Consider the following 60,948-nt stretch of genomic DNA (forward strand, 5'->3'; position numbering starts at 1 on the left):
GTGACAGAGCTAAGGGAATTTGGGCAAATTGATGGTGCTTGTATGGTGGATGCTTACATAGTTGGAACAGCCGAAGTGTTTGGTGTTTCAAAACGCACCATATCAAATGCTTATACTGCATGCAGGGAAAGTGGAAAAAACATCATTTGCTAAGTCCTAATGCAGACCAAAGTGTGTGATGAGTGATCCTGACAGAGAATCATTGAAGGAGATTGTGGTGAAAGATATGAGGACAGCAACTGCAAAAGTCATTGCAGAACTGAATGCTGCACTCGCGAACCCTGTCAGCACCAAAACAAGGAACTGCGGGGCTAGATGGAATTCCAAATCCACTCATTAGTGATGCAAATGCCAGTAACAGGAAAACCTGGTGCTGATGCCAAAAATCCTGGACTATGGAGCAATGGAAGAAAGTTATTCAGTTGGATGAGTCTTGTTTCACACTGAAACTTCCTAGCAGATTACAACTGTGTGCCCGACTGAGACTCGAACTTGGGAAGTTTCATATCAGTGCACATTCCGCTGCAGAGTGAAAATCTCATTCTGGAAACATCCCCCAGGCTGTGGCTAAGCCATGTCTCCGCAGTATCCTTTCTTTCAGGAGTGCTAGTTCTACAGGTTTGCAGGAGAGCTTCTGTAAAGTTTGGAAGGTAGGAGACGAGGCACTGGCAGAAGTAAAGCTGTGAGGACCGGGCGTGAGTCGTGCTTTGGTAGCTCAGATGGTAGAGCACTTGCCCGCGAAAGGCAAAGGTCCCGAGTTCGAGTCTCGGTTGGGTACACAGTTTTAATCTGCCAGGAAGTTTCATATCAGCGCACACTCCGCTGCAGAGTGAAAATCTCATTCTGGTTGTTTCACACTGTTTCCAACTTCTGGTCAAGTTTGCAAACCAACAGTGAAACATGGCAGGGGCTCAGCGATGATTTTGGTAGCCATATTGTGGGCCCCATGGTTATTCTGCAAGGTCGCATTACTGCCAAGGATTATGTGACGATTTTGGCTGATCAGGTCCATCCTACAGTACAGTGTTTGTTTCCCAAAGGTGATGCTGTGTTCCAAGAATACAGGACACATTCACACAGCTCACATCATCCACAACTGGTTTTGTGAGCATGAAAATGAATTGCTCCATCTCTCCTGGCTGCCGCGGTCACCAGATCTCGAAATTATTGGGCCTCTGTGGTCTACTTTGGAGAGAAGGGTGCTTGATCACTGTCCACCTCCAGCACTGTCCACCTCCAGCACCATTACTCGAATTTGCCACTATTTTGCAGGAAGAATGGTAAAAAATTAGCTTGAAAACCATACAGGATCTGTATTTATCCAAACTGAGATAACTGGAAGCTGTCTTGATGTCAAAGGGTTTCCTACCACCACATTAGGCATGGTAATGCACTGAGTTTTTGGGGTTACCATATTTTTGTCTATCCCCTGTAATTACTCAGCAGACAGAAAATGATCACCAGTTTGGAGTACATCATTATCAGACACATGAGAACAATAATCCTAAATTCCAGTAAAAAGAAAATAAAGTAATGGCCTTCAAAGTAAAATTTCCAATATCCTCCAAAATAGCACTAGACGAACAATCAATAGAACAGGTGTCAGATTTTCAGTTGTTATGCTGCAATATTAGGTATGAATTTGAAAACCATATCACTAATAAATAAAATAAGTTTCAAATGATATGGGCACAATACACAGAACACTGGGTGACATGACAAGAAAGGTTATAAAGTTACAAAGTATTACCTACCGCTATCCTAGTATATGGCAATGAATTTTGGACATTAACAAAAGAAAGACAAAAGGAGAATACAGTCAGCTGAAATGAAATTTTTAAGGAAAGTTAATGTATATACCCTCAGAGAACAAATACAAAATAATAATATATGAGAACAGGTTAATACATATGGCACATCAAAAAAAGAATACAGCAAGAATGTATAAAATGGAAGCAACATATGAACAGAATGGGGGAAGACAAATCAGTTAAACAAGTAATTATAAACCAGTGGGAAAGAGAGATGTATGATGACTGAGGAACAGATAGCTTCAGTGAAGACAGAACAGGCTGTGAGCCAGGAAATGAAAAAGAAAAAAGACTATCACAATACTGCTTAATACTACTCATATTTATGTCAACCACATCTAATCAAGTAAATTAGAAAGAAAGCTGCTACTTTGGAAAAAGCTGGTGTCTCTTCAATTATCCTAAATGGCTGTTGTGTTTCTTCAGTGTCATCAGCCATATTTGTTGAACGAACAGTCCAAATGTAAACTGCATTTGTGTAGTGTCCAATAGGTACAACAGTCTGGTGATCAGATATGTTGCCATCACCAGGAGCACTAACGAACTGATCTTCTGGGGGCACATGGCTGACTTATATCCATTCCCACCCACAATAAGTGCTGTATGCAGTCCATGCACGAAGGTGCGTGTTGGTGGCTGAGAAGGCAATCGCGTTGCATCTGTGGCCAGTGATGCCTGGCAGGGCACTCCAGTTGCAATTGTTTGGGTGTAGTTACTCTGTACACCCTGGCCACCAGAACAATATGTCTGCTGAGTGTCTTCTTAATTAGACCAAGTGTTGGTTCCCAAGCCTGTGATTACAGCCGCAGTCGCAGTAGATGAGATTGCCCTTGGCACATATTTCGATGGCCTCTCTAATGGCACTGCTCAGTATTTGGAAGTTTGTGCTAAAATCCAGTGATGATCATATTCCATAGTATAAGCCTCAGACAAACAGTGCTCTCTGGCTTCCAGCTTGGTGAAATTCATTAGCCAAGTGTGCTGCTAGTGTTCTTGGCATCAATCTTCAATGGTGCACACTATTTGTCCAATATGTCTTCCCACAGTGGCACAGAAACTGAAGTACTCTGGCCTTCTGTAAACTGAGATCATCTTTGACACCTCCCAATAATGCCCATGTTTTATTGATTGGACAAAGGACAGTGTGTACTTTGCACTTGGTGATTTTTCAGTATGCGCCCAATTTTTCCCAGTAGCACACTGGTGTATGGTAAAAAGGCACTGGCTGCCTCTGTCTCCACAACTTCATCCTTCTCCATGGGATGTATTGTAATGGAGAGGTGTACATCGTACCTAATCTACCATTCTGAGGGACCCCTTTTCTCTCTCTTTCTCTCTCACCCTCTCTCTTCAGAACACAGTTCTGTGGTGTTCCAGTTCCCAGGGAAGACACTCTGCATCTAAAATGGTGCATACCCTTCAGGCAGTCCCACCTGTTTTTAATTCTTCATCAATCATTATTTGTTGATTGTCCTCAGTGTCGCCCTACTGCGTTGCTCCACTGACTGACATTGACTACTGTATATAACGTAGCCTACAGGTGCACAGTAGTGTTTCACCATACTTTAATTTCACTTTGCACAACCCCCCCCCCCCCAATAATACACAGTTATATGGCCACTGCACTATTATTTAACCTTCGAATAAGCCTCATTATTAGTTTGCAGGTGAAACTCCACATACTGCTACAATAGTTTACAGTTGAACATCAGCAGTAAAACCTAATCACAAAGTTGACAGTTCTTGAAGAATAATCAAGTACATATGGATCAAACACTGTCACTGTTTTTACACACAGCCTAATTGTTTAACACTTGTTCCACAGTTAATTTGAAGCATTGTTATTGTTCTAACCAGCACAGGTTACTCGTATGAAACTCAGCCATGGACTGACTGTCTTGTGACCAACATTTGAACCCTTATATATCATCAAATAATATGTCCTGCAACTACACACTGTATAAAATTACATTTACAGAAATTGCAATTAAAACTTAACTCATTAAATTAACTGACTACATCAAAAATTGGTTCTTTTTAGCATTTTCTTCTACTACGAGAGTTAGGCTGAATTATTGGTTTAAATCGTAAAATTAACAAATATAGTTACGTAAACAATATTTTTGACAAAACTTTTAATTACTTTGTAATTAATGAAGGGCTGGTTTTGCTAACATATTTTCAAATGGATCCAAATACATACTTTAAGAATACTATTAGTTTGTCTTCCAAATGTTTACAATTAGTACAGAATTTACATTTGTTTATATGTCAACAATAGAATTTAAGTTCCGAAACAATTTATTAATTTCACCCAATAACAAAGATACTAACTAGGAATAAAGTAAACTAAACTCCTCCCGAACAGACCGTGAAGGCCCAACGGCACCGACTGGCCGCCATGTCATCCTCAGCCCATAGATGTCACTAGGTGTGGATATAGAGGGGCATGTGGTCAGCACACCACGCTCCCAGCCGTATGTCAGTTTCCAAGACCGAAACTAACTAGGAATAGGTGAAATAAATTACAAAATCAATTACATACATAAATCTAAGAAAAAAACAGATCTGGCATTATTTACTTTAAAACTGAGGGCCAATCTTTCTCTTTTATGAAAATACAGATTATACTCACGTATGTTAATGTTAATTAAGTCAAAATGAAAAAATGAATTTTAAGGAGGCAGATACTAAAAGGTATCAGATAGATTATATAATGGTAAGACAGAGATTTAGGAACCAGGTTTTAAATTGTAAGACATTTCCAGGGGCAGATGTGGACTCTGACCACAATCTATTGGTTATGACCTGTAGATTAAAACTGAAGAAACTGCAAAAAGGTGGGAATTTAAGGAGATGGGACCTGGATAAACTAAAAGAACCAGAGGTTGTACAGAGATTCAGGGAGAGCATAAGGGAGCAATTGACAGGAATGGGGGAAATAAATACAGTAGAAGAAGAATGGGTAGCTTTGAGGGATGAAGTAGTGAAGGCAGCAGAGGATCAAGTAGGTAAAAAGACGAGGGCTAGTAGAAATCCTTGGGTAACAGAAGAAATATTGAATTTAATTGATGAAAGGAGAAAATATAAAAATGCAGTAAGTGAAACAGGCAAAAAGGAATACAAACGTCTCAAAAATGAGATCGACAGGAAGTGCAAAATGGCTAAGCAGGGATGGCTAGAGGACAAATGTAAGGATGTAGAGGCCTATCTCACTAGGGGTAAGATAGATACCGCCTACAGGAAAATTAAAGAGACCTTTGGAGATAAGAGAACGACTTGTATGAATATCAAGAGCTCAGATGGAAACCCAGTTCTAAGCAAAGAAGGGAAAGCAGAAAGGTGGAAGGAGTATATAGATGGTCTATACAAGGGCGATGTACTTGAGGACAATGTTATGGAAATGGAAGAGGATGTAGATGAAGATGAAATGGGAAATATGATACTGCGTGAAGAATTTGACAGAGCACTGAAAGACCTGAGTCGAAACAAGGCCCCCGGAGTAGACAATATTCCATTGGAACTACTGACGGCCGTGGGAGAGCCAGTCCTGACAAAACTCTACCATCTGGTGAGCAAGATGTATGAAACAGGCGAAATACCCTCAGACTTCAAGAAGAATATAATAATTCCAATCCCAAAGAAAGCAGGTGTTGACAGATGTGAAAATTACCGAACTATCAGCTTAATAAGTCACAGCTGCAAAATACTAACACGAATTCTTTACAGACGAATGGAAAAACTAGTAGAAGCCAACCTCGGGGAAGATCAGTTTGGATTCCGTAGAAACACTGGAACACGTGAGGCAATACTGACCTTACAACTTGTCTTAGAAGAAAGATTAAGGAAAGGCAAACCTACATTTCTAGCATTTGTAGACTTAGAGAAAGCTTTTGACAATGTTGACTGGAATACTCTCTTTCAAATTCTAAAGGTGGCTGGGGTAAAATACAGGGAGCGAAAGGCTATTTAGAATTTGTACAGAAACCAGATGGCAGTTATAAGAGTCGAGGGACATGAAAGTGAAGCAGTGGTTGGGAAGGGAGTAAGACAGGGTTGTAGCCTCTCCCCGATGTTGTTCAATCTGTATATTGAGCAAGCAGTAAAAGAAACAAAAGAAAAATTCGGAGTAGGTATTAAAATTCATGGAGAAGAAATAAAAACTTTGAGGTTCGCCGATGACATTGTAATTCTGTCAGAGACAGCAAAGGACTTGGAAGAGCAGTTGAATGGAATGGACAGTGTCCTGAAAGGAGGATATAAGATGAACATCAACAAAAGCAAAACAAGGATAATGGAATGTAGTCTAATTAAGTCGGGTGATGCTGAGGGAATTAGATTAGGAAATGAGGCACTTAAAGTAGTAAAGGAGTTTTGCTATTTGGGGAGCAAAATAACTGATGATGGTCGAAGTAGAGAGGATATAAAATGTAGGCTGGCAATGGCAAGGAAAGCGTTTCTGAAGAAGAGAAATTTGTTAACATCCAGTATTGATTTAAGTGTCAGGAAGTCATTTCTGAAAGTATTCGTATGGAGTGTAGCCATGTATGGAAGTGAAACATGGACGATAAATAGTTTGGACAAGAAGAGAATAGAAGCTTTCGAAATGTGGTGCTACAGAAGAATGCTGAAGATTAGATGGGTAGATCACATAACTAATGAGGAAGTATTGAATAGGATTGGGGAGAAGAGAAGTTTGTGGCACAACTTGACCAGAAGAAGGGATCGGTTGGTAGGACATGTTCTGAGGCATCAAGGGATCACCAATTTAGTATTGGAGGGCAGCGTGGAGGGTAAAAATCGTAGAGGGAGACCAAGATATGAATACACTAAACAGATTCAGAAGGATGTAGGTTGCAGTAGGTACTGGGAGATGAAAAAGCTTGCACAGGGTAGAGTAGCTTGGAGAGCTGCATCAAACCAGTCTCAGGACTGAAGACCACAACAACAACAGATAACAACACAAGAGCGGAATTAAAATTATTCCAACTTGCTTCATCACACCCTGTTTACTAGAGCTTTTAGCATCCCATTCCTCTAGCACAAAGGGTGCACACCATCTCAGATGCGGAGCATCTTCCCTGGGAACTGGAACACCGCAGGAATATGTTCTGAAAAAAAGCAGCCATTGCCTTTTTTCCATACACCAGTGTGCTATCAGGAAACATCAACTGTCTTTTGCTCACATTCAACAAAACAGAAGCATTACTGGGGAATGCCAGAGATGATCTCAATTTACAGAAGGCCCAGGGATATCAAATTCTGTGACAGTGTAACATAACATAATTTGGACAAACAGGGCACACCATCAAAGATTGATGCCGAGAACACCAACAGTATAGCCAACTAATATATCCCAACAAGCAGTTGGTCGCACAGCATTGTTTGTCTGAAACTCATGTGATGGAATACAAATGTAGCAGGATTTTAGCACAAACCTCCAAATACTGGGACAACATCATCAGAAAGACCATTGAAATATGAACCAGGGACAATCTTGTCAACCAGGACTGCACCTATAATCTCAGCAAGGCTTGAAACTCAGCACTGGATCTAATTAAGAAAACAATAATGTTCTGGTGGCCAGGCTGGACGGAGTAATTACACTGATGCTAATACAGCCAGAGTGCCCTCCCAGGTGTTGCTGGCCACAGATGTCAATAAGATTTCATCCTTGGCCATTGACTTGTCCCCAGGTGCAAATGCATACAGAACAGCTCACACGAGGGAGGTTGATGTAAGTCAGCCCTGCACCTCCAGTATGTCAATTCATCAGCACACCTGACGATGGCTGCATGTTTGATTACCAAAAGATTGTGCCTGTTGACCACTATGAACTGACAGTGCACCCGTAGACTGTTCCATAAATGGCTTAAAATTCACTTGATTATGTTTAAATTTTTCAAAGAAAATTGTTCAATACACCATAAAAGACTTACTTCTGTTTCGAGTATGTAACTAATTGTCATGCAGCTTTACAATAAACATTTACTTTATATAAAGCTAACAGAACTGACTGATCCTTGAGTATATGTATTCAAATAGTTTGTAGAAAGAAGAGCTAGTGAGCTTGGGGGTTTATTTTGGGTTTACTTCATCTAGTTGCACAATGTTTTCTCTGTGGCTGCCTATTTCATAAAATTAATGACTATTCCAACCAGGTAGTAAGATCAATAACCGAGCTTCTTTTCTTGCTAGTGGATACTACTCCTCTGCAAGGTATTCAGTGCTCAAGGCAGGAAGCTGGAATACTTCTCAATTTTTGCATATTGACCAACAATATTTCTTCTTTCCACAAGTCTATTTAAGCTGCTTTATATATTCAGTTAACTGTTCTCAGATACATTACAGTTGTATCATCACTACTTAGCAAAGTCTATAAGAAAATTATTCTGTGTCTCATATAGTAAATGCAGCTGAAACTGATTTTTATTATCAGCAACAAAAATCATTAAGAAATAAATCTACTGGGTAGTGGGTGCAAGAATTCTGAGATCATTAAAAAGTTTTCTGTTTATTGTAATGTTATCTACTTTACACAATATTCTTAGTGTTCACTACCTTCAAATAAATACTTTATTTACTTAAAGTGCACAGCACCAGAAGATAATTCCGCATGATGACAGGAGTGAATATAAGCAAAAGAAGACAACACTCTTGTCCTTCAGTCAATTTCATGAGAGATGCTGCTAAGGGCATAACATACTGAACTGGACATCTTGATTAGTTTATCTACATGTCGATTCTGTCTTGTTATCGAACTGCACCCTGACAATTCATCTGAAAGCTAATAAGTTTTCATTCTCTTTTGCGTGCCTGTTGACAACTCAACACTTCTACTATTCAGCAAGTGGTCTCCTTTACTCCAAATGTATGTACACCATAAGATTTTAATATTCATCTAGAAATAACACCACAGCCAGCAGAATTACTACTTTTTAGTACGCTAATGAATTTTACGATCTTCTTAGCTATTTCATATTTTAAACTATGTCTGTTGGTTATGCATGAAGTGTTTGCACAAGTAAATCTAATGCATCTGTATTTGGTTGGTCATTAGTAGGTGCACTGTTTGCTACCCCTGTGTGAAAACAAACATTGAATATATTGTTTGGTTATTTCCAAGTGTTACCATTTCTGCCAGAGCTATTTTCTGGGGGCTGTCTCATTTCCATCACATTTTATGTTTGTTTCTTGTTTAACAATGTTCCAAATGTGTTTACCTCATTCTTGCAGTGCTTTATTTTGTGACAATTTTTGATAACAAACAGGATTTTGCGATACTGGTGCAAATGGAATTTCAACATTCTGACTCTGGCTTGTTCTCTCAATTATGTATACCTGTTTTTCTAGCAGAGGATACTTTTAATCTCAGGAGTTATTTGTTCCTTATCATTGGTTATGTACATTTTTACTCTTGACTGTGTTAGTTGAATACAAACACAAATTGCTGTAGGAACACATTTAAAACAAAGAGTTTAATTTTTTATCTGTGCTGTGTGCTTTATAAATTTACCTGTAAACACCAAGATCAAACCATTGTTTATGATGCTGTCATACAGTACTTTTCTTCTGTGATCTGTACCTAAGATTCCAGTACATTTTACTGTAACTTCCTCCTCTACTGTGTTCCAGTACAACATTTTTCAGATTTTTTCTGCATTTCACAAATCACTCCACTCATGACTTACACTGAAGCACCAAAGAAACTGGTATAAGCATGCATATTCAAAGACAGAGAGATGTAAACAGGCAGAATATGGCACTGCAGTTGGCAACACCTATGTAAGACAGAAAGTGACTGACACAGTTGTTAGATTGGTTACTGCTGCTACAATGGCAGGTTATCAAGATTTAAGTGAGACTGAACATGGTGTTATAGTCGGCACGAGCGATGGCACACAGCATCTCCAAAGTAGTGATAAAGTGGAAATTTTCCCATACGATCATTTCACAAGTGTATCGTGAATATGAGGAATAACATCAAATCTCCGAATCACAGCAGACGGAAAAAGATCCTGCAAGAACAGGACCAATGATGACTGAAGAGAATCGTTCAATGTGACAGATGTGGAATCCTTCCACAAATTGCTGTTCATTTCAATGCTGGACCATCAACAAATGTCAGCTTGCAAATCATTCAACAAAACAATTGATATGGGTTTTTGGAGCCAAAGGCCCACCCATGAACTTTGACAACTGCACGACACAAAGCTTTACGCCTTTCCTGTGCACATCAACACTGACATTGGACTGTTGATGACAGGTAACATGTGGCCTTGTCAGACAAGTCTCATTTCAAATTGTATTGAGTGGATGGATGTGTACGGGTATGGAGATAACTTTATGAATCCATGGAGCCTGCATATCAGCAGGAAACAGTTTGAGATGGTGGAGGCTCTGTAATGGTGTGGGGCACGTGCAGTTGGAGTGATATGGGACCCCCGATACATCTAGATACTATTCCGACAGGTGACATGTACGTAAGCATCCTGTCTGATCACCTGCATCCATTCATGTTCATTGTGCTTTCCAATGGACTTGGACAATTCCAGCAGGACAATGAGACACCCCACACGTCCAGAATTGCTACAGGGTGGCAGCAGGAACATTATTCTGAGTTTAAACACTTCAACTGGCCACCAAACTCCCCAAACTCGAACATTGTTAAGCATATATGGGATGCCTTGCAACATGCTGTTCAGAAGAGATCTCCATCCCCTCATACTCTTACGGATTTACGGACAGCCCTGCAGGATTCATGGTGTCAATTCCTTCCAGCAGTAATTGAGACATTAGTTGAGTCCACGCCACATTGTGTTACAGCACTTCTGCATACTTTCTGGGACCCTAGGTGATTTCTTTGGCTCTTCAGTGTAGATTAGTTTAGACGAAGTACTTAATCTCTTATTGGCTTTTTCCTGGCAACAGTTTTTCATTTCAGCAATTCATCTAGTCTGGCTTCTTCATTTTTCTATTATTTATGTTATTTGGCTTTGTCAAGGATCAAACGCAAAGGTAATAGGTTGTCAAAAACAACATAGAGAGAACTGAGTTCACCATGTGTTTATTGCACAGTCAATGGAGCTCAACTTTAAATGGACAGTGGGTCAGAAATTTCAACCGAATGAAAATTTTGGCAAAGACTAATAAAGGCGAAGCTGGCTCAGACCAGAATAAAAAAAAATTTGTAGCCTATGCTTGTTGGGAAGGCATAGATGAGACATGAGCAAATAAGCACCTTGATGTCCAGTCAATAAGAAAGACAGTAAATGAAGTTCTTCATCTGGCTGACACCCCAATGACTGGCATGAACCAGGCTGTGGACACAAATGCAGAGGCGGTGTGGATCACCACCTGGAGGGACTCATTCTTCGTCGTGTGTAGTAAGTCCCCGTCCTCAATGTTTCAAACCAAAATAGCATTTTTATATTGGCTACAACATCGTAGGAAGCTGATTTAGCCACCCCAACTTTACCCATTTGGGTTCTTCCACAATGGTGGATACCACGAGTGGAATATTATTTAAGGTGAAGAGAGTCTCAGAGGCAATGTGGAAGAGCACAACTTCCTGTTGGCCAGGGCCGGCCGTGAAGGAGCATCTGAAACTGGATGTCAGCATATTGGTTTGTATAAGATGTGTTACTGATTCAGGGATAAAAAGAGGCCCTTGCATGGCCCATGGAGTCATGAGGTTGTCTCCATATTCGTACATGTCCATCTGCTCAATACAATTTGAAACGAGATTCACCCAACCAGACAACATGTTTCCAGTCATCAACAGTCCAATGTCAGTGTTGACGGGCCTCGCTGAGGCATAAAGCTTTGGGGAGCGTGCAGTCATCAAGGGTACACGAGTGGGCATTTGGCTCCAAAAGCCCATATCAATAATGTTTCGTTGAATGGCTTGCACACTGACACTTGTTGATGGCCCAGCATTGAAAACTACAGCAATTTGTGGAAGCGTTGCACTTCTGTCACCTTGAATGATTCTCTTCAGTCGTTGTCGGTCCATTCTTGCAGGATCTTTTTCCAGCGGCAGTGATGTCAGAGATTTGATGTTTTACCAGATTCCTGATATTCGTGGTATACTCATGAAATGATCGTATGGGAAAATCCTCACTTCATTGCTACCTCAGAGATGGTATGTTCCATATCTTGTGCACTGACTATAACACTACGTTCAAACTCACTTAAATCTTGATAACCTCCCATTGTAGCAGCAGTAACCAATGCAACAAGTGCACCCAACACTTACTGTCTTATATAGGCGTTGCAGACCACAGCGCCGTATTCTGCCTGTTTACATATCTCTGTAATTTAATACACATGCCTATATGTTTCTTTGGCACTTCAGTGTATTTTGCCTCACTTGACTTGGCATTTCCATCAGTACCATACAGCAATTAAGGTTTCTTTGTTGAAAAGGTCTTTCTGATATAGTTTCTCATATTTGGCGAAGAGTTCATTTGATCTATGTGAGAAATGTGGTATAAATTACTGTCTGCATACTTATGGTCTCGAGATTCTTTGTAATAGTTGGGGAATGATGCAAATAGCTACAATGTAATATTTTTACAAATGCCTCGTAATTTTCAGTTGTAGGGGTAAAGTTCTCAATGGCTTTGTCAAGTTCTTCCTGAGAAGATGTCCATTTAGCTATCTTGAAGTTAAATCTTCCACGGAACAGCACCATAGTTGTCTTAATGTATCGCACACTGGTGTCTCAATTGGTCTATGCTCAGTTTGAGTAATGGGCTCTCCCCATTATTCACTGATGATGCTCACACCTTCCTTGCACCCCGAACATAATTATTAAAATTGTTAGTTTTTGTCAATACTTCGTATACACTCCTGACTGTGGCACACCCCATTTAATGTTGCCTCTCCACCATGCAATATACCTCTTTCTTCTGTTTATCTGTGTCCACCCCCACCTTCCGAATACTCTGCTGGCATCTCTTTAGCACTGTGTCTCCACCTGCATGTCACATTCTTATCACGTGAACACCACACAAGCAGCTAAACATGCCTTTCTCACATAACAGTCTGTCCAACACATTACTTTTATAAATGTTTTCTGTTGTCCTAGTATTTTTGTAAACAAAGAATTAAAAAGGGGCACTGAATCCAAAGGCAATTCAGACATTCATGTATATATTAAAAATTAATCACATCCAAAGGCAATTCAGACATTCATGTATATATTAAAAATTAATCACATGTGTGTTAATGAAATTATGAGGCTACACCTGAGGTGTTTGAAGACATAGTTACTGCACTTACTCTTCTGGCAGTAGAAGTGTGTTTTCTCTTAACAATGAAAGGGTGCAGTACTAGATGATTATAATTAAGGTGTAGCTACTCAAAGAGGTCCAGTGTGGGCTGTAATTATTGTATGGCAGCGAAAATTGGTAGATATGCTAAAAAGTTAATGTAGAACCTATTTATGCTATACAAAATTAGATACAGTTTTGGCCACCAGATGTAAACCTGGCGTTGTGAATGAATGAAAGACGTACAGAAATGTTTCCATATGTTATGGATTAGGAATAGGCAGAAAAGGTCAAACAAGTGAGAAAACACTATATTGATTTTATTGTTAACCACCACTTACACAGTTTGTTCAGTATGAGCACTGGAAACAATGACTAGATAATGCTTCCATAGAACGACATGATCAAGTTACTCGCAGCAGTTCCAGAGGAATCTGAGCAACGTGTTCCTGTATACTGGCAGTTAAGATCAGGTAGAGACCGAATGTGTCCCCAGTAAACATGTTTTTTTTTTTTTTTTTTTTGTTGTTTTTAGAAATCCCCAAAGCCACAAGTCAGATGGATTCAGATCAGGTGATCTTACAGGCCATGCATCTGGAAAACCTCTGGAGATAAAACGATCGCGGATGATTGCATTAAGAAGATCTTTCACTGGGCAAGCGACATGAGCTGTAGCCCCATCTTGCACAAAAACAGTGGTTTCCACATAGTTGTGCTCTTCCAAAGCAGAAATTACATACTGTACAAGGAGGTACCAATAACATGCAGATGTCATGGTATACCTGACACACCCCCTGGGTGTATTCTCTTCAAAGAGGAAAGGGCCAAGAATAGTTGTGTTTGTGAATCTACATCACAGTCACGTACGATGAGTGCAATGGCTCTTTGTGGACAATATGTGGTTTTACAGTACCCTAAAGTCAGCAGTTCTGTCTATTCACTGCATCCTGTCGTGTAAAATGTGCCTCATCGCTCCACAGAATATTGCCCAGTCACATTTCATTAACTTCTATCCATTCCAGAAACCGAAGAGCAAATACTTGCTGTGGATCATGAGGTTTCAGTTGCTACCCCACCTGGATCCTGTATGGGTACCAGAGTAAATTAGACCATAAAACTTTCCAAACCACTGACCATGGGATGGAAAATTCTTGTGGCACTGCACGAGTACTGAACAACCCTCAGCACGTGCTGCACAATTGTTTACAACAGCAACCTCATTAATAACTTCCACTGGGATAGGACACCTTCCTCTTGCAGGTGCCGTCCCAAGCTCACCAGCATTTTCGAATTTCATTACCATCTTTTTTAAACCATTTAATTACATTGGGCCTCTCCTCAGACCTTTCAGTCAGTGATACTCTCTCCTCGCAGTACAGTAACTGTTGCCGTTCACATAATACATTTTCACTAACGGCGCACGGTCTCTCTTCTTGGCAGCTGTACTGTTTACTCACATTATGGCTCATCAAATGACAACATGGATGTCACACGATCATCCAGTATACGGCACCAGATTTTTACCTGGTGGCCAAAACTGGAACTAATTTGTTTTCCAGTGTAAATATGTTGAACACTTTGTCGTTTCTAGCCCCCCCCCCCCCTTTTACACTCACTCACTCTCTCTCTCTCTCTCTCTCTCTCTCTCTCTCTCTCTCTCTCGCTCTGTGTGTGTGTGTGTGTGTGTGTGTGTGTGTGTGTGTGTGTGAGAGAGAGAGAGAGAGAGAGAGAGAGAGAGAGAGAGAGAGTGGGGGGGGGGGGGGGGGGGAATGATGATGGTGATGATGGAAAGTGGAGGAGAGGGGGTAAAGAAAAACAGGAAGCTGGAGTGTAGCTGGGAAGAGCAAAGACAACTATGTACAAAAGCTAAGAGTGATAAGACAAAAAAGCAATGTTATAGTCATAAAATATGATTTTTATTATCAGTAAGAATACTGAAAGAATGACTACAAAGATTCATTCCAATGCTGGAACAGCATGCAGTGTACATGATGTATTTTAAAATTAAATCAAAAGTTGCCATTATTTCTTTACAGTAAGGTGCTACACAGTTTCTTATTCAAAACTTTCCGATAAAAATAATACATAATTGGCAAGGAACATTCCACTTCACCCCTTCAATTGTAATGCACTTCCAGCATCTCAGTAAGAATATCACAGCTTAGTTTCACATTTACAGAGTACTTCAGAATTCATTTCGCTTGGAAGATGGACAAAAGCATGCACGTTTTTGGCTGTCCAGAAAGGATTTGCATCCAAGTGTAAGCGTGCCTGTGAATAACATCTTTGCAGCTGTCTTACAAGCTGAAAGAAACAGAAATATGGATCATTACACAGTTTTTTTCTTTGTTGTCTAAGTTATTTCTTTTCTATATAAATATGATGGTTTCCATAAACAAAGGAAAAATACAAAGTCAGTAACAAATCATGAAAACTAACATTAATTTACACAAAAGTTGAGTGTGTTGTTATTCGATTAGTGTAGAACATGAGACTGCCACAGCAAAACAAAACAACAACACCAGGCAACTAACTTGATCCAGTGGCATCCCAGGCATTATTTATTGAACAAACCATGATGGAGTGTAATTAGTCCACACAATTCAACTTAAGACACACTCGGTTGTGTGATTAAATGTCCATTGTACTGTTGTTAATAATCTGAGCAACCATTTCTAAGCAACCAACAATATTTGTGGGCTACTCTGCACAACCATTACTACTCAAAAAGAATCACAACCTGATTACAAGTATACAGTGACCTGTGTTTTTATGTCTTATTTGTGCAAAGTTTTATCACACTTCATATCCAATTTTTTATCATCAAATTTTTAAAATTTTACTTTATTTACATAAACCAATGCAACAAAAAGAAATATATACCACAAATTTAATTCCAGAATTAATACAAAATATAGTACGGTTACAAAAGATTAAAGAAAGGACAAGTATAATTTTCAACGTAATTTTTTTAACTAACTGCTGGTCACCAGAAACATAAAAGAAGAAATACAATGAAATCACAATTAAAGTAAAGGTTAAGAAAGGAAAGCCATTATTGACAAATAAATACTGTCAATTAGTTAGTTACGTGTTCCACAGCTCATGCGAACCATTCTTTTATCAAAATGCTGCAGAACGAGTCAGTTTACAGGAATGTGTACATGATTAATGTTAACATAAGTAAAAATTCATAAATGGAATAGTATGAATTGTGCAGGAGAAATGATTTTAAATCAGATTTAAAACTTGTTTCGCTACATCAGATATTTTCTATTATGGAGAAAATGATCAAAAAAAAAAAAAAAAAAAAATACTGCTGCATATTGAAGTCCTCTCTGAGGCACTAACAGCTTTAAAGATGGGTAATAAAGGTCATCATTCCCTCTACCGTTGTATATATGTGCATCATTGTTCTCAAAATTGTGATGGATTATTTATGATAAATGTCATTAGAGAACATACATATTGTGGCGACAAACTTAAAATGCCTATCTCCTTGAGCAGGTACCTACATGATGTCTGTGGGTGAATGCCACATATTATTCTTACTCTCACTTTTGTGCAATCAATACTTTCTTTCTAAGTGAAGGGTTACCCCAGAAAATTATTCCGTATAGTGTTACTGATTGAAAATACGCAAAATATGTCAGGAGGTTGATACATTTGTCTCCAAGATCAGCAATTATACGAAGAGCAAAGGTGGCTAGACTTTGATTAAGAAGCTCAGTAACATCCTTCTTCCAGTTCAAGTTTTCATCAGTACGTACACTCAAAAATTTGGAGCATTCTACTCTATTCACTGACTCCTGCTCATGCATTACATCAATTGTTGGTATGACTATATTTGTTGTATAAAATTGAATATAGTGTGGTTTTTTTTCAAAATTTAGCAAGAGTCCAGTTTCAGAGAACCACTTAATAATCCTTTGGAAAATATCATTTACTAACTCTTCTGCTGTTTTCTCCCTAAAGGGAATTATTATAACAATGGTCTCATCTGTAAAAGTAGCAATCATGCACATTGAACGTTAAGAGGAAGATCATTTAAACATATAAGGAATAGAAGTGGACCCAAAATTGAACCTCGTGGGACTCCCCCCCCCCCCCCCCCAAATCACTATAATTTCCAACCTTTTCGACACTGTCTGAATTATTCATCATGACATTTCACATTCTGATTGTCAAGTACAACTCAAACCAGCTACATGTAAAGCCATCAATTCCATTAAATTTGAGCTTTTTGAAGAGAGTACCGAGATCTATACAATCGAAGGTCTTGGAGAGATCACTAAAAATACTGACAATATATTATAATTTAAGTCTTGAACTATTTGATGAGTAATTATAAATAGCATTCTCAGTTGAGTAGCATTTCTGGAATCCAAACTGTGGTATGTTAATTAAATTGTTTCCATTTAAGTGTGTGACTACTTTTTCAAATATTTTGGAAAAAGAAGTCAGCAAGGAAACTGGATGACATTTTTTTAAGTCTGTCTTGCCACCTTTCTTATGAAGTGGTTTAATAATTGCATATTTTAACCTGCCTCGCAAAATTCCCTGTGCCAGTGGTGCATTGCATATACCACTAAAGACAGTACTTATTAAGTGGGGATAAGTTTTCAGAATACTGTTTGAAATTCCATCAATCCTACAAGACCTATTGTTTTTCAGAATTTTTATAACCGCATTAATTTCAGTGGAGGATGTTGGTGCTACTTCCAGTTGCTTAACTTTTTGTCGAATGACATTTTTAATATATTCTCTTCATTCTTCAACTGAAGCACTTACTCTTACATTTGCTGCTATGTTTGAAAAGTGATTGTTAAAAGTACTTGCAACTTGTGAATCACGATTCACAACGTTGTCATTTAGTTTAATTGTCATGGAATCCTGTCGACTAACTGGCTGTCCTGTCTCCCTTTTGACATTGTCCCATACAATTTTAATCTTACTGTCTGCATTATTTATTCCTGTCAAGGCATGCATACTTCTGGACATTTTAACGACTTTCCTTAAAATATTACAGTATTTTGTGTAATATGCAAGTAATATGTGATCTTGACTTACTCTGGCCTTTACATAAATTTCCCTCTTCTCTTACACGACATTTTAATTCCCTTCTTTAATCACAGCTTACTTTTTTTAACAGATCTTTTGGACAATTTTTTAGGAAAGCAACTATCAAATACTGATACAAATTTACTATGGAATAAATTTAATTCGACATTAACATCTCTTTCAGCATGTACCTCAACCAATAACACCCCTTTTCGCTTACTCTTAAAACGCTGTATCCCCTTCTCATTAATACGCCTCACTGCTTTGTATGAACCTCCTCTTGGACATGAGGTGCCATACTGTTTGTTTCCTTTGAATGATGACAGAAATAATTTATGAAATGAAAAACTGAAACAAGAAGTTCTATGAACAAAAAATACTTGAGAGGATCAAGGTGAGAACAAGTAATCTATATGCAGAAATCTCATACAACACGATTACACACCTTCATCCACCACACGCCACTACACATGGTGGACTTCTTCCCCTAGGAGTATCTGATAAATGAAATTCATGAAGCCTGAGTGGAGTCTGAATGTGACTTAACTGACAAGGTAGTGAGCTTGTAAAATGATGGTGCACAGGTATGAGATATGTTAAAAGGAGCCACTTTTAACAATACCGTAACTTCATTTGTTAACTTTCACAAAGAGTTTATGTAAATTGACCCTCCTCTCCAAACTTTTGTGTGTGTCATAAACTCCAGCAGGTACTCTCATTCCTTTTATCTACCGTGTTTACTTGCCTTTAAAGCTAATGCTGTCCTCCATCTGTAAGTTGGGGTGAACAACAAAGTGTGTTACCAGGTAGAGGCCTATCGAACCCGGCCTTTAAAATAACTCACCCAGCCACTTATAGGATTTTTACAGTTTAAGGTGGACTCTGAAACATGGTGCACCTAGGCAGTTTTCACATCTAAAAATCACTGTCAAATGTGAAAGGAGCAATAAAGACAGACTGGGGAGTTTATCCCTAACCTTCTTGTTTTTAGTATCTCGCCCACTTAGTTTTATCATCCGTGAGCCATTTTTATGAATGACTGTAATGGTATGGAACAAATTATTTTACAGTTGTATTATACATTCACATGTAAATATGACAACATTCTCACCATTTTAAAAGGTTTTTTTTTTTTTAACATGTGAGTTAACAATTCCTACCTATCACTATTTAGATAATACACACACAATCTTTTCGAGGAAAAAAAGATGTATTGTCAAATGGAAGTATGTGCCCCTACAAATGTTTATATAATAATTCATTATGTCAAGATTGCCTAATAACTACAATATTCATAGTACTGGGTTTGGCAATTTATTGTTCTCTTCAAATGTGATTAATTCACTAACAGCAGTATTACACTTCAAGGTGTTCAGGCTGCATAACTTGAATTTTTATAGGTCATAATGAAGCTGTTGGTGGATTAATCTGAAGATGACCATAAATTGTCAAAACCAGTCATGTGAATATTGTAGTTATTAGGTGATTTAAACACAATAAATTATTATATGAACATAAACAGAAATTCCTCTACAGGATAGGAGTTGTCACAGAGAAACTTTTTTAATTTGTTTTCAAATTTAACTCTATTTGTCACACATTTTATATCAACTCAATTTTGGTGGCAGTACTGTGCACCCTATCTTAGGTTAAAGACAACGTTGAAGTGGAATAATGAACATAATTTTTTCTTTTGGTATTGAACTATGTTCATCACTGTTCCTTTTGAACTGCAGTGGGTTATTGCAACAAACTTCATGAGGGAATAAGTGTAGCGTGAAGCAGTAGTCAAAATGCTTAACTCACCAAACAGAGATCTCAATGATGATTGTGAATGACTACCACATATTAGACCTACAACATAATTTTGGGCAATGAAAACTTTCTTTCTTAAAGATGAGTTACCCCAGGGCATTATTCCATACAACATTATTGAATTAAAGTTGTTTTGGAGTTTCGCAATGTATTTTTTCCAGATCAAATTCTTATCAATATGGACACTTAATTCACCATATTTATTATTTAATCACTGTGTGTGTCATATTTCTCACTGGTGAAGTACCTTTAAATGTGGAGAAATGAACATGTACGTTTCTGAAACTGTGAATAAGACCACTTGCAGAAAAATCACGCAATAACACTTTTAAGAACATAATTCACCAATTCTTTTGTGGTATATTTATGTTTAGATTGACTGCAATATTTATGCCATCAATAAAAATCTAATTCTGCTTAATGTAAATTAGACAGAAGGGCTTTTACATACATGAGAAATAGTAGTGGATCTAAGATTGATTCTGGTACAACCCCTGCTCTTGATCCATTGGTTGGCTATACCATCAATTCCATAAAACCTTAGTTTATCAGGGGGAGGGGGGGGGGTATTGTGATTCACACACTCAAATGCCTTAGATATGTCACAGAAAATACCAACTGGCGTATTTTTTTAGTTACCACATGTAAAATTTGGTTAGTGAATTTATAAATGGCATTCTCAGTTGAGCAACTTCTGAGATCAGAACTATGATTCACTAAGATGATATGGTTGCTCAGGCAGGATATTATTCTAGAATATATTGCTTTCTCAAAAATTTTAGAAACTGATGTCAGTAGTGAAACAGGTTGGTAACCATTGACATCTTTATCACTTTTCTTACAGAGAGGCCTAATAATGGCATACTTTAATTTCTCTCGAAAAATGCTGTAAGTTAGTGATGCATTACATAATTCAGAAAAGACAGTACTTATCAGCACCAAGCTACACTCCATCCTTTTATATTAAAGAATATTACTAAATTATTTACACCTACCTTATTAGATAATAGTCTTGTATACTGGTGTCATTTTTTAAGTATTGAGCATTATTCCCCATATTTTATACTCTATACAACATTGCTAAGTGAGGTTTCCAAACATGAATATTTAGCCCCAATTTGACAGGTACCCTCTACAGTTCTAAGATGTTTATTGGTAGTATGTTGATTCTCTTTGTATTCCATCTAAATGACAACTACTTACCTTTAACACCTTTATCTGTTATCAGTTTCTGATGTTTTTCACAAATCTTATACAAGCATCTCTTGAATTCCAAGTCACACTTCTCTTTATCTGAGCCACATGTATCATAACAGATATCATGGTCATTGCAACAATTTGTCATATCTCCCACAGGCAGATATTCATTGTCAATCTGGAAAATGTATCAATTTTTTAAAAAGAATACATCAGTAAGGCGATCTTAACTAAGGAGCAGTTAGAACACGCAAGTATATAACACTGCATTTCATGTGATGTAACTGGAAGAATAGAACTCTAACAACACTATTCACAGTCAATAAATTATGTACTGCAACACAATGTGTGCACAGAGTTTACCAATGGTGGCTAAATGGGCAAAAATTTCATACTTAAATGACTGATCTCCTACAAGGGGTGCTACTACTGTTGATAGAAACAGTAACAACAGAATACAGCATCCCTAGTATTAAGTTTTTTCTACTGGGAGGAAAATATAATTGGTTGAAGGAAATTATACTACATTACACCCAGTTTTCGTTTCATCGACCCAAAAACGAGATGAGTCTTTTGGGTGTGGAACGTGCCATACAGTATGTCATAGAAAACAAAACACTGCAAAATGAGGGATGAAGGGGGGGATGGTTATGGGGGGGGGGGGCAGGTCTCTTCGACTTTAGGCCAATAAGGAGCCCCTCTGAAGATGAAACTACTTATTAACTTGTTGTTTCAAAAACAGAATTAATTTGCTATGTTTCAAGTATTAGGTTGGCACATAAGTCCACAGCATTCTGCTTTTGCATGTTGGTATTCTGTTTGCCATGGGCTTATTTATCGATTTTCATTTTTTATTTGTAGTTCACTGCAGCTATCTGAGTTTAAATACTGTCATTTTGTCATTTGTAAATAGTGACTGGAGCTGCTCACTCTAGAAAATGGAGTGTCTAGTGGAGAAATCAGAACATTTCGAACATGTTCTGTTTGAGTTCAATAGAGGGTGACAGCAGTGGAAGCAGCCCGAAACATTTGTACCCAGTATGGGGGTCAAAGCCATTAGACAGAGCACAGCAAGGAAATGGTTTTCTCGTCTTAAAAATCATCATTTTTATATTAGTGACTCTCCACATTCAGGAAAACTTTTGGGAATTGATGAAGATTATTTAAATGCATTAATAAAAAATGATCTACATCATTGCACTCAGGAACTGGCAAATGTGATGAACTGTAATCACTCCACCATTGTGCAACATCTGCATACAATGGAGAAGGTTCGGAAACTGGGTGTATGGGTACCGCATGTGCTAAGCACAAAAATCTGTGGTTGCCCATATGTGATCCTCTGCTTGCCAATTATTCCTCAAGAAGAACGCTGACCATTCCTGTCCTGTATCATTACTGGCGATGAGAAATGGTGTCTTTATGGTACTATAAAGAAAAGAGAGGAATAGCTAAGCACAAACAAAGCAGCAACTCTCTGTACAAAGACCTGCGCATATCCACAAAAGATAATGTTATGCATCTGGTGGAACAGTGATGATGTGATGCACTACAAATTACTTCATTGAGGTGCAACCATCACAGCTGACATTTATCATCAACAACTGAGATATCCTGCAGACGCAATCTAAGAGGCATAATCCGTATCACTTCAGGTGGAGGGGGGGGGGGTTACCTTCATAGTATGGGGAGTTATTGAATTTAGCATATGTTAAAATTCAGGAGTAAGTAGGAAACAAGGATGCCTTCCCCCCCTCCAAAAAAATTCCTGCCCCAAGATACAGGCCTCCAAAGATGACACTGCGAACACCATTTTGAAGACATTAACTTCGGAAAAACTTTTAAAATGCTCTTACCTCTGTAACAAATGGGTGTGAATTCCTAAGGGACCAAACTGCTGAGGTCATTGGTCTCTAGACTTACAAACTACTTAAACTAACTTATGCTAAGAACAACACACACACCCATTCCCAAGGGAGGACTCGAACCTCCGGCAAGAGGGGTCGTGCAATCCATGACATGGCGCCTAAAACCTTACAGCCACTCCGCACGGCTTCTCCGACACAGTTCTAGACTTTTCTTTTTTTTTTTTTCATTTGAAAGATAAATGATTTATGATTACAATGGCATCCTCCGTTTGGACATATCTGTAAAAGATCTTTTACTGCCACCTTTTGAATTTTTATAATTTAAAGAAAAAAATTTTTTGTTTTTCAAAATGCCAATCCAGAAAAGTTAGATTTTTTCTGTTGCTCATTACCATGTAATACTATATTTTCTGTAAAGGAGAGCTTCCACTTTTAAGTTGGACAGGTTTATTCTAAAACTCATTCTTTTTAACTTTCAAGGGTAATGTATGTCTTCACTGAAGTTCTTACTAATTTCTTTGTTACAATGTTTATTTCTATTGTCTCTGTTGCAGTTACTACTTATTACTTTCTTTGTTGCAGTTACTTCTTTTTACTTTCATTGTTGCAGTTACTTCTTTTTACTTTCATTGTTGCAGATATTTCTTACACTTGTTGTAGTTTCTTGTCAGTTTCTTTGTTGTGGTTGTTCATTGCAGGTTTCTGTATTGTAGTTGTTCAGTGCTAATTTGTTTACTGAAGAGGCTTCTAAGAAATCTGAGACAATCCAGTGAGTTCTGTGTTTTCATGAGGAATTTGCCAGTTGACACAGTTGCAGTGTGTTTTGTGAAAAGGACTGTTTGAAATGTCTTCTGACTGGGACCACAAGAGAGTGAAGTTAGCTGACTAATTGCATATCCATAAAAGAATGATATATAAGACAAACAGAAAACAGACTTTGTTCAGGTTGGGAATAAGTGTTCTCATTTGAAGACTCTGTTTCAAAACGAACATGTCTCCAGTAACGACTTTTTGTGTTCTAAATGTTTTGACAGAATAACAACAATGATAGTATCTGAACAATGTGCAGCCTCCCATGGTGCAGATTTTGCATCAATAGATGATGAATTAAATACCCTGAATCAGTCAACTACAGAGGTAGGTGTTAGTCCTGTTAAGAAACCGTGGTCAGTGAAGTTGAGTCATAAACTCTATGCATCAAGAAAGTGCAGAGAAATTATTAAAACAATGGATGAATAGACTACAGCAAAAATGACCACATTCTTCAAAGTAGAAATTCCATCTTCAGAAAAAAAAACCAAAGAACTCTTCCACCTCTTGCCAGCAATTTTTCACAAATATCAACTCAGCTGTTGAATATTGCGTTTCCTACAGTAAAAAGGTGCAAGTTTCAACTGTTATTCCAGAGACATTTTTAAAGAAAACAATTTTGAACCATATTTCGTCTGTTCAAAGCACACGGTAGACAAACCAAGGAATGTAAGGTCTGTAAAAGGAGTCTTTGGAAGACCAGATCCCTATTATGGTCATCCTGTAAAAGCAGCTCAAGTTCAAATCTTATCTGGAAGAAAAATGGAACTGTTCTCGCCAGAATGCCAACAAAAAACATTAACTGTAAGAGTTGAAAGTCAAAAAGTTGTGAAAGTGAAGAAGTACATGATTTGCAGTATTAAAGAAACTTTTGCAATTTATAAGAGCAACTATACAACTTCACAATTTTGAAGACCAAAATTTTATGCACTACAACCTAAGTGGGTAGTTCCACACCCATCTAGAGATGTCTGTTTATAAGTGTACTGCAAGAATTTTGAACTTTGGTAACTTTGAAGACTTTACTGGAGCACATGACATACGAGGCGTATTTTTTAAGTAGTACCATTTTGAAATTAAAAAAAGACATGCTAAGATATCTCAATAATTTTATTTTTACATGAAAGCCTGTACCTTAATCTACGCACTGACGCCATTACAGTCTGATTCTTCCTTGTTTACATTGTGTACTGAGTGTTTAAGATGTCTCCGATAATCGCGAGTCCCGCCGACTGTGAAGTACGGGCTGTTATAAAAGTTCTTAGTGCTAAAGGCCTAAAAGCGATCGGTATTCATCGTGAGATCTGTGCAGTTTACGGAGAAAACATTATGAGTGATGGAATGGTAAGGAAGTTGGTGAGAGCGTTTAAAGATGGCCACACAAATGTGCATGATGAACAACAGAGTGGGCATCCTTCGGTCGTTAGTGAAAGTCTGGTGCAGGAAGTGGACAAGGTGAGAGAAAACAGACACTCCTTGCAGGATGACTTTCCTAATGTTCCTCGTGGTGTTTTGTATGGAATTGTGACTGAGCACTTGATTTACCAAAAATTGTGCCCACGCTGGGTATCAAAAATGTTGACAGATGTGCACAAAATCAAACGTTTAGACAGTGCATTGACATTCCTTGAGCGGTACCACAACGACGGTGATGATTTCTTAAGCCAAATGTTTACAGGCGATGAAACATGGGTGGCCTACATCACACCAGAATCAAAGCAACAGTCCACGGAAGTTGAGCATGGGCATTGTTTTGCTGCAAGACAATGCCCATCCGCATGTGTCGAATCAGACCAAAGATCTCATCACATCTTTTTGATGGGAAACTCTAGGTCATCCTCCATACAGCCCCGATCTTGCGCCCAGTGACTACCATCTGTTCCTGCACTTGAAGAAACACCTGGGCGGTCAGCGTCTTCAAGATGATGACGAAGTCAAAACAGTGGTGATGCAGTGGTTAACAAGTCAGGCGGCAGACTTCTATGAGGAGGGTATTTAAAAGCTGGTACTAAGTCATGACAAGTGCCTCAATATTGATGGAAATTATGCAGAAAAGTAGATTAAGGTAAAGGCTTTCATGTAAAAATAAAATTATTGAGATATCTTAGCAATCTTTTTTTAATTTCAAAACAGTACTTACTTAAAAAACACGACTCGTATGACACCTTGGTTGGGTGTGTGAAGTCATTAGTAGTCTGCGACGTAAAGTGAGAGATTTGTGTTTCAAGAATGTGGTAACTGCATTGGAAAGGAAGGACCGTCTTTACAGACACTTGGCCTGGAAGACGTAGCGGATAACTCTGCAGAAATTACATATGCAACATGGGAGGAAAATAAACTAATTAAGAAAACTGTTGCCTTTGACAATTTCATTGACGAACTTAGTAAATGGTCAGTGAAAGCCGTAACACACCAGCATCTGAAGAAATTGCAACAACAACACATTGCAGAAGTGAAAGGGTGTGTACTGGCTGGAGAACTATGTTTAGTGCTTCACTGTGATTTTGCTGAGAAATGGTCTGTAATTCACTCACAGGAAGTACAAGGGTATCACTGGAGTAATGACCAGTTTCAATTTTTACAGGAGTGACATATTTTCAAAACAAGACCACAAATGTTGCAGTTATAAGTGATGACACAGGACATGATTCAGCCCACGCTTTGCTAGCAATGCGCAAAATTCTGCAATTGCAAACAGTAGCAGAGAAGATCATCATTATTTCTGATGGTGTTCCTAGTCATTTTAAAAACTGTTGCCAGCTGTTTGAATTGAGTAAGTCGCTTGTGCCAACTGACTGGGTATACAGTGCTACTGGTCACGGGAAGGGACCTTCTGATGGCGTAGGAAGCCTGCTGAAGCACCATGCTACAAAACATAATCTTTTCAGACCAAATACAGCTGCAATTCAGAATGCTGAGGATTTTACAAGAGTTGTGAAATCTTACACATCCACAGCACTCATACTTTTATCCAAAGAGTAAATTGAAGAATTCTGTGAGCAGAAAAAAGAAGAATGCTCCAAACAAACTACTCCTTTGAAAGGAATTCAGAAGACACATTTTTGGACTCAAAGTGATAGGCAAACGCATATTGCATGCACTTTAAAGAGCAAGAAAGAAGAAATTTCCTTTGTTCAGCTAACACCTAAGAAACAACAGGATAATATTCAGATTCACAACCCGAGAAGGGGGATGTTTGTGATGTATGTGTATTATTTAATAATGTTATCCACCTCTATAAAGTTCTTCTATCTGCCCATTCTCCTGAAGTTGTGCTGCCTCAAAGTGCATAAAGCCACTGGAAGCCATGACACCCTCCATCTTCATCTTCACTCTTTGTAACATAAGCAAATTTTGATCATGAAAGCCAGCTTCTTAGTTTTCCTTGATGGTGAGAAATTAAAAGATTCGAGTACACAAGTCAACAAGAAACTTGCCAGTCCACTAACACAGATCCCTGAAAATTGGAGTAAAGATGGTTTCATATATGCAACTGAAGTGATGCTACATCTCTTGCCATACTGCAGTAGCACTATGAGCTACCATTCACACAGGATGCCATAAATTCTACAAGTGGCAAAGTTTTCAACATGGCATCAGCAGATATTTTGGGTTGGTAATAATGTTATAGTGCAAGCAAAAGTTACAGACAAGTAAAAGAAAACCAAACTTTAGGATCCAGAACTCAAAATTGTGCAGGAATAAAATAGGGCAACAAACACATACACAAAATAACACTCAAAGACAAATATTTATTTATAAACTAACAACTGTATTTTAAATATCCACTACAGTACTCCACTCTTCTGAATTTTAGAATTTTTTTATATTACTTAATGTTGGTGTTTTGCATATTTCTAATTTTTGATTTTGCAACCATCACACTCGGATCTATTTCCTACACACAATCAGTAACTTATAGCAGTTGTTAGTCTCTCAAACCAAGATCACTTTTTGTACAATTTCAGAGAGTGTGAAATTGTACCTGTCGAATGTTTTCTACATTTGTTTTAGTAAGATAATCAAAACACAGGAAATTGAGTGGACCTTATCAGAGATTTTTCCACAAAAACTGGGACAGAATGCTTGAGTTTTGGGAAACATGGTGGTCAGCTGCATCACAATGCAGTGCTAAACATAGAAGTGGATCATCGCGCCAGCATCTGCACATCAACGTGCATTCTGTGTGGCTATTGAAATCATGGAAGTGGTTGTATCATTTGGCGAGATAGTGTTATTCAGCTTCAGCAACTGCCCCAGAAAGTGGTGCGAAGTTCATTCAACCACTCCCCCCTCCCCCCCCCCCCTCTCTCTCTCTCTCTCTCTCTCTCTCTCTCTCTCTCTCTCTCTCTCTCTCTCTCTCTCTCACACACACACACACACACTGCAGGTGAGTGACTACCATGCAGGATAGACATGCGCTTCCAGTGCTTTGGTGTCCACCCATTAAATTCAATCACCTCCTTGGCATGTAGATTCATATCCTTGTGACATATGATATTCAACCATCATGCTTAATGGTCAAAGCATGCACAGAATTTATGTAAATACGAAGTCAGGCCCAATGTAGGAACCCCAGGTTCACCATAATTCAATCCAGCTACTGGCAACTGAACTGCTTGAGGTGATCACTATTTGGCATAACACAAGTTGTCTGAATGCCAATCTTACACTCGCAAAAAGTGTACCAAACACACTGAGGACAGACACACTATAGCCAGTCAAAAAAAATTTCAAAAATCAGTCAAAATGGTCACATCACAAAAGACATGGATGAATCAAAAGCAACAACAGAATCAATTATCAATACTCACATTCAAGGATATCTCAAAATAATTAGCTATTACCTCAAAGCAATGAACCTTCTACATATTACCACCTGTCAATAACACAAGATTAAAAAAGTTAAGTTTGGTCAAATAGGGAATGAATGTAAAACAGTAAACAGAAATATAGTATAACTGAAAGGAAGTTGTTGATGAAAACTTTTCAGCTTATGAACCAAGGGGCTGTATTATCTTTAAGCAATCACACACACACACTCTGCAGATGAGTGACTACCGTGCAGGATAGACATGCGCTTCCAGTACTTTAGTGTCCACCCGTTATATTCAATTGGCATGTAGATTCAGATCCTTGTGACATATGATATTCAACCATCATGCTTAATGGTCAAAGCATGCACAGAATTTATGTAAATAAGAAGTCAGGTCAAATCCCGTCTTCTATGATGAGGGAGTACTGTGTAGACCAATCGCATGTTTCTGGAAGAGGCTGTTCCAGTGTGTTGTGGTGGTGGTGGTTGGGGGGGGGGGGGGGGGGGGGCTGTCCAGGTGCTGAGTCCTGCTGTTTTGTCAACTACCTGCACTGTTCTCAGGTGGGAGCGCTATTGGTAAATTCGCAATAACACAAATTCTCCCATCAGGGAGGAGTGTAGGTAGTGAGGACAGAATGCAGAGGCAGCACCAGGGCTGAATGCTCAGATCATTCCCCTTCACTTCCCCCAACCACCACAACCACAGGCCAAGACACACTGTAAACATGTGATTGGCCAGCCCGAAACTCTTTTGGCAGAGTAGGCCACACTCCAATAGTTCTAAACAATCACGTCCCAAAAAATAATATATTTAAACTAAAGATGAGAAGAAAACTCAAAATGATACTTCAATACATCACTGTTCTTGGGCTGATAACACAAAAGGATGAAAGGAAGACTGGGTTTAACGTCCCATCAACATCGAGGTCATTAAAGAGGGAGCAAAAGCTCAGATTGCGTCAAGGATGAGGAAGGAAATCAGCCATGCCCTTTCAAAGGAACCATACTGGCATTTGCATGGAGCAATTTAGGGAAATAATGGAAAACCCAAACCTGGATGCTGATAAATGGGAAGATCTCATCAGCAAAATTAGCTGAGAAAGACTGCACTCCCGAAAGGGAAATAGAGTACAAAAAAGAAATACTCATACAATTTGAGGGTGAGATGTAGTGAGGGGGCAGATGGGCATAAAGAAAGAGGGAGGATGTGGGGAGAAATAAACACAAAACAGTAAAGAAGAAAAGAGACAGTATAGAATGGAAGTGTGACTGCAAATGAGTTTTGAGAAAAATAGGGAAAAGTAATGTTAGGTATCAAATGCCCATTTTCAGCAGTCATAGTGGACAGGAAAATAGTGCCTGGTTATAACAAAAAAAATGGGCACTTTTTCTTGATCAGTTTTAAAGGATGATGCAGAGAATTGAGGAATAAAGCCCTACTCTGCAAACAGACTCTCACCATGATAGGAGCATTGTGGTGTGAGCAAGGCTCCCTCTCAAACTGCAGCCACTACTCCTCTGCTTTATACTTCTACCACATTTATACACTGAAATTTCAATAATGATACTGCTACAAACTGCATATCAGCAAAATTAAACACAGAATTCAACAATGGCTACATAAGTACTACCGCACACAGTGCTGATGCTAAGGTTCGCAGTAAGAGAAAAAAGAAAAAAGTCTGAAGTCATCTTATTTCTAGAGATTTAGAATTAGGGAGCCAACCACCGCTGAAAGTGCACAGAGAACCACATGTCAAACGATTACACAGACACATACCCACACTATAACGTTATATGAGGGATGTTCAATAAGTAATGCAACACTTTTTTTTTCTTTTTTTCTGAAAGCAGGTCAGTTTTATTCATTATTCGAATACACCATATTTTTCTGCAATGTTGCAATTTTTGGCTATAAAACCCTATTTATCAACATAATCTCCATTCAAAGCACCAGCCTGAGGCCACCTTATTGGGAGGGACTATGCCTGCATGGTACCATTCTGCTGGTCGACATTGGAGTTCACATCTTGCTGCATCAATAAACTCCTCATCATCCAGACACTGCTTCCTGTGGAAGGCATCTTTTATTGTGTCAAACAGATGGAAGTTGGAAAGTGCAAGATTCAGGCTGTCAGGTGGATGAGGAAGAGCAGTCCAATGAAGTTTTGTGAGTTCTTCTCGGGTGCGCAGACTTGCGTGAGGCCTTGCACTGACATGAAGAAGGAGAACTTTGTTTGCATTTTTGTGGTGACAAACATGCTGAAGTCACATCTTCAATTTCCTGTGGGTAGCACAATAAACACACTTCAGAGTTGATCTTCGCATCATGATAGGGGACTCAAACAGATTAACCCCTTCAGTGACCCAGAAGACTATAGCCATGACTTTACCAGCTGAGTGTGCAGCTTTGAACTTTTACTTTGGAGGAGATGTGGTGTGGTGCCTTTCTGTGGGTTGCTGATTTGTTTCCAGTTTGAAATGATGAACTCACGTTTCACTGCATGTGATGATGTTTGACAAAGAAGTGTCACGATCAGCCTTGTAATGCACCACAAGCACTTCTGTACAGATGGTCCTTCATTGCTCTTTCTGGTCTTCTGTTAGGCAGCACTGAACCCAGCTGGCACACACTTTCGAGTATCCCAACAGGTGAAAGAGTGTGTCAGCACTACCAACAGAGATCTCCAGTTGTGCAGTGGTCACCTCAAATGAGTGTGTTTGCATGTTTCAACACTGCAAGAATCACAGCCGTGTGCAGCCAGCCAGCACACGGGAGATCGGACAGGTCTGCACGACCTTTTCGCGATAATGACAGACGCCTCACCCAGTGACTCACAATGCTTTTGCTAATGCCAGGTCTCCATAGACATATTGCAAGTGCCTATGAATATCTGCAGTACTCTGGTTTTCCACCAAAATAAACTCAATGACTTGGAATGCACCTCTGTAACAGACTCCATTTTGTAGGCTATACTGCCGTCACCTATCAGAACTTCATGACAATATAGGGACTGAAGCAGGAATATTCCATGTCTCCTCACAACAATTCCACATTTTTCTTCTCCAGCCAAAATTGGTCGAGGAAAAAAATGTGTTGTATTACCTATTGAACACCAGTCTTAGATATTGCAAATGCATTCTGCCTGACAACTTGATTAAGATTGTGTGAGTGCAAAATGTATTTAGATGACATATGCATGTTGTTAGTGGCAAGTTCTGAATTTTTTGAACTTGAATAGTGGAGAAATTGCAAAGGTATGAAGGGTAGAGGTTTTGTGGCCTCCTAGTTCCCAGTGGATGTACATAGTAGATTAATTTTAGAAGATATGAAAAGCATTTGCGAACCTGTGGGCTTTGTTTCATGCTAGACTGGTGAAATTCAACAGAGATAGAATGAGGAATCAAATGATAACAGAGAATACATCAAATGTGACTGCCAATTAATCATAACCTCCTACAAGAATTTCATTTTCCTGAAATGTCAGCCACATTATGAGACTTTTGCATCAACTCAGCCATTCACACATTTTCAAAACAAAATATTGTGATTAATTAATAATTACTAAAGAAAAAGACAATAAGAAATTAAAATTAAAAAAATCATTGGCACTTACTTTCAATCCTTGTGAACCACATCCATCACTTGATGGTGTATGATATTTATTTTTCTTAGGCTTCTCCCCTGGAACATAAATTAAAAAATTAATTTATTTGCCAAAGACATAAAATAAGTATTACATCTGGCACTCATTTCAACTTGTGACATCGTTCGTCTAAGCCTCATGCCTCAGTAGTGTGTTTACATTTTGTGGCGTGCAGTTGGTGCTGTAGCAATTGTAAAGCTAAGTACTGACAAAGTTATTTGTGCACTGTTATACAGTTATTAAATTTAATAGTTTTCCAGAGTTGCAGGGTGCTGCTTGTGGTGAAATAACGATTTAATAAACTTTTGGAAATGTTAGCTCGCTGTGTTTTTTAGAGCTTTCTGTGCGTTGAACTCGTTTACTAAATTTCTTGCTTTAGGTTTCAGCTGATGTTTCTTATTTTTTCTAGTGAAATATTTCAGCAAAATTTTCATTCAATGTTTTAACTTCGTTGAATGTTCCCGTGGCCACTTGAATTTTTGGTTTTAGCTAATAATTTTGTTAAGTTTTGCTGGTATTGGTATTAGCTGTGGTGTAGTAGTATTAATACAAGCAGTTGCTTTCTTAGTAGACAGAGAATTTCAAGACCGCTACTGTTAGTTCCGCTGGTGTAATTGAACTTAGGTAATGTAGGGATACAGTTTTTTTAAGTAACTGTACAATTGTACCATGAGTGAGAAGTGTGCGATCTGTCCTAGGTTTTTGAGTAGTGGGTTACGGTGTGGGATTTGTTCAAAGTATTTTCAGTGTGGGGAATGCAGTGGGGAAGCCAGTGGGTATTCTAGTGACATCCTCTCCTGGGAATTAAGAATCTGTAGTAGAAATAAGTTGATAGAGGAGCAGGAGTGTAAGGTATGTGCCCTTCAGGTGCAGTTACAAGATACAAAGGAGGAACTAGATAGGTTGAGGAGGGTGAAGGGTGGTGGGGAATGGGAATTGGCAGTTGGCAAGAAGGCAGCTAGGAGGAGGAGGTATTCAGACAGTTATACTTTGCGTATATGCAGTAGATTTGACCAACTGTCAGATCTGAGTGGAGTGGAGCCTCTTGCAGCCGTAGGTGTAGGGAACATGCAGCAGTCCTCAGCAGTTAGGAGGCCTAGGTCAGTTGCAAAGTCTAACAGAAAGAAGGAGGTTCTGCTGCTAGGTAGTTCGTACGGTAGAGATGTGGGCTAGCCATTGCAGGAAGTGTTGGGAAGTGAGTACCAGGTCACCAGCATCATGAAGCCTAGTGCAGGGTTTGCTCAGGTGACTGACAGCATAGAGGAGTTATGTAGGAATTTTACGAAGGAGGATCAGGTAGTGATAGTGGGTGGAGCAGGGAAAAAGTCTTGATAGGGACGGAGTGTATGATGTAAGTGGTGACCTGGTAAAGATACCTACTCAAACTGGTGGCACTAATGTGCATTTCGTGGAGCTGTTCCAGCGTCATAATCAAACTCGTCTTAATGTGGCTGTTAGGCACGTTAACGTGGGGCTGGAGAGGATACTGATGGTAGAGGGCATGGGTCACATTTCAGCGGTGCCAGTTGGGTCTATCAGCAGATTGGGTTTCACTAGGCATGGCCTGCACCTCAACAGGTATGGGAAGGGGAGGCTGGCAAAGCTTATTGGCAATGGTGTAGTGGGTGGTCGTGGGATCACTCATGGAAAAATTCCTGTAGTAGCTGGCATTAGAGCTGCACCTTTTTCTAGACTGGAGTCAGCTGATACGTATACCTGCTCAAAGGAAGTCCCTCTAACTAAGGGCTCACCTTCAGAGGACATCATGTTTCCAAGTAGAGAAGGAATTAGCATATTTCATCAAAATATAAGAGCTATTAGAGATAAAGTTAGTGAACTGCTTATAGATGTTGACTCTGAAATTATTGGTATGTTGGAGTAGCACCTAAATAATTTGACAATTCAGAGGCTTCCTTTACCAGGATACAGATTAGCTGGCTGTTTTTCAAGGAGTTCCCTGCAGTGTGGGGAAGTGGCTATGTACTTAAAAAACAGTATTCATTTGAGTCCACACACGTATCATGACACTGCATTGAGCAGATATTTGAATGTTGTGCAGGAGGACTTAAGTGAAACTAAACTTCAAATTATTGTTGTTTACAGGTCTCCTAACTCTGACTTCAAAGCATTTCTGCTCAAGGTACAGAGAGTTCGTTATTCACTTTGTAGGAAGTACCAGAAATTAGTTATATGTGGTGACTTCAATATAAATTTTGTATATGATGATGCAAGAAAAAGGATGTTGGTAGATCTCCTAAATTCATATGATCTGATGCAGAACTAGGGTGCAAGGGAGCAGTAGCACAGACATAGACAATATTTTTATTCATTCTTCATTACTAGATGGGCATTCTGTTAGTAAAAGGGTGAATGGTCTTTCAGACCATGATGCACAAATTTTAACATTACAAGGCTTTTGTACTCAAACAAATGTCACATATAATTACAAACTATGTAGGAAATTTAAACCTACAGCAATATAGTGTTTTTTAAACCTTGTCAAGGAACAAGAGTGACAGGATGATTAAAGTGCCAATAACATAGATGATACATATAATGCTTTCCTTAACACTTCTCATGATCTTTGAGAGTTGCTTTCCATTAGAATGTTCTAAATTGGGTACTAGCAGTAATAGGCAGCCCGGGTGGCTGACTCGTGAGGTAAGGATATCATGCAGGACAAAGTGTGAACTATATCAAAATGTTAGAAGTAGTCACAATCAAGCTACAGCAGCCCATTACAAACAGTATGTAAGGTGCTTAAACATTTTATTAGGAAGGCAAAGAGTATATGGTATGCAAATAGAATAGCTAATTCACACGATAAAATTAAAACCATATGGTCTGTTGTGAAGGAAATGTCTGGTCAGCCACAAGGTCGACGATATAGTCAGTTCGTAGTAAAAATATTTCTGTTACTGATACATCAGATATATGTACAGTATTTAACAATAACTTTCTGAGCATTGCTGGTGAATTAAATAAAAGTTTAGTTTTTACAGGGAATCATATAAATTTCTTGGCAAATGCCTTTCTGAGATTGATGTCTGAAATACTCCTCTGCGACACAGACAAGAGGGAGATTGAGTCAATAATTAAATTACTGAAGACTAAGGACTCTCATGGTTATGATGGAGTCTCTAGTAGAATATTAAAGTACTGTGCTGTACATGTTAGCCCTGTATTTAGCCATATTTGTAATTTTTCCTTTAGGAATGGTCAGTTTCCTGAGCGATTAAAGTACTCAGTAGTAAAGCCGCTTTATAAAAAGGGAGAAAGGGATAATGTAGTTAATTTTAGACCTATTTCTATGCCATCAGTGTTTGCAAAAGTTATGGAAAAGGCTGTGTATGTAAGGTTAATTGATCATTTCATATCACACAATTTGCTATCAAATGTACAGCTCAGCTTTAGAAGTTGTTTTAACAACTGAAAATGTTGTATTCTCTTTTCTCTGTGAGGTACTGGATAGGTTAAACAAAAGGTTTCAATCGCTAGGCATATTTTTTGATTTAATTAAAGCATTTGATTGTGTTGATCACAAAATATTGCTCCAGAAGTTGGACCATATTGGAATATGGACAGTAGCTCACAATTGGTTCACCTCTTACAAACAGCAAAAGGTCGTTACTCACAATGTTGAAAATGGCTGTGATGTGGGGTCTCAGTGGGGTACACTCAAGTGGGGGGATGCCCCAGGGATCAATGTTGGGGGTCACTCCTGTTCTTTATCTGTATAAATGATATGCCCTCTAGTATTATGGGTAACTCTAAAATATTTCTGTTTGCTGATGACAGTAGCTTGGTAGTAAGGGATGTTGTGTGCAACATTGGCTCAGTTTCAAATAGTACATTACATGACCTAACTTCATGGCTTGTAGAAAATAAACTAATGCTAAATCACAGTAAGACTCAGTTTTTACATTTTCTAACACACAATTCAACAAAACATGGTGTTTTAATTTCACAGAATGGGTATATGATTAGTGAAACTGAACAGTTCAAATTTTTAGGTGTTCAGATAGTAAACTGTTGTGGAAACCCCACATTCAGGATTTTGTTCAAAGACTTAATGCTGCCATTTTTACTATTCGAACGGTATCTGAAGTGAGTGAATGCGACAGGAAAATTAGTCTACTTTGTTTATTTTCATTTGCTTATGTCATATGGTATTATACTTTGGGGTAATTCTTTCCATTCTAAAAGGATATTTTTGGCTCAGAAACGGGTGGCTCGGGCAATAAGTAGTGTAAGTTCACGAACCTCTTGTGGACCCCCGTTCATGAGGCTGGGTATTTTGACATTGGCCTCTCAATACATATATTCCTTATTAACATTTCTTGTTAACAATATTAGCTTATTCCCAAGAATAAGCAGCTTTCACTCAGTTAATACTCATCAGAAATCAAACCTGCAGTTAGATCGGACTTCTTTAACTCTTATGCAGAAAAGTGTGCAGTATACTGCTGCATCCATTTTCAATAAGCTACCACTAGGATTTAAGAAAAATCTCAGCAGTAATCCAAGCGCTTTCAAATCGAAACTGAAGTATTTCCTCATGGTCACTCCTCCTATTCTGTCGAGGAGTTCCTTGAAAAAATTAAGCCAATTCTTGTTGTATTGTTAATTGCGTTTACTTAAACTTATGGATTGACTTTATTTGGGTTCATAAATATTTTATTTTTATCTGTTATTACTTTTATGTTGTAATTTAATGTAATGACACATTCCATGACCTCGGAAATTTGCTCCTCAATTTGGTCCTACAGAACGTGACGAGTAAATTAATAATTAAAGCTAACTCAGAGCAGCAAATTGATTTTTAGATTAGTTGAGGTCATTGAAACTGTTGGCTTTAAATGCCAATCATAAGAGTCCTAAGAGACAATCAATCTCATTCCGTATAGTGTAATTTGCTGTGCATATTCAAGTTCAGTTGGTTGGTTGCCTCACAGAAGGAGCAAGTTGATTCATTAGATCACTGGCTCAGTAAGGGTAATAAGTTGTGCACCAGCTAAGTTTTCACTCTGCAGCTTATCTGAAAATGTTTCACCCTTATTAGTCTAGAGATTTACAAATAGTAAGAACGAGGAAAAAATAGGTTTGAATCAATCTCTACACTTGTGAAAGTGTAGTGCTTTCTTGACATACGAATGGCATAGCACGGAAACCTATAGGACTTGGGATCAGTTATGCCGGAAAATATTTCAAGTTGTCTGATTGTTTCCTCATAGGTTTTAGTCCACAAACGGGATAGGAATGCACAGTCTCCATTTCAATAAAATGTATTTTGTTCTCTATGTCATTAGCACACCTGAAGCATACTTAATGTCTTAGTGACTGATGTTTCAGACAACGAAACAAGAGCTTGTTGTCTCTGCAATACCTTGGAAAAAACATAAAATGTTTGTAGGGGAGTGCCACTCTTACTTGTGGAAACATGTTTCAGTAGTAAATACCAAATCTTTCCCCTTTTTCTTCAGTGTACTTCTGCTTATAAGTGGAAAAACACTATAGAATGGCTTTATTAACAAATTGTTTTGTTGACCAGAATCCTGTTTGCACACTTAGGCAGACTGCCTTCCTCTTTTGGCATCTGACAGTTACAAATGTTCATCTTTACAGACTTTATGAGAAGAAACTGTCATCTCCTGGCATACTTCCTATCAAAGATTGGAAAAATACAGCTAATGGTAATATTCTAGGTCCTCTACTCACCACCTGTCATTTGGCTCATGATATATTCAATTTTCTCTCACAAACCTATTCTCTTATCTCATCAGAGGAATAAAAAAAGAGATATTCAAAACATCAGATCTGCAACTCGATAGGACATGCCAGAAAATTACGTATATTTCACAAATAAAAATCATTATTTTCCACTGATCTGCACATGGTCCAAGAGCTAGCAACTACTATCAAGTAGATTAGCGACCTATCTCATTCTCCCAGGTTTCAAGATAGGTGGACAATGAGCTACATCAGAAACTCTGAACCAGAACTCTCCTCATTCTCAGCTACACAATTCATGTCACATACTGGTACTGAATCTTTTACGGACTGCATTAAGTGTCATTAACAGAATGCAGATACAATAAAATATATAAAATGACTACCAACATGCTTATGAAAAAAAAAATTATCTTCCTTTTTTTCTGGACAAAGACTAGGAAAATAATACTTGACTCATTAAATATTAATAATTTGCACTGTCATAATAAATTTCTTATTAGAATTATGCCAAAATTTAAAAAAAAGGTATCAGTAGCAAGAGTCTATCCAGACACCTCGCAGTTATGAAACTAGAAGTTTACTAACTCGGCTGTGCGCTCCCTGAACACAGGTGACCCTACAAAGCACAGTTGCAGCTTCATAAAGTCTTAGTTGTGCCCTACACACCATGCCTATATCAATCCAATTAGTGAAGAGAAGCTCATATGGCCTCCTTGTGAGCCACCAAGCTACACTTTTACTGTATTAGGAATGGGTAATAAGTTTTAATATATTATGTCACAACTATGATTATTTGCACAGCAGAGTTATGACATACAGACAAGAAGTGGCTCGAATTTAGTATTAAATAAAGGACAGCAAATTAATGAACAAAAATGAGAATTGTCAACTATACACCTATAACCACCTGATGCAAGACTTCACAAACAACCCACAGTCATGAGTGGGTGCATTTGTGTGTGAATGGGCACTAGATCAGAAGAAGAATGGAAGCTTTCAAGATAATAAAATTCCTTGTACTATTATTTACGTCTGTGCACCGCATGTAAATCGGTTCTGAATGAGTGGATACATCTCCTCGTTTGTTTCCATCCTGTAATATCCGTTATCAGAATACTATATTAAGCTGTGTCACTGTCTGTTTACTCTTACTATAGGAATCCTTATCAGTGGACTCTTGGTTCTTTTATATATTTGTCTGATACTGAATGCCAAAAATACATCTTCGTGAATCGTGACTTCATTTCTTTCAATGGAATGCCAAATACATTTATGTTCTACTGGAAATGGAAGATGTAAATTATGATATTAAAACTGACACATTACAATACCAAAAATTTAATGTGTAGTGTGGCTTCAGTAGACAGAGACTGTGGTCATTGTACGAGTTGCATTTGCGCGTGTGTGAGGGGGTGGAAGGGGGAGGGGGGGGGAGAGGTGTCCGCCACTAATTTTTGCCTATCTGCAACTCAGCACCTCCACTATATGATGAGTGGCAATAATATATTTCCATTGTTTTAACTATATTATTTAATAACTACAACTCGCATTGTGAGTTTTACTTTTATCTTTTGGTTTTTCTTTCTTATGTAGTATTTTTCGTCTAGTGTAGGAACAGTTAGAAAACAAATCACTGAGATAACGAACCATACAGGACGCCCTAGGATGAATGATCAATAGTCAGGGACGTGACAGAAACAATAATTTTAAGCAAATGTGTCTAGTAAGCATGGCTCTAAAATGCATAGGCCTACCTTAAAGAGTTACGAGCACTCCTTCAGAAGGAGATGTGTGTTTCACAGTAGCAGAGGTGAACAAGAACAGTTCTTAAGGTACACACTTTAGAACCCATGTTTACTGGACATTTTTTCCTTGTTTGTCCATACTACCACCTCTCAAAATGTGGAACACAAAGAGCATGCAGTAGAAAAAATTTATTCCACGTGAACAAGCACTCATAGCTCTAAAGGCATGCATTTTAGAGCACTTGTTTACTGGACCTTTTTTTTTTTGCTTTTAATGATTATTCCTGTCATATCCCCAAATATTGATGATTCCTCCTGGGAAAAACTGTATATCGTGTCATCTACTTTTGAGGAAAGTCCCTTTGGTGGAAATGCTTTAAAACAAATGCAGATAAAGTTGCCAGTGCCAGGACAACACTGGTATGTCATGGTTACAGTCAAGGCACTAATTTTTCTCATATTCCCACATCTGAAATGAATGAAGTCATAAAAACGACTGCCCCCTTACCTAAAAATTGTCTCAGGAATGCACATGATAAGCTCTGCAATGAAGTATGTACTTATTTTTTATTTACTAAACCTTATCTGAATAAACTGTGAGTTTCAGAGATCCAACCCTAGGATTAAATTATGTGATGTAGCCTAATGATTGATATAGAACCAGGACTGAAAGAAAATGATGTTGAACAACAAAAGCAATAATCAATCTTAGCCAGTTACTTTTTCTTCTTGTAGATATGTTGGGTACAGTACACTAGGTGACAGCAGTAATGTAAAGTTTATTTTATTTTTGTTATGGATCATAAATTTTCATTCTTATACAAGTCACTAATGCAAATTACAATACCCCTGCCAAAAATGAAAATGTTGTGAAACTTGCATACTTTATTTGTCAAGTGTATTTCCCTTGTATTCCAGATGAAAGTGGAACATAAATACATCACTTTCCATTCATAATGCAGTAGTGCTTTGGTGTGTTATGATCTGATATTAATTTGAAAAAAAAAAAAAAAAGTGCTAATACTAACGTTGTACTGAATTACAGACAAGTTAGTTCCATGTTCCCTGTATCACTTGTGTGATTAATCACAATTATGTTGAATCAGTCACTTTATATTCGCATTACACATTCATGTGACCAAATGCTGACAATTTGCAAGGGGTTAGAAATTTCTACCCAGTACCTTTTATACATCACAAATATAGAAATGTCTACTGAACTTAAGACGTTGTCAAGGACAAACTTTGCCAGTTTGCTTTCAAAATTAAATTTACTATCTGTCAGACATTTTCTATCACTCGGTAAGTGATCACAAATTTTGTCAAACATATCCGCTATCTGTGAATGATCAATAACAGCCCGATCATTGAAATCGGTAGTGATGTTATACTGTTTTGTGGTTTGTTGTCCTCTCATTTCACCACATCGCACACAGACTTAAGCCTTTTGTTGAAATTACTGATTTCTGATATAATGTGCATGTTCTATCATTTTTATGAGTTTTATTAATAGTTTTGTGTAGTTTTTGGAATGTGCAACTGCTGCAGGATCTTTACTTGTTCTCGCCAACAGATACACTTCCCGTTTACGAGATATTTCAATCCTTCTAGTGATCCATAGTTTCTGACATGACTTTTAATGTCCTTTATCATTAGCTTACACAAAAAGCTATTTCCAAACAACAATACGAATTTAACATAGAATACATTAAATTTTACATTAGCACTTTGTTCCTTACAAACTTCATCATAGGATACCTCTAGCAACTTTTACTAAAACATCTCTCCTGGAGTCATTTATACTGAGGAGTATCTGTACTGTAAAGCACTATCTTATTTACCCTAACTGTGCACCATGATCACAGATGGCATTCATTACTTGGTGTATAGTTATTTTCTTGCTTTAAGCTTCATGAAAGGGAACATTCTCAGTGAGAGTTCTAATGTCATTACCCACTCATGTTTAAAATTTAATTACCTAGATCCAAATAAGGTTTCCAGATCAAAAACATCAGATTATGTAAAGTAACTTTCATTGAACATATACTGACTTTTGCAGCAAATACGGAACTAATTTCACGCTCATAGAAAATTTGAAAATTTTAGTTAGCATTGTCAGAAATTTCTTTTTCTGTATTGTCAGAAATTTCTTTTTCTGTATAAGCATAGAAATTCAGGCAACCATAATATGCTCTGCATCAATTAACCGTATTAGACTAATGCAGCAAGATGACACACACACACACACACACACACACACACACAATAGGCAAACCATGATCCAGACCTTCGGAACACACCATTCTTACCATTTAGCCCTACTGCAAACCATTTTCACTTGCACAACATGCAGAATGTTTTCTGTCTTCAACTGGTTGAAGTGGGAAAATACAGTACACACTTGCATACTAACAACTCGAACAGTGCAAAACAAATTGCTTAAAATTTTGGTACAGCATTTTTTCTTAACCGGTAGAGATACACTTAAGCTGTGACTGTATTTCTACTGCAGAAAAGAAAGATTTGAATTTAATGTACAGTCAAGGGCAAGCCCATTAGAGGCAGAGCACAGACTCAGACCGTGGGAGGTAAGAAATCAGGCATGTCCTTTCCAAATGCAGCCATCCTGGCATTTGTGTTTAGTAATTTAAGAAAACTATGTGAAATCTAAATTGTGTGACAAGGATGCATTTCAAAGCTGGTCCTTCCAAATGTGAGTCCAGTACCTTTACAGATTGCGTCACACTGCTTAGTGAAACATATGATGGAAATAAAAACAGTGTTCTAAGCTGGCCCATGAAAGGATACACAGAACAATGAGGTAGCATGAAGACTTACCAGTACAACTGGAAAAGACGAGACAAGAGTCACTGTTTTCGTCAGTGAAAGTTACATTTTTAGCAAACTTGCAGAAGACATTTCATGGAATATGTTTGTGTTCATGCCAATAAAAGGTTGATTACAAATAACCCTCCTTCAGTTGTACAGTCCGCCAGTAAATTTCTCTTCAAAATGTTTTTAATGTGAACTTTACCAAATACAATGACATTTGTACAACTGATGTAATAAAGCATTGGTGATCAATAATGGAATCTAATAATGCATCTAGTCGGGTTCATGAAGATAAAATTAGTTGCCAAGAAAGACAGAATTCAATAGAAGAGCCCTTAGGAAATCTATTTCACTTATGAAGGAGGCAGCTTATGTGAGAATGCGGTGAAATCTTCTTTTAGTAAATAATCTCTCTCATTGTGAGTATTCCAATTTGCTGCGCAATCGACAGTATCATGAACGTGATTCAAAATTGAGTGTAACCATTTAAAATAGAAAAGGCTCACTTCGAACTATATTCTATACTACACAAATTGTAACACACCCCCTGGACATGAGAAGACACACGTTTCTTCGATCGCGGCATCGAAGACGTCGTGCAGGTTCTTCACTTGTTTCACCCATGTTATTGCATTCTTAAGAAAGCTTCCGAAAACACTTTCTGCTGCTATTACTGCATCTCTCAAGTTTGTGATTATTTCTGCTCCATACCCACTAAAGGCATAGCCCAGAAATGTTAATGCATAAATGAACACCCTTGTTTTATTTATCTCCATTACAATAACAGCAACCACATATCATCAATCAACTGACTCATTCATATTCATATTTGGGTAATCAGCTCATTACAAATACAACAACACTTCAAGACATAACACTGCCGCTACTGAGTCACAGGTGTACAGCCAACATTCCGCAACAATAACAACTGCGTTAAAAGTGTATATCACTCAAATCTTGCGCAGAAGTATGACATATGAATCGAAGCGACCACAGAAGTCGATAGCAGTCGACCCAATCAGCCATAACACCATAGTCTAAAGGTCCGTCCACACGTTACGATCTGTCTGCGCAAATGTCTGCACACAACACATCTGCGCAGACAGATCGTTGCGTGTGGACAAAAGATTTGCACCAACCTGAGGTGTGTGCACTGCGCAAACCTGGAAGTTGGAGTTGGAGGTTACACTGTCATCAAATTTTTCGTCAAAGTTCAAGATGGCTGACAACAACTTGTTATTAACTGCAGCAGTTGTACGTACCCCAATTGCATTGTGTGCACATGCGGAAAAGAAGTAGGGGAAAAAATGGAACCATACATACGAGGTTGACAGTCTTAAAAGTCCGGAGATTACAACTTGATAATAAATTCAGTTGGGAGGAGCACACCACAGAACTGCAGAAAGGCCTTAACAAAACTGTATTTGCAATTCGAGTGTTAGCAGACATAGGCAACATAAAAATGAAAAAGCTTGCATACTTTGCCTACTTTCATTCCATAATGTCATATGGGATAATATTTTGGGGTAAATCTTGGAAGTCAAACAAAAGTTTTCAGAGTCCAAAAGCGTGTAATACGTATTATTTGTGGAGTAAATTCACTGACGTCCTGCAGAAACCTCTTCAAAGAACTGGGTATACTAACTACTGCCTTTCAGTATATTTACTTCTTAATGAAATTTGTCGTAAATAATATATCTCTTTTTCCAACAAACAACTCAGTTCATACATACAATACCAGGAACAAAAATGATCTGCACAAGGACTTAAAGCACTTACTTTAGTTCAAAAAGGGGTCCACTACTCAGGAACACTCATCTTCAATTATTTGCCAGGAAACATAAAAAAATTAGTTAGAAATAAAGATCAGTTTAAAAGCAGCCTGAAAGACTTACTACTGGCCAACTCCTTCTACTCCATTGGCGAAATTTTTAATAGAAACAAATGATGTATTGTATTTATTCATACTATTAGTATTGTTATTTCAGCTTAAAAAAATCGACATGTTCCATATCCACGAGGATCTCCTCAGCACAGATCTATGGAACGAAAAACTAATCTAATCTGAGTGAAGCCGTGGGTTTTACAACGACACGATAAAAACATTCAACAAAACTTGTTACGTGAGCTTACAGTGGAAGACGTCAAGTCGTACATCAATTACTTAAGAATGGATGAGCATACATTTCTGTATGTGCTCAATGAAGTGTATCCTCATATTACAAAGCACAATATTCACTTAAGAACTGCTACATCTTCAGAAGACAGGCTCACTACAACACTCCGATTCCTTGTTAGAGGAGAGGGTTACGTTATGTTATGTTAGGTTAGGTTAGGTCAGGTCTCCAATCTTCTTAATCTATTTTTGTATTCATGGTGCCCCACGTTGTAAAGCGCCTCATCAGCTTCAGACATCTCAATTAATTTTGTAGTTGTCAGCACACACCAATTGTATTTTCCGGCAATGGTTATAAAAACACTACAGACGACAGAACGCTGCAGCGATGCTAGCGCTCCATGTGATAACATGTCACATTGCAGTGAACAGAAGACAAGCGGTTTCTTTGATCAAATATACAGCGAGGCCCTAGATTTGATCAAATATTGGACGACATTTGACAAAGTCCCTATTACACTATCAAATATCTTTGACAATGATATTGGACAAAGAAATTTGATAGTGTAATACCGGCCTATGAGCGAAACCTCTCAAATCTGTGGGTTCAAACCACATCTGCGCAGACAAGCTGGAGCGTGTGGACAGGAGATCGCCGCAAATCTGGCCCGAAACAGCTGTCTGCTCAGTCTAGTGTTTGTGTGCACAGGGCATTAAATTGGCTGATACTCGTCAGTGTTCTCGAGAGTTTGTAAGTGAATTCATTGAAATATGTAGAAACCACCCATGTTTGTGGAAGATTAAAAGCAAAGAATATAGTGACCGAGACAAAAAGACTGCAGTAGAGATGGGCAAACTGAAACACGTAAATGTTTCGAAACAAATTGTTATATCCTAGCCAGTAATGCCACCCGAGCCCGCTGCCAAAAGGTTGGCAGCATCAAAGTCCGGACGCCGTCCGCATAAGCAGCGCCAGTGAGACAGGAAATCGCCGCAAGTCTGCGCGCGCCACCGCTGGCTTCTGGTTTCTTAAGCGCTGGAGTCGCGAGCGCTAGGACAGTTCTGTATTCGCCGCTCAATTGTATACTCGCCACCGAATTGTGTACTTGCTAGTCAGTTGTGTGTTCATCGCAGCAGAGTTGTTGTTTGTCGTCAGCCGACGCTGACCTAGCCGCTCCGACTCGAACTAGACAGATTTCTGTAGACACGGAGTTCACTACTGTGTTTCTGTATCATCGTTAATAAAGATAAGTACCGACTTTTATTTAATCAGAGTGTTTGGGTTTTCATCTTTCTGTTCACTGTTCCAGCGGACCGGTCGGCCCGCTATTAAAAGTGTGGCGGTGACTTCGTAAGCCGTTTCTACAGCGAATTGTTTGTCGCTACGAACGCCGCCACAAAACAAATGAAACAGTACAATGTAATGTTTCGATACGGTGTTTCGAAACAGTGAAACAGTTTGTTTTGTAATGTAATAAACCTACACATTTTATCATCTTGAATGTCTACTGTATAAGTATGTCCATATAAACACAAATGAGGTGCGAGAGCGCTAATCATATCGCAGAAAGTATGAAACTATCACTTAGGCGTCTTGGCAGTTTCGTATTTCCTGCAGCAAATGCGCTGCTTTTGTGTCATGTGACTTTCATACTTTTCAATTGGCTGTGGAAAGCCTTAGCTGAAGGCAGAAGAACCACCACGAACGGAACTTGAGGTGGGAGCAAACTGCAGAAACAACAGATATGCTACTGGGATTCCCACATTCCATTAGTATGGCTAATATACCCCTCCTGCTAATTTCCATGCACACAAAGGGAATCATTGTGGATAATAGACACAGTGACTATGGACTCACAAATAACGCCAAATAATTCGAATAAATAACAAAATATAACAGAAAAGAAATTGTGTTTCAAGGTGTTTCGAACCGTTACTATGAATTTACGATGCTTCCCGTTCACCATTACACTATCAGTGATATGTCAAACAGATTGCTTGCAATTATACCTACATCAAATTTATGTACATGTCTAATAACTGTCACTCTACGTCTTTTTTTATTTAAAAAGTTGTAGTCTTACTTGCGTTTCTTAATATGATTACTTTACATGAACAGAGAAGCGTATGTTATAAAAAAAGTGTAATTTAACTGAATGATTTTCACATATTTATTATTTTGAATGCGAATAGTATGCGTTGTTTTATTGTTTGGTTACTGTATATAAAGCAGATGTTACGCCATTTCGGAATAGGACAGTCAGCTAGAAATGAAGCTTTATTTTCGGATATCTTGAGCTTCATGCTATTGCTTGTCAAAATATTTCGACACTCTTGAAAGTGTTTCATGAAGTGGTATGTTGTGTTTCAGTACCTGTGCCGAGCCCGAATCTCGTCCGACACAAAGCGGAATGAAACATCACTGTTTCGATACAATTAGTCCGTTCCAGGCGCAGGTGGACTGAAACAGTCTTATTTTGAAACAACGATACAGTTTCTGTGTCTGGCTCGAGATACGAGACAAGGGCGGAATGAAACACCACTGTTTCGAAACAGTGAACCATAGCCGTTCCGAAACACTGAAACAGTTCCAGGTATCGATACACTGTATCGAAACATAGAAACAGTGGCCAAGTCTAGACTGCAGCATACAATGCTCTAATTGAGTTAACCAAAGTTCAGAAATATAGATCTGGTGTAGGAGTAGATCAAGTATACCAGCCAACGTTATGGTATTTTGAACTGCTTGGCTTTCTTAGTGATCAAGAAACGCCAAGACCAAGCAGGAGTACAATTGAAGATGAAATTGGAGTGTCAATGTTACCGCCAGCCGTTCATGAGGAGAAATTGACCTTCTCATACAAGTATTTTTTTTCTCATAATATAAAGGGTTACAAGCTTTAAGAGATAATTATAAGTTTCAACATCCATCCGCAAATAATTTCGCCAGTCGTTAGGTTCGTCCTGCAACTCTCTCAGTAAATTTACGTGAGAAAACTACTTTCGCTTTAGCAGCCACTGTCTACACCATTTTGCCCGCTTTCTCTGTTTCCTGTGGTTGGTCTGAATGTTTTTTGCAACACAAGTTGCGAACACAGACCACAACAGAACTTCCTCCATTTCTATATTTCAAAATAACTGAATTAAATGTTTGACGTTTATGGGGAGCGTAGTCGCTTGCCACTGATATTTCTTTTCTACACCGACAGATGGCGGGCGAGTAGTAGATTGGCGTTTGTGTCGTGTGAACACACCACATTTGCAGCGATCTTTTGCGTGTACAGACATCTGCACCGATGTCTGCGCAGACAGATCGTTGCGTGTGGACCGGGCTTAACACTAACACCACAGTTCAAAAAGATTTCGGGCTGGCAGTTGTCCAGCCGAAATATCGTGCAATGAAGTTTACGACGACCGGCTGCAAGCCCGAAATCTTTTTGAACAGTTGATTCGCTGGGAAAGTTTCAAATTTTACACTAACACCACAATCTATTAGACAGTGACTAACACTAACTTCTCTCGTCCGTAACGGACTCTAGGAAATCGTGATAAAAAAGCAGTTAATTATTTTTGACAAACAAAAATGCGGTTGCCATTACTGGTCGTTTCACGCCCGGAAATTTAAGGCCAATTCTCGCCAAACGTTAACAGAACGGGATCTCACGTAATGTCAAGTCTTCTTCTTCAGTCTTCAGCTGCCAGACTGGTTAGCAGCTCGCCACGCTTTTCTGTTCTCGACCTTCCTCTTGAGAGCGGCACAGATGGTGCATCTGGTACCCTCCATGACAGGTTTATATATTCTAGCCACGATCTGCCTCTTTCACTCTACCTTTTTACCGTTCTTTCAATGATTCTTTTGATGACTTGTTCATGTCTCAGCAGATGGCTGACCCATTGTGTCCCTTCTGTGTTCGATGAGCTTCGGGAGACAATGCTTCACTACTGCTACCCTTTGGAGCACCTCTGTTTGATATCTCCTCTATCCATGAAACCTCGAACATTCTGCGGTAGCATCACATCCCGGAGGTTGTTATTTTACGTGTTTTCTGTATCTCTGAGGGACTCTCTCTCAATTCTGTATAACATCACATCAATACAAATGTCTATATGAGACCATTCCTTAAATTTTCGTAGTATGCTGCTGGGTGTGAAAAGGTTTCTTCTCTTGTTAAAAGCAGCTTTTGCCTTGTGAATTCGGCTTGCAATATCACCCTTTGATATTTCATCTGATATTATTTCGGTTAGCCCAGTACAGAACTGTGAAAGCGGTTGTGAGATAAAATCTGTGACATAAAAAGACAGAATATAATATAGGAATTCGAAGAACTAACATGGAGCTAAAAATAAAGGGATTTGTCATGATATCAAAAACTTAAAGCCAACGTCCATCATCTTAGCTGCCCAAACCCATTACATTCAAGTGTTTTGATTGTTTGGATCACGAAAGTCGTCTGATCAAAAATGCCAGCTTGCGACGTTTGTGGATATATTACCCGTTGTGATTGTAATCTAAAGTGTAAAGTAATTATATTTCATTCTTGAGTGGACTGTTTCAAGTGATATTTCGTCTGGACATTTGTTGTAAAGTGTTTCATCATATCACATCATTTGTTAACATCGAGTACAGATTTAAGTGTCAGGAAGTCGTTTCTGAAAGTCTTGCCAGGTAAAATAAATGCATAAATAAATAAATATTTGTATGGAGTGTAGCCATGTATGGAAGTGAAACGTGGACGATAAATAGTTTAGACAAGAAGAGAATAGATGCTTTCGAAATGTGGTGCTACAGAAGAATCCTTAAGATTAAATGGGTAGATCACATAACTAATGAGGAGGTATTGAATAGAATTGGGGAGAAGAGGAGCTTGTGGCACAACTTGACTAGAAGAAGGGATCGTTTGGTAGGACATGTTCTGAGACATCGAGGGATCACCAATTTCGTATTGGAGGGCAGCGCAGAGGGTAAAAATTGTAGAGGGAGACATAGAGATGAATACACTAAGCAGATTCAGAAGATTGTAGGCTGCAGTAGGTACTGGGAGATGAAGCAGCTTGCACAGGATAGAGTCTCAGGACTGAAGAGCACAACAACAACAACAACTAGAAAATTAATACAGAATTATACAAATTTGGGCCTTCAGTTCAACATGAACAAAACAAAATACTTTTTAGTAAGAGGAATAGTTCAAGACTTCATTCTGGAAGAAGGGCTGGGAAAGATCACATATAGTGAGTATTATTTTGAAGGGAAACGGTCTTGGTTACGATAATTGTTTAATGACGCGTTTCGTCTTTTTAGGGCATCATCAGAGTTTGTTTGCTGTTCTGCTACGAAATAAGCATACGTCAAGATAGCATTAAACAGGCGTGTACCTTAGATACACACATGCCAGTAGTTTCAGCGGTGCATTGATGGGACCACACTTATAGTATTGCAGACACGCGGTTTGACTTAGAGACAATGTTGTGAAACTGGCCAAACAGCTGAAGACATCAAGCAAAAAGCAGTGGCTGGATATCATCTCATAATGTGCGACAGCACACTACAAATATCACACTAAAATTGTTGTGGCTGTGCCCTCTTGTAATGTTTTGTGGTTCCTGGCTGGATGAGGAGAGGGTGGTATGATAGGTGAGCGGTCGTTTTCCTCTCGCTGCAACACGAAATGCACACTTGTTTAAAACACACTTTATCACTGGAACCAATTGAGTACTTAACTTCAATGGTGTCCAGTCTGTGGTTAACAGCAATCAAATAACATGCACTAACCCTTGAATCTTGTCTGTATACAGGGTGTCCAGAAAAGGACTCCCTGATTTCGAAATTAAATATCTCGAAAACGAAGTTCGATAGAGGAATGCAGTAAACGGTATGTTTATTGTGAAAGCTGTAAGAAGTTTATACCGCAGTTTGAAATAATAGTTACAAAAGCTGCTAACAGATGGCGCTGTAATCGCCATACGTAATGCATAGTATAAATAGTGATCCGAAGCCCAGAGCGATCTGTTTCACTATAGAAACGTGAAAGGAGGTTAGCGTGCCAAAGGAAGAGATTAAAACCATGTACTCCATTGAACAACGCGTTTTTCTGGTGCTAGAGTACCACAGGTTAGAAGAGAGTCCTACGGCAACAAGGCGAAGTTTTCAAGCGCGATTTAATGTTCCAAAAGGACCCGATGGGAAAACCATTCGTACGCTCTTCGCAAAATTTCAAGGAACAGGTAGCGTAACTGATGATCTAGTGGGGCATGTTGGCCGCGAGCAATCCGCAGCTACGCCTGAAAATATCGCCACAGTTTCTGGAATTATTCAGTGAAATCCAATGTCATCCGTCCGTAGAATTGCATCTGAGACTGGTTTGAAGCGTTCCAGCACGCAGAAAATACTGAGAAAGAACATACACATGTTTCCATTCAAAATTCAAACGCACCAGGCCATACCCGTACGAGCTGTGCAACAAAGGGTTGCCTTTGCTAATCAGATGCTCACAATAATTGATAGTGAAGGATTTGATGTTGGCTGCATCTGGTTTACAGATGAAGCACACTCCCACCTGAATGGATACGTGAATAAGCAGAACTGGCGATTTTGGGGTTCCGAAAAGCCATATTGGTGTGAAGCGAAACCCCTGTAATCTCCTAAAGTTACTGTGTGGGCTGCAGTATGCAGCAGAGGCATTATTGGCCCTTTTTTCATTCGAGAAACGGTCACTGGTGCACGTTACGATGCAATTTTGGAACAATTTGTCGCCACACAGCAAGCGTTAGAGGATCGTCCAGGTACTGAATGGTTTATGCAAGATGGAGCCCGACCACATCGGACCGAACAAGTGTTTCGCTTACTTGAGGAATACTTCGGGAATCGAGTCATTGCTTTGGAATATCCCAAATTTACTGGTGCGGGCATGGATTGGCCTCCATATTCGCCGGATTTGACTCCCTGTGACTTTTTTTGTGGGGCCCAGTGAATCCCGCCACGCTGGACGAGCTTGAATCGGCGATCTCTGTGGCATGTGAATCCATTTCGGTTGAGACACTACGAAATGTGATGGCGAATTTCATTCTTCGTTTGCGCCACCTCTGTAGTGCCAATGGTGAACATTTTGAAAACATTGTGATGGGATTGTTTGCAAAGATTGTTTTCATACGATTATTTCACTTATGTATGCTGATACAAGCTGAACAGCGTACAGCGCCATCTGTTAGCAGCTTTTGTAACTATTATTTCAAACTGCTGTATAAACTTCTTACAGCTTTCACAATAAACATACCGTTTATTGCATTCCTCTATCGATCTTTGTTTTCGAGATATTTAATTTTGAAATCAGGGAGTCCTCTTCTGGACACCCTGTACAATGACTAACGTTCCCTCACAGCCGGCTAAGGTGCGAGGCGACGACTATCACTGTGGAACATGAGAGCACAGTGCGACGTATTGGGGTGCAATGCGAACTGAGTCCCGATGCGACGTATTGAGGTATAGAGATTGAGACAGCTCGGTCAGTGGCGACCGCCTATATGCACGCTGCCCAGGGGGCGTGTCTTGGTCTTCTCTTTTTATAGGCGCGCCTAATTCAGTGCCTGCTATACAATGTTTCCTAATGCCGACCGGTGTGCTGGCGGAGGCGTACGCCAGCACAAAAATTATGCCATTTCTCTTCAAACGTATGCGTAAACCTGAAAAAGGTTATATCTTTCCTACTTCCGAGCACAAGAGGGGACGGGTTGAACTCAGACAAGTGCACGATAATCACTTTCAACAGTATCCATGGCTGGTGTTCTCCCAAGTTAAAAAGGAACTTCTTTGCTTTAACTGTTCAATGTTTGTGAACAATAAAATGGTTGGAGGAAAAAATCCATTATTGCCAATAAACTTTTGACTGAACCACTAACAAAGTTTGCCAAACTTACTGGTAAAGATGGTGACCTTGAGACCCACTTTCAGGTCAAGTACCACGTTGAAGGGTCAACACATGCAAAATTATTTTTGGCGGCACGAGACAACCGCCAACTTGAGGTCATAAATCGTCAAGAGACTGGAAATTATTGGCGAAAACAGAGACCGTCTTGTACATATAATAAAAATAATCATATTTCATGGGAAGCAAAATATTCCACTTCGGGGCCATAGAGATGATAGGAGTCTATTAGAAAGCGAAAATGATCGTGAAAGTATAGTGAGTAACGAGGGAAACTGTAGAGCTTTTCTAAGGTTTAGAATTGACGCTGGAGACATGCAATTAAAACATATCCTTGATACCACGAAAGCTAACGCCACTTACATAAGTAAAACAACGTTCATAGCATGAAACAGTGATGTTATCGAGAATACTGGAGGAAATCAAAGATTTTCGTTATTACAGCATAATTCTTCGATGATACTACGGACTTGGCGCACACCGCTCAACTGAGTTTAGCTGCAAGATATGTTGGTGATGGCAAATTACGCGAAAGATTTTTGGGTTTCGTTAACACCCATAAAGAGAATGGTTGCAGCGGAAATATCGACGATGAACCTCAAGTGAGTCAAAATGAAGAGCGTAGCGTTACTGGTAAAGTATTTGGTGCTACGATTCCAAGGAGACTGTAAAGCCTTTCTCTGTCACTGGAGAACTGTGTGGGTATAGGATGTGATGGTTGCTCAGTTAATACGTCAGAAATGAAAGGAGCTGTGGCTACAGTAAAAAAGAAAGCTATCAACGCACAAGTAGCACCATGTTGAAGTCACCAGCTCAATATCGCTGTCTCTCGCAGTTACCAAGTTACAAGGGTGAGAAACTCACCTACTATTGAAGACGTAGTATCGTTCTTTACAGCATCTAGCAAGCGGTTCGCAACATTGAAAAGAGCAAAATCTTACAGGACCCCAGCTTGGACGTCGCGATGGCAAAACCAAAATTAGATTCGACGCTCAAGGTGTACGATGGCATGAGAGCAAATGCTGATAGCCACTTTGCTCGTATTGTTGAAGAGGCGAAAGCAGTTATGGAAGAGTTACACGTGGAGATGAGTCTTCCTCGTCTTGCAGGCAAAGACACAGGGATCTGCGATCATAATGATGCTATGACATATTGGAAAGCCGGCATCTATGACCGAGCGGTTCTAGGTGCTTCAGTCCGGAATCGCGCTGCTGCTACGGTCGCAGGTTCGAATCCTGCCTCGGGAATGGATGTGTGTGAGGTCCTTAGATTAGTTAGGTTTAAGTAGTTCTAAGTCTAGGGGACTGATGACCTCGGATGTTAAGTCCTATAGAGCTTAGAGCCATTTGAACCATTTGATCGTATTGGAGAAAAACTGTTTTCATTCCGACTATGTTACGACTGACTTGAGATAACGTTTTGCTGAAGAAAATATTTATCATTTAAAATTCAACATACTTTTGTCCTCACAACTACTGAAACATGACGGTAATGGCCTGGCACATAAATTGAATCAGTGCTTAACTGCACTACCGTTCTTTGAAGAAGATTCAGTCTTTGTGATTAAAAAGAGACTAATGGCAGAACTTCTTCAATACAAGCAAACGAGTACAGACGCCCTTAATTATCGTGATTCTGTTACGCAAGCGTTGTCTGTTTTTCCTAGATCTGACTATCCTACCTTGCACACGCAGTACAAAATATCTGCTTGTCTACCTACAACTATTTGCTAGTAGAAAGAAATTTTTCAACATTGCAGCGTACGAAGACATGACTGAGGTCGACAGTGTAGGAGGATCGACTTAGTGGCTCAGTTCTGTTGAACACACACCCTCACATTGATTGTCCTTGACGATGTAATTAACCAATTTGCCAAGGAGAATAGTCACATAGAATTCATCACTTAAGGAAGAGAACCACAATTGTAACTTTTTTATATCATAATATGGCATTGTCTTGTATATGTGTATAATCAGTTTAAATAACACTTTCTTCGTGTGACTTCATTATTTTTTATTACGGTAAAAGTAAAGGTAGCTCAAGATATCTCTAGCGCCCCCCCCCCCCCCCCCCCCTCCTGAGGTTTTTCTGCATCCGTCACTGACTGCATGTAATATATTTTCCAAGATTATACTAAAAATAACAAATAACAGAAACAACACTAAAGTAGGTGAATGTTGAGGAGGTTTTAGGAAGGGCAGTTCGTGCTTTGAACATACATTTAATTAGAGGTGAAGCGTTTGCCACAGATTGCAGAATTCAAAAGCTGTTTGTTGGTTTCCAAAAGACCATTGACTGACAGAAATTTTATATGGAAGGAAAGCAACTTGTATGGTGCGGACATAACGAAAATGATGTCAGACTAGAGACTAAGACGAATGGAAACCACCACTAAGGAAGAAAAGAGGAAAACCATCGGCAACATGGGTTCAACAAATTCAGACTTTAATTAGAAGAAGAAACATTGCAGATAATTTACGGACTGATAGGCACAAATGCAGAATGAAAATTAAATTATGTATTATCTTGGGTTATCGCAAGATGTAAATACATTGTTGACTAAACAAAAGGGTATTGCAGATATAGTTGTTGAAACCCGAAACAACTAAGATCCAATTTACTAAGTATTAGCTAGCTGCTAACTTCGAATTACAGATTGTTTGCGGGACGTATGTCATGGTTGTTGTTGTTGTAGTCTTCAGTCCTGAGACTGGTTTGATGCAGCTCTCCATGCTACTCTATCTTGTGCAAGCTTCTTCATCTCCCAGTACCTACTGCAGCCTACATCCTTCTGAATCTGCTTAGTGTATTCATCTCTTGGTCTCCCTCTTCGATTTTGACCCTCCACACTGCCCTCCAATACTAAACTGGTGATCCCTCAATGTCTCAGAACATGTCCTACCAACCGATCCCTTCTTCTGGTCAAGTTGTGCCACAAGCTCCTCTTCTCCCCTATTCTATTCAATACCTCCTCATTAGTTATGTGATCTACCCATCTAATCTTCCGCATTCTTCTGTAGCACCACATATAGCTTCTATTCTCTTCCTGTCCAAACTATTTATCGTCCATGTTTCACCTCCATACATGGCTACACTCCATACTAATACTTTCAGAAACGACTTCCTGACGCTTAAATCTATACTCGATGTTAAAAAATTTCTCCTCTTCAGAAACGCTTTCCTTGCCATTGCCAGTCTACATTTTATATCCTCTCTACTACGTCATGGTAATGGTTTCGATTTATCGAGTACACCAAAACACATAATTCCTTCGACTTATAGAGGTTTTTTTCCTCAAGGAACCGGACAACGATTTAGATTTATCGAGTAATTCGATTAATCGAGGTTCAAATTAACAAAAGCCGGCTGTATATCGATTGTAAACAACCCATAGGGTCTATGACCTAGAGATGTACAATACGGCGATTTAGATTGTCCCAACAATCGGGCTACCATATTTCTCGTGGTGAACTCGAGAACATTATACCGAAAAAGGCAGTAACAGAAGCCTACATGGAACAAAATGGCCAATTTTTCCCGTTCATCTTTTGCTGTGCGGAGCAGCTCCGAGCTCAGAATCGTGACACGCAGAATGACTTAAAAAGAAACGAAGCCTGCGCTCCATAATCGAGTGGCGTGTTTTACCCTTTACGATCACTCTCCAATACAAAAGAAGGTATTCTTCGCGCTAATAAATGCCTAGTGTTCGAACCCCTTGCAGCATTCCGAGACTCGAGGGCAGAACTTCCGTTGCAGTCGCACGCTTTCTCTCTCTCTCTCTCTCTCACTCACACACACACACACACACACACACACACACACACACACTCTCTCGCCCCTGATCCCTGCCAGCTGTCTGTTGTTGGTTTCTTTATGTACATTTGCCACTTATAACACTATACAGTTTAAATTCTGCTCTAAGTTTCTATCGGATTGCCATTAACAAGGAAGGAGTGCAGTGAGTCATATACAAAAAAATGGCAGTTTTAGTCTACCCCTTCGCCGCCCAATCCCTCCTCCCTCCCTCCCTCCACCACCTCCATCCCCCCTACCCCTCCTTCACATCCTCCCCCCCCCCCCCCACCCCAACTCACGCGCTTGGGTGAATTTCTGCGGATGTCCAGGACCATATACGTTCAATATCACGAAATCACAACGGAGCTATTGACCTAAGATAACAGTAGAACTTAACTTACGCTGCCTCTCTGAAAATAAGTGCTTTTAATTCAGTGACTTAATAAATCGGATATAGATAAGAGGCACTGAAACTCTACAGCAACGCCACAGGGACAAGTTTATACCCAGAAGTAGCACATAGTAGGCCCCAAAACCCCATAAGTAATAATGCGTTTGTGAGTACAGAAGGGAACACATTTAAGTATCTAGGCATGGACATCACTTCGAGAAATGAGATTGAATCCGAACTGAAGAAGAGATCACGGGCGGGAAATGCGTGCTACTTCTCATTGAATAGATTACTTTCATCACGAATATTGTCTAGGAATTTAAAGATTAGAATATACAAAACTATTATTCTACCAGTTATGCTGTATGGGTGTGAGACTTGGTCTCTCACTGTGCAAAATGAAAAGTCGTTTCGAGTATTTGAAAACAAAATTTTGAGGAAAATATTCGGAGCAAACAGGGATGACATTAGCGGAGAGTGGCGAAAACTACATAACGAAGAGGTTCACGAACACTATTCAAGCCCTGACATAATCAGTGTCATTAAATCACATAGGCTGCGATGGGCGGGTCACGTAGTTCGAATGGATGAGGGCAGGGCAGCGCACAGAGTACTGGTAGGGCACCTAGAAGGAAAACGTCCTGTGGGGAGACCGGGGCGTAGATGGGAGGACAATGTGAAGGCTGGTTTGAGGAGCCTAGGTATTGAAGGTGAATGGAAGGAAATAGCCCAAGACAGGGACAGGTGGCGAAAATACGTTGCTGCGGTAATGGACTCTCGAGTCCGGTATGACCAGTGACTAAGTAAGTAAGTGAGAACAGAAGACTTTGAAGTCACTAATAACTGAAGAAAAACTCACCGTCAGGACACACGAAGCTGCAGCTGCTATCGTCTCCCTTGAACATCGTGTAAAGGGTCTCGACGGCTTTTCCGTCGAATATCTTCTCCATAATACCACCGATCCCGTCTTTATACCCCATATGTTGTTTCAAGAAATTGTTTACATACTCGGAAAGATCTATAGTATCGGACTTAACTGCAGTCACGACACACAACAACAAAGCGACGCGCAGTGCACACATGATGCCAACGTTACGTGCTACTAGAAGAGACGCTCTGCGCCAGCGTCACGGACAGAGAAATTTCGCTTACCGCGCGGTTTCACATTAACAGTGAGCTTTATCGGAGCGCTCTCCTAAGCACTTCTGCATAAGATAACTTCCACAAACGTTGCTGCTTAGAGTGAGGTTTCGACAGCTTTAGTAGCAGCTTCTCTGTATTTAATACTCAGACCTTTCGCTTCGCCTCTCTTCCAGTGCGGTGTCGAACACAGAACATAAAAGCGCTTAGATGCAACAAAATAAATTCCTTATTACGGTAGCTCATCTGCTATAGCAAAAATTGTAGTGAGAAGTTTCTCTCGATAGAACATCCTCAATTGTAGTAAATATTATTCAAGATCGATAACATCCGCTACAGTTGTAAATTTTTATTTTTCCAAAGCTGGAAAATAAAATGGATACAGTGTTCTCTTTCTGAATAAATTAAAGAAATCACTGGGTCGCGCCTTATCCAGTTGAAAGCCGCCATCACGATTAATATGATCTTGAGCTAAATGTATTTCATTAATAAATGGTTCAAATGGCTCTGAGCACTATGCGACTTAACTTCTGAGGTCATCAGTCGCCTAGAACTTAGAACTAATTAAACCTAACTAACCTAAGGACATCACACACATCCATGCCCGAGGCAGGATTCGAACCTGCGACCGTAGCGGTCACGCGGTTCCAGACATTTCATTAATAACTCAGTCCCAGAAGGCAACTGTAGCAGATGTTATCAATCGTGAGTAAGTGTCGAGAAGGCGGCAACGCTTCGCAATTGTAAATATGTACCATGTGAATTGGATGTACGTGCTAATCTCCTTCTGCCCCCACACTCTGTCCATCTCCTCTTCCCTCCTCTGTCTCACCTTGAGCCCAACGAAATCTTGATTAGGAACTGAAGTCGCTTAAAGAGACTAAGCAAATCGGTTGGGTTCATTGGTGTAAGGGGGGGGGGGGGTGAGAGACTCCTCCCGCTGCTGCATCTGGGAGGATAGAAGCTTAAATGCTAGTGTTTCGCATGGTTTTAATCTGCAAACGGGTAGGATTACAAATTTTTGGACAATTCAGATTCTATTGTAGTATTCCGATCATCAGTCGATAAGCCATAAATAGAACTTTCATATTTTTTGTTAAAACTGTCTGCGAGGAGGAAAACTAAGCAACACATAGTTGTGTATACAAGTTATACACAGTAAATGGGAAACAATTTGTCTCATGATGAAAATGCTTGCTATCCTAGTTAAAGCTCACTTTCGGAAAAAAACTAAACCACATATTTTCACAGTGCAGCAATTTCTTTCCCGCTGTCGGTTTTAACGGAAAACCTGCACATTCTTGTTAAAAATAATAAAGTCCATATCCCTCTGAATGTTTATTAGAATATTGTGTGAAAATTTGAAGTAAATCGTTACATAGGTTTCCAGATTTTTGTTGACAGCTTCTCTCTATTATATGTTATATTTATGTACTACATATATTAAACGTAAATGTTCTATGTCCGTTCAAACGACTATTAGAATACTGAATAATAGCCGATTGGCTTCTCTTGTAAGTAATTTACTTAACGACCGGTTTCATAGAGTAAAAGCTACATCATGGTGTTAAATATGGTAAATCATGACATTAAGGTTGCAAGATGGATGGGATCGAACATTCCTTGTCTGTGAATAAATGACGCAATTAGCGGATCGTCAGGCAAGCGGAAAGTATGGGTCATTCCACAGTTCCTAAAGCGTGCCTTTTTTTTATTTTATTTTATTTTTTTTTAAGACATGAATCCAAACCGTCGACAGAGGTCGAACACAACCGGCTAACCATTAGATATACACTCCTGGAAATTGAAATAAGAACACCGTGAATTCATTGTCCCAGGAAGGGGAAACTTTATTGACACATTCCTGGGGTCAGATACATCACATGATCACACTGACAGAACCACAGGCACATAGACACAGGCAACAGAGCATGCACAATGTCGGCACTAGTACAGTGTATATCCACCTTTCGCAGCAATGCAGGTTGCTATTCTCCCATGGAGACGATCGTAGAGATGCTGGATGTAGTCCTGTGGAACGGCTTGCCATGCCAGTTCCACCTGGCGCCTCAGTTGGACCAGCGTTCGTGCTGGACGTGCAGACCGCGTGAGACGACGCTTCATCCAGTCACAAACATGCTCAATGGGGGACAGATCCGGAGATCTTGCTGGCCAGGGTAGCTGACTTACACCTTCTAGAGCACGTTGGGTGGCACGGGATACATGCGGACGTGCATTGTCCTGTTGGAACAGCAAGTTCCCTTGCCGGTCTAGGAATGGTAGAACGATGGGTTCGATGACGGTTTGGATGTACCGTGCACTATTCAGTGTCCCCTCGACGATCACCAGTGGTGTACGGCCAGTGTAGGAGATCGCTCCCCACACCATGATGCCGGGTGTTGGCCCTGTGTGCCTCAGTCGTATGCAGTCTTGATTGTGGCGCTCACCTGCACGGCGCCAAACACGCATACGACCATCATTGGCACCAAGGCAGAAGCGACTCTCATCGCTGAAGACGACACGTCTCCATTCGTCCCTCCATTCACGCCTGTCGCGACACCACTGGAGGCGGGCTGCACGATGTTGGGGCGTGAGCGGAAGACGGCCTAACGGTGTGCGGGACCGTAGCCCAGCTTCATGGAGACGGTTGCGAATGGTCCTCGCCAATACCCCAGGAGCAACAGTGTCCCTAATTTGCTGGGAAGTGGCGGTGCGGTCCCCTACGGCACTGCGTAGGATCCTACGGTCTTGGCGTGCATCCGTGCGTCGCTGCGGTCCGGTCCCAGGTCGACGGGCACGTGCACCTTCCGCCGACCACTGGCGACAACATCGATGTACTGTGGAGACCTCACGCCCCACGTGTTGAGCAATTCGGCGGTACGTCCACCCGGCCTCCCGCATGCCCACTATACGCCCTCGCTCAAAGTCCGTCAACTGCACATACGGTTCACGTCCACGCTGTCGCGGCATGCTACC

The 60,948-nt window shown here is 39.4% G+C and overlaps 1 protein-coding gene across 1 annotated transcript; it reads right to left on the reverse strand.

Moving 5' to 3' along the window:
- Positions 1-14,981: 14,981 nt before the first annotated feature.
- LOC124595094 (group XIIA secretory phospholipase A2) lies at positions 14,982-43,586 on the reverse strand. The gene is made up of 4 exons (XM_047133685.1): positions 43,156-43,586; positions 32,272-32,339; positions 21,167-21,338; positions 14,982-15,391 (listed from the first exon to the last, which is right to left on the reverse strand). Exons 1-4 carry the CDS (start codon positions 43,385-43,387, stop codon positions 15,273-15,275), a joined length of 591 nt encoding a protein of 196 aa, XP_046989641.1. The 5' UTR covers positions 43,388-43,586; the 3' UTR covers positions 14,982-15,272.
- Between the last annotated feature and the right edge of the window lie 17,362 nt (positions 43,587-60,948).

Source organism: Schistocerca americana, chromosome 2 (assembly GCF_021461395.2).
Source record: "Schistocerca americana isolate TAMUIC-IGC-003095 chromosome 2, iqSchAmer2.1, whole genome shotgun sequence".
NCBI lineage: Eukaryota > Metazoa > Arthropoda > Insecta > Orthoptera > Acrididae > Schistocerca > Schistocerca americana.

Excerpts from the sequence above, each read along its gene's own strand:
- LOC124595094 (XM_047133685.1), bottom strand. The coding sequence starts at position 43,387 with ATGGAGATAAATAAAACAAGGGTGTTCATTTATGCATTAACATTTCTG. Across the intron at positions 21,339-32,271 it reads GTGGTTCACAAGGATTGAAA|ATTGACAATGAATATCTGCC; the intron begins GTAAGTGCCAAT and ends TACATTTTCCAG. Across the intron at positions 15,392-21,166 it reads AACAGATAAAGGTGTTAAAG|CTTGTAAGACAGCTGCAAAG; the intron begins GTAAGTAGTTGT and ends TGTTTCTTTCAG.